General features: G+C 38.7%; 1 protein-coding gene across 1 annotated transcript; it reads left to right on the forward strand.

The window, feature by feature from the left end:
* Window positions 1–7,450: 7,450 nt before the first annotated feature.
* On the forward strand, window positions 7,451–11,536 carry LOC149159019 (uncharacterized). The gene is made up of 2 exons (XM_089434157.1): window positions 7,451–7,968; window positions 8,308–11,536. Exons 1-2 carry the CDS (start codon window positions 7,451–7,453, stop codon window positions 11,534–11,536), a joined length of 3,747 nt encoding a protein of 1,248 aa, XP_089290283.1.
* Window positions 11,537–72,089: the final 60,553 nt, after the last annotated feature.

The following is a 72,089-nucleotide window of genomic DNA, read 5'->3' on the forward strand; positions in this document are numbered from 1 at the left end:
GTAGACGTGGGAAGAGATTGTTACAAAAGTCATATCTTGGAATTCTTAAGGTCTTAATGGAAATCTAAGCGTTGCATCCTAAAGAGAAAAATCGTCGAAGAAAAGCCTAATATCTTGTTTCTTCAAGAGACTAAGTGTAATCACCATAGTCTAAGTCAACTTGTCAATTCATTTTGGGGATATTTTGATGTTATTACCTAATGCACTACAGGTACAACAGGAGTTATAGCGATTCTTTGGAATCCATCAACTATAATCTCAAATATTCATTTTCTCTTCATTGAATCTTAATGGCCTGCTTGCAACCCATTTGATCCTCCCAAAATAGTTTCATATCCAATTCATATGGACCCACATCCCCTCCTAAGAAAATATTTGTTATCTCCAATATCATAGTGGTTGCTTGCATTGTCAACCCTTGTCACTGAATCCTAGTAGGTGACTTCAATCTCATTCAATATTTGTAGGAAAATAAGGAAGGAGTGATAATATTAGAAGAAGAGGTATCTCTCTTCAACTCATTTATTTTTGATTCCAAAATGGTAGATATTCAAACCTCTAATGGAATCCACACATGGAATAATAAGAGGGGAGGATCACATCAAGTTGTATCAAGAATGGATCACTTTTTAGTTTTATAATCACTCTTCTTAGTAGAGATTAGCCTGGGTAAATCAATTCTTCTAAGCCATGGTTCATATCATTGGCCAATCTCTCTTCACATGGACTACTCATGTTATCCTTGCAAAAAGCCTTTCCAATTTGAATTTTTTTGGCTTCACCATATGGACTTCATTTCTAACATAGAAACCTAGTGGCAGGATTTGGCATCCATACTAGGTCGTGTAATGTTCTACTTCCAACAAAGGTTAAAATATATTAAGTATAAATTAAAGGAATGGAATATCGAGGAATTTGGAAACATATTTAAAGAGAAGCATAAACTAGAGGAGAATATGAGGGAGGTCAAAAATCCATCATACAAGAGGGAAGGATAGAGGAATTAATAGCATTTGAATAAGTTCTCAAGTAGAAAATAGAGGAACGACTAGCGCAGGAAGAAATTTACTACAAGCAAAAATCTAGGGTGAAGTAGTTGAAAGAATGGGAACACAATTCAATGTTCTCTCACAAATAAATGATCAAATATAGGGAAAAAAATTGTATAAATCATATACACCATGAGCACAATCAACATGTGTGATATCATGAGGATATTGCTTGAGTTTTCTCTTAGCATTTTGGTTCTCTTATAACAGAGCCAATCCTTGACAGGAGAATTGACATACAAATGATAACCCAATGCATCCATAAGTTTGTCTCAAAAGAACAAAATGATTTACTTCTCAAAGAAATCTCATTCCAAGAAGTAGAATAGGTTGTCATGGGTATGCCAAGAGATAGGGCTTTGGTCCCAGATGGCTTCACAACTAATCTTTTTCAATCTTGTTGGATTATTTTGGGAAGGGATGTCTGGGAAGTGGTTGAATACTCACACTGCCCCACTTTGATTCTCTCCACCTTTGATGCAACCTTCATATCCCTTATGCCCATGTCCTCAAAGGCCTCTTCTCCTATTGATTTTCAACCCATTTCCCTATGAAATGTCATATATAAAAATTATCTCAAAAACCATTTCTAATAGACTCAAGCTTTTCCTTCCGACTCTCATATCCCCTAAGCAGTCTGGTTATGTAGAGGGCATGAAAATCCTTGATAGTATTGTCCTTGCTCAAGATCATATCCATTCCCTTTGTACCTCCAAGCAACCTGGGACGACTTTGAAACTTAGCATGTTGAAAACCTTTGGTAAAGTTAACTGAAAATTCATTTATCATACTCTCTTGGCCTATAGGTTTCATGAAAAATGGATCTCTTGGGTGATGGCCCTTATTTCTAAAGATTTTTTTTCCATCCTAGTCAATGATTCTACCTCCCCAACCTTCACTCCCTTTATGGGTATTAGGTAACGAGATCCTATCTCTCCTTATATCTTCATGTTGGTAGTTGAAGGTCTAAGCTACTCCATCATATATTCACTCTCACATCAACATCTTAGAGGTCTTCCCCTTGGAGCCAATAAACAGTGCTTTGTACATTAGTAATTTGTAGATGACACCTTACTCTTGGGGCACCCTTCTATACATGAGGCTCTGGAATTCAAAATAATTCTTGATGACTTTGTAGCGACCTCTAGCATGAAAATTAACAAATGTAAGTCCTATTTTCTTCTTTAATACACCAAAAGCAACCCAAATCCATGTTTCTCATCTCCTAGGTTTTAAGAAGAGCTCCCTTCCATCCAAATATTTAAGCCCCCACTGACATCCAATTGCCTTCGCCAATAATTTTTGGAAGGCTTATTGCTTAAAATAGGAGAAAAAATCTCAAGCTAGAATTTTAGAGCTCTAAACCTAGTTGGTTGTTTCACACTCTTGAAAAAAATGTTGCAATCCATGCCCACCTACCTTCTTTCTTCCCTTGCTACTCCTAAATCCATTCTTAACAAGCTTCAAAATATTCAGTGCTCCTTTCTTTGGTGTGTGTTGGGGGTGGGGGGTGGTGGAATTCGATCGGAAATGGGCATTTGTAGCATGGGACAAACTATGTCTTCTCAAGTTTGTAGGGGGTCTAGGCTTAAGGAACCTTGTGGTTCTAAGCCAAGCTATGAGTGAAAAAGCCTAGTGAATATGACTAAAAAATACCTCAATTCTATGGTGTCAAATATGGACTAACAAGTATGCGTGGGGAATCCTTTCTCCTCAACTAGTTAGAATGTCTGAAAGTGCTTCTACATCTCACATATATAACGCATCCTAGTAGAATAAATATTTAGTTCAGGACCATTGCTTTTGGGAAGTATGCATTGGAATGAAAACCCTGCTTTGGGAGGACTCCTGGAACCAGTGGCCTAAACTTTCCTCTCAAGCCAACCTTCATCAAATTAGTTACAGTCTTCATCAAAGAGGAAATTCTTTAGTTTCTCACTATTGGGATTCCCACTCTTTTGATTCACTATAGTGCCTATGGAAAATCAGATCACCTTAATATAAAAATTCTCATGTGGAGGAGCAAGAAATTTTAACGCCCATCCTGACCATTCACAATATAGCGGTGTAGACTGATAATGACCTTTTGTGATGGTTATATGGTCCATAAGGGGATTTCAATATCAAGGAATCTTGCATAATTTTGATACAATAATAGCCAATTAAAATGAATCAAACCTGGAATCACCTTTAGAAGCTAAAACACTAACCTAAAATCACCCCCTTCCTCTAGATACTCCTAAAAAAAAGACTCTCACTTGGGATAAGCTTCAAAAACGTGGATTCCTAGGTCCCTCTATTTGTAAATTATACCTTGCTCAATAAGAGGATCTCAACCATCTATTTCTCACGTGCTCCTTTTCCTCCTTGCTTTAGTAACATGTGGCTTCATTCTTTAGCAGATCCAATTTCATGCCTTAGTCCATCATCACCTTGTTGGAAAATTAGACTGACTATCTATTTCACAGTCTCATTCTAAATTGAGCTTGGCTCCTCATCTCGAGATTTATATCCTGGAACATATGGAAATAGAGGAATTATCAAATTTTTAATGACTCCTCATCCCATTTGGAAGAGATCTGACATCTTATCCTCTCTCAACTTAAAGAAACTATTCAATCTATGTAATGGGCTTCTTAGGACTAGGAATGCCCCACTAATGAGAAGAACAATTTGGGCCTTCCTAGTCTCAGTCCTCAAACTTATCTCTCTCTTGGTCCATCTCTCTTTACTCAGCCTGTTAGTCCCTCATCTTAGTCCCCCCCATCCCCAAAACTTCATAAAGCTCAATTTTTATGGAGCTTCATGAGGCAATCCTAGGCTTGCTAGTTATGGTGGAGTCTTCAGAGACACTTCATGACAAATTCTCAACATTTTTGTAGGAAAAATAGGCTTTAATAACAATAATGAAGAGGAGGTTTAGGGTCTTGAATATGGCCTAATCTTTTCTTCAAGCCAAAATTATCATCAACTACTCATTGAAGGGGACTCATTGTTCATTATCTCCATCTTAAAGAAGCTTCAGTGCAACTTTCCACTCTCCAAAATTTTGGCCAGTTGGAACATTGAATCTCATATTGTTAAAGTTGCTTCTTTTCTTAATAACATCCAAGCTCCCATGCTCTCTCATGTTTGTCGCTCGGGTAACCAGTTAAAATATCACCTAGCCAATTATGAACTAGATTCAAAGGGCTCCTTATTGAATGAAAGATGGCCCCAAACACTTTCAGTGTAGCTCAGAAATCCTTGTCCTTCCATCATGCAGCAAGATTACTCCCTCACGATGAGTGAAGGATCCTGCCACTTGTCGCAATAATGAAGTTGACATTTCTCATGAAGGGCCACATGGACAAGCTTTCATTTCACATTCCATCTAGATATACTAGTTTAAATGTTCATCTGTTGAGAACCTTCATATGCCCTCAGTCGTCATACGTCATCTTCTCCTTCGCTTGCTAGCTAATGAATTCCTTCAATTATTTTTTGGTCAGTATCCTTTTTGCCATGACAGAGAGATGTGTCATGGCAAATGGGTTTCCTACTTTAAATGCCCCTCTCACCTCTGCAAGTAGCTATGAAATCCTCTATGTGTCATCATCTATGCCTGCTTATGGTTATCATGCCTACATTTATTTTAATTATGGCACATTATTTAGCTGGCTCGACCTAGGGTCTTTACTAGTTTTCCCAAATATGGTGCATTTATGTCTCCATACATGTCTCATTGGGTGTTGTTCAGTCCCCTGTCTTTGCATGGTGGATTAGGGGGTTCCTTTGGCCTTCACAGCTCATACTAATGGTTTGCCTCTCTTGTCGGATTCTTTGCTTTCTTTTGGTTTTCATGCTTCTTTGATTAGGTTTCTAATTTGTGTTTTCTCTCTCATAAATAATCAATGTTTTCTCTCTTTCTGTTTTGGAAATGGCACTATATTTGAACTATTGGATAGCATCAAATTTTCCATTTTTTGGCTCGGAATCTACAAGGGCTCATATACAGGGTTCTTAAGTATCAATTGGCCTTGGTTACACCTCTTGAAGCCCCTCCAGTGGTATGCTTCTCCCAATTGGTCTCAACTAGAAGGGGACATCTCATTAGTTGTGGGCTCAAGGAAATAGTGGCCACAAGGGCTTCATTGGCGGATACCATACCAGGGCTTCATTTGTGGATAAATACCATACCAGGTCCGTTGCATTCATATTGGGGGGTATATATCGAGGAAAAAATGACATAATATATTGAGCATATAATAGGGGGTAAAGGGTTTTTATGTTGGTAGGTATAAAAAATGGAGCTCAATGTTAATGAAAAAAGATAAAGAGGCATAAAAAATGTGAATGAAAAAATGGATACCTACAATATTTAGTGAAATTAGGGGTTTTTTAAATTGGGACGGCGTATTGAAGATGGCTCCATTTTGTTGAGTTTGCGGTTATCACGGAAGTTCGATTCGGGAGCGGAGGCGAATGGAAACCAGGCGATCTGCGGGCTAGGGTTTGCAGGTGGAATAGCAGGGAGCGCTGGAAGGAGCGAGCGAAGGGGAAAAGAGCAGGGGAAGTCGGGGCGGAGCGGTGGGAATAACAAGAAACCACGCACAGGAATGGAAATTTCTCAAGCAGCTGGTGCTGAGCGCAAAAATGGAAAACCGGCAAGGGAGGGGAGAGATCCCCTCCTATAAAAACATAGTTGCAGGAGAGGCAAGCAGCAGTGGTATCCAGAATGAGGCCAGGGAGAATAATAAAGAAGCACCAGTGATGGGCAAGCTGTGGCAAATGAAGACCGGAGGAAAGTGCTTACCTAGGGCACAGAAGAAACCCAGATACGTCATACCCAACAACAAGCTGGAGGAGTACAACAGTTATATGAAAGATCATGCACTGATCTGCAAGTTCGTCGGGTATTGGCCCACTGAAAAAGAACTATACAGGTGGATTTACCAAAGATGGAGACCAAAAGGGCATGTAGAGTTAAAACTGGGAGCAAAAGGGTTTTTTACAGCAATATTTGCGAATCTGGGGGATAAAGAAAGGGTTTTTGAGGAAGGGCCATATTTCATGAACAACGCAGGACTGTTCATGAAATACTGGGAAGAAAGATACAATCCTGACAATGAAAAGATGCTGGAAGCCCCGATCTGGGTCAGATTGTTTGGATTACCAGTGGAATTTTGGGACCCTGAGATTATGGAAGGGATAGGTAATACGATCGGTGCCTTTGTCAAGGTAGCGGAAGCAACGAAGAAAGGTAAGTATACATCTTACGCAAGATTGTGTGTATACATGAATATAGCTGAACCTCTGCCGGAATTCATAGAACTGGAATACCACGATGAAGTTTGGAAACAACCATTAGATTATGAGCATATCCCCTTCAGATGCAGAAGATGTCATGAGTATGGTCATCTATATAGACAATGCCCTTTAAATAAGGAGGAAGAATACACAAGGAAAAGAGAAGAACAACAAAGGGAAGCAGAGAGAACCGAGGAGACTGACAAGGGCTTCCAACAGGTTACCAGAAAGAAGAAAGCAGGTAAAGAAGGAATAAGGGTGCAGACACAAACGGAATCACTGAGCATTGAAAGTAAAAACAAGTTCAAAATCCTCCAGGAAAACAGTGAAGAGGGCGAGGACAAAGTGGTAGAGGAAGAAGATCCAGAAAATGAACCCATGGAAATAATCAAGGAAACCAGAGAAAAAGATACAGGAACAAGAGAAATGAATGAAAGGCAAACAGCTGAAAAGATAGAAATACTAACGGACCAATCCCAAATGGAAACGGAAAGTCAGAAAGAAAACGAGGCAGAGGAAGAAAGAATTATGAGACAACTAATTCAGGAATGGAAAAACTTAGACGAAAGATTCATACCAGACAGCCAAAAACAACTATATAAGGAGACTTTTCAAAAATATAAAGAAAGGAATGGGGAGAATATGGAAAAACAGGATACCATATCAAGAGTACAGGAAAAAGATCAGATTGGAATAGGTGGGACTGGCAAAAGCAGCAGGAAAAGAGGGAGGAAAACAATGAATGAAACGATTCAAACAGTTGGTGAAATATTGATAAACTCAGGTAAAGTGATACCTCTTTCCGAGGTATTTTTCCACTCCTCTAAGAGTTTAAAATGATTATTATCAGCTGGAATATTAGGGGTTTGAATAGTAAGGGTAAACAGAGATATATGAAAGAGAAACTAAAAAAAGACAGACCAAGCATCATGATTCTACAAGAGACAAAGATCACCATGCAGCAGATGGAAGGAATAATAAAAAATAGTAAACTCCAATACGAAGTCATGGGACAGGATGCAATCGGTTCAGCGGGAGGCATTGCAATATTGTGGAACCCAAATGAGATAATTTTTTAGAGTTGGACCAGTATGACTAGAATCCTTACAGGCATGGGAAGAATAGCGGGGACGAAGGAAAGGGTTATCATCTCAGGGGTGTATGGACCTCATACTCCGGGAGACAGAGAAAACTTCATTAAAAATTTGCAAGCAACTCGAAGACTACACCCGGAGATAGCATGGATTGTAGGAGGGGATTTCAATGTAATCCGGTCCCTAAAAGAGAAAAAGGGAGGTATAAGGAAAACAGACCAATATATGGAAATGTTCAATGATATGATAGATGGTCTGAGGCTGGTTGATTTACCAACTATCAATGGAGTCTACACATGGAACAATAGGAGAGGGGGAAAAAATCAGATAGCATCCAGATTAGATCGGTTCTTAGTATCAGAAACAATTATGAACAGAGATGTATTCGTAGAAGCAAAGATCATGCCATCTCTTGGCTCTGATCATTGGCCGATTAGATTGGAAGTGGATATTAAGGCTAATCTTGGCAAGAAGCCCTTCAGATTTGAAGCCTTTTGGCTTAGACACCCGGAATTCTTAGAAAAAATGGAAGAATGGTGGTCGCAAAGCACAGTACAGGGAAAAGGAAAAATGCATACCTTCCAACTTAAACTTAAGGAACTAAAAGGAAGGATAAAGAAATGGAACAAGGAAGAATTTGGAAATATCATGGAGGAAAAGCAGAAGCTGGAAGAAGAAATGGAAGCTTTGCAACAAAGGATAATAAATGAAGGGAGAACAGAGGAAAGCAACAAAAAAGAAGGGATAATTTTAGGAAAACTCGAGGAGAGGAGAAAGCAGGAAGAAGTCTTATGGAGACAGAAATCTAGAATAAAATGGCTCAGGGAGGGGGAAAGGAACACTAGATTTTTTCATCAAGCAATGGTACAACACAGGCAAAGGAACAGAATATTTTCTATCAAAAACGAGAGTGGAGAGAGGATTGTTGATCAGGAAGGGATTGAAAAAGTGTTGATGGAATATCACAAAGGAATATTGACTGAACCTCAAATAGACAGGTCTGAAGCTATAAAGGAAGTTTGCACGACAATTCCAAGAATTGTTACAGAAGACCAGAATAGAGCCCTAATGAGAGCAGCTAGTATGGAAGAGGTGGAGGAAGTAGTGATGAGCATGAAGAAGGGAACAGCGCCAGGACCGGATGGCTTTACGGTCGATTTCTATCAAGCGGGCTGGCACTTCATGGGAAAGGAAATTCTGGATCTGATAGAAGAATCTCGTATAAACCAAAAGGTATGGCCAGCTCTTAACTCCACTTTTTTCACTTTGATTCCTAAAAGCGATAATTCAGAGGATGCCAAGGGATTTAGACCCATTGCCCTATGTAATGTTATCTACAAAATAATTGCATCTCTGATGGCCAAAAGACTGAAACCCCTGCTAGATAGTCTGATATCTCCTGAACAAACTGGGTTCGTAGAAGGTCGACAAATTCTAGATGGTCTAGTGGTCACTCAAGAAGTAATCCATTCTCTGAAGGCAAAGAAGCAAAAAGGAATGATGATTAAATTAGACTTGTCGAAAGCTTATGATAGGATCAACTGGCAATACTTGGAAGAAATTTTGGGAAGTTTCTGTTTTGGGAATAGGTGGATAAAGTGGGTTCACAGTCTTATATCAACTCCAAACTTCTCAATTTTAATCAATGGAACCCCCTCGAAAACCTTTAAGGCTTTTAGAGGAATAAGACAAGGCGATCCCCTATCTCCTTTCCTCTTTATTCTTGCAGCAGAAGGTCTGGGCAGATACCTTAAAAAAGAAAGAGCAGCAAATAAAATCAAAGGGCTAAGACTATGGGGTAATGAACTGCCAATAACCCATCAGCAATTTGTTGATGATATCATGTTATTTGGGGAACCAACCATAAAAGAAGTGAGAAATTTGAAGAAGGTCTTGGACTTATTTGCGGAAGCATCTGGGATGGAAATCAATAAGGAAAAATCATGCACCTTCATATTCAATACCATAGAGCCAGTTAAAAGCCACTTGACCAGGATGCTAGGTTTTAAGCAAGGGAAGCTCCCAACCAAATACTTGGGAAACGTATTGGACTTCAACTCTAAAAGACAGAAAAACTGGCAAGGAGTCCTAGAGAAATTAAAAAACAGAGTGGCTAACTGGGCCTTCAGAACCTTAAACATTGTTGGAAGGATTGTTCTCGTAAAATCAGTGCTACAAGCAATCCCCATATTTTCCCTATCGATTATGGCAGTGCCTCAAGGGGTTTGCACTAAGATCAGAGAAATCCTGAGGAAGTTCATATGGGGAGGTTCGTCCCAACAGAAGAAGTGGGCCTTAGTATCATGGAAACATCTGACGAAACGAAAGGAGGAGGGAGGATTGGGTCTGCGCGATCCGGACAAACTCAACAAGGTGCTCGGTGCAAAACTTTGGTGGCGATGGCTGAGAGGGGGCAACGATCTATGGAAACAACTATGGAGACACAAGTACAATATGCCAGATACTACGGAGAGTATTTACCGAATGCAGGAAACCCCGAAGGGCTCGGCAATCTGGGATCTAGCCCGTCAAAATCGAGATATAGTAGATAAGAACGTTTTCTGGGAAATTAGAGGAGGAGGGGAGGCCAAATTCTGGGACGAGAATTGGCAACAAAGGGAGAAAATGTGCAGAATACAAAAAATCCAGAACATACAGGATAGGATAGGAGACAATCGTATATATGTCAAAGATTATTGGAAAGAAAACGAACTGGATGGAATATGGCGGAAATGGACAACACCAGAGGAATGGGGCATTGAGATAAATCAAGAACAACAGGAAGCGTTCATGGAAGAGGTAGAGTCCAGGAAAGTAAAAGCGCGAACGGGTAGGGATATCCTCAGATGGGGGAAGTCTATGAAAGGATCCTTTACGGTCAAGGAGGCATACTATCTGGCAGACCATCAGGGAACCACTGAAGAAAACCAAGACTGGAAGGTCATCTGGGGCAAAAACTGGTGGCCGAAAATTACCCTTTTTGCATGGTTAGTAGCTAAGGATAAGATCCTGACATGGGATAAACTTCAAAAGAAAGGTTTCAGTGGGCCTTCAAAATGCTACTTGTGTAATAAAGAAGCGGAAACTCAAGAGCACCTACTAATCAAGTGTGTTTATGCCAGGAACCTGTGGATGGAAATCGGGAAATTATTCCAGAAACCTGAGAGGTCTCCGAGAGAAACAAATGAAGTGATTTTCCAATGGCAGAAAGAAAAATTTCAATGTAAAGTAATCCGAAAGGCCTGGGATCTCATTGCCGGTTTTGTGATTTGGATGGTATGGAAAGAAAGGAACCGCAGAGTTTTCCAAGACAAATCTAAAAACATGGTAACAATATGGAACAAAGTAGTGAACTTAACTAGAGAATCAATTCTGGTAGAGAAGTGGGATGTGGAAGACTGGAAAGCAGATCAGGGAGAGGAGCAAATTCTAAAGAACCTAAATTTGAATTATGAAATGGTGCATAACAAAAAAATTGATAGATTTAGTACGAGACCTCAAAGCTATGACAAGTTTGCATACCCCAAAGACAACTTTATGAAATTAAACTTTGATGGGGCTTCAAAGGGGAACCCAGGTAATGCTGGATTCGGAGGAATCTTCCGAGATAGCCAGAGAAACACCAGATGGATCTATGCAGAGTGGGGTGGCGAGATGACAAATAATGAGGCCGAATTATGGGCGATTCACCAGGGTTTGAGAATTGCGATTCGAAACGGCTATAGAAACCTGGAAATAGAAGGAGATTCTCAGATGGCAATTGAAATCCTAAAGAAACTGAATAACGGGAAGAACTGGGAGCAGGTCACCAATAGTTGGCGCACGGCAGGGATCGTTCAAGAAATAGCGGACCTTCTTAAAAAAATTGAATATAAAATCTTCAATCATGTGAAAAGGAGTGGAAACCGAGCGGCAGATTTCCTTGCGAATTGGGGTTGCAAGGATCGAAGCGGCAAGATTGACAATCAGTGGAGAACGTTGCGGCCCAACAGAGAGTGGGAGGAATTGGCCAGTATCATTAATTATGACCATGAACAAGCAACGAATGAAAACAATGAACAAGCAACAAACGAGAATCATAGCATTCGTGCGACGGGCAGGTGAGATGGATCGGCAAGCCCAGACATTTAATGAATGTCAGATAAGGCGAAGAAAGGATATCATGGACAGGCATGCTGTAGTACAGCAGGAGTGTGCGACGACAGGAATGAAGAAACCACCTTGCAGCAAGACAATTAACGCAAGTGATCGGAGAGGAGGAAAAAGAGGTATGTCAGAATCCATAAATGGAAATGAAGTAAGTCGGACAATTGATAGGAAAGGCAGAGGGCGAAGCAACAGGTGGCAGCGGAAGGCCAAGTTGATAGGTAAGAGGAGTAGGGAAAGAAGGATTATAAATGAGCGGCAACAAAGGATTCGACAGCGAGAAAATTGCCTAGGAACCCAGAGAGCGAGGAGAGGAAAGGAGGTGGTGAGCTGTTACAGAGAGAGGTTGCGCCGAAAACCTACTGAGGTTGCCATGGAAACCAGAAAGAGAGCAAGGATTGCAGAAGAAATGGAAGCCGAGGTATGCAGAGAAAGGGACAGAAAAGGCAAGGCGGTTGCGAAGGAAGAGACAGTTGAGGAGATATATGAAGTTTACGATGATTCTGAGGAGGAAGAGGACTGGCAAGATAAGTGCAGGCGGGATAAGGAGCGAAGCCGAACTGTAGAAGGATGGGAGAACCAGCAAAACAGCGACGAGCAGCTGGGACAACGGGGAGGAAGGGTAAGGCAGAGTGGCAGACGGAGGGGAAGCAGACATGCTGGAAGCGGGATGGAACCGAGCAGCACGAGAGGCAGAGGAGCGAGCAGATACCGAGGAGCAAGGGGAGGACGACGAGGGCAGAGGGGGAGACCGGGCAAAAAGACAAGCCGGTCGCTGGACAGGAAAATTCAGCAAGCAGAGAAGGCATATAACCAGAACACGAGCCCCAGAATTAGAAGAATTATCCAGAATATGGAGGAAGACGCCATTCAAGCTCAGTCGGACTCCGAGATGGAGGACTGGGAGTTCCTTCTCCACGACCCTGGTAACACTAGGGGCAGAATGTCATTATTTAAATAGTCCCTTCATATATACTGGGTGATGAAAATATTGCTGGCTAAAGCTCTGGAGCAAGCTGCAACAGAGATGGCTGAACTTGCGCAGGGAGTTCCCAACCTGAGGAGGGAGCTCCGAATTATCCAGATTACCTTGGAGATGCAGGAAAAGAAGCTGGATGAGATCCAGCAATTGATAAAGGAAGGAAATCAGAATGCAAACAAGGAGACTGCCTAGCATCCAGAGGCAAAAGATGAGTAATTTTAGATATGTTTCAATTTTTGATGAAAATGCATAGTATAGATAATTCCAGTGTGTTTCAAGTATTAGATGTAGAAAATTGTTATATGCAAGTAAGTAGGATTAGAAACCTGAAAGACTGTTTAGTGTATTTAGCTTGGATAACCAGACTATGGATCTTTTATTTTTGGTTGGCTATTAAGAACTTCAGGTGGCTTAAATACTCGGTTTCCCCAAGAGGGCGAGTGGAAGGCAACCTTATTTTGATGTGTATTTTGATTTGAAGTAATAGAAAAAAGAGAGCAACACCTTAGCCTACAAAAAAAAAAAAATTGGGACGGCGTATTGGGTTTGTATTGTTAAGGGGTTAAATAATGCGATTTTAGAGGTATTTTCCAATATGTAGTCAAATTAAGGGTATTATTTAGTATTCCATGAACACAAATGATATGTTAGAGGTGCACTGAGTGAATTTCCCATGATGGTGGTAGGATTAGACCACAAAGTATGAGCCAACATCCTATGGGTGGAAGAATCATGCATTTTATATGTTGAAGCTCGTGGCTCGTCAATGTTTGTGGTCTGTCATTGCACATGGCATATCACTATTGCTTGTGGCTCGTAGTTGTATCTCGTGGTTCGTTGGCACTGCTTCCATGGGTAGATCAATCATTGTGGCTCAATGCATACATTATCTAGGTCAATATGCAATGAGAGTTCCAGTTTTAGCTATGTTTTAGTGGTTTATTTTTGTGTATCTCATGATGGGAGGTTTCCTTTTAAGATGGCATTGCTCTGTCGCTCAGAGCCCTTGTATTTGCAACTACCTAACACACTAAGGAGACTTGGGAAATTTTTTCCTTTTATTAGTTGATATGACGAAGCACAATATATGCAATCTTAAGCTTCTCAATCTATACTACTGGGTTGGTTTCCCAACGGGCATGTTAGTAGTATTGAGAACTATCATTTGTATTACTTTTCTTTGTTAATAAAAATCCAAACTTTACACCAAAAAAAAACAATTTAAAAAATAGTGATAATAAGAAAAATCAATGTTGGCCATAAATAAAACATTTCAATTTCCACTCTAATTTTACAACAACTTTATATAGAAAGATAAAGTAATTGAAAGTAAAAAACATTAGAGAAATGTAATTTCATCACAATTTAGTATGGAGTTGATAGATGACATGTGAAAGCAATATTATTAATATTACATGATGTTTAATTCGTTCTATGTTTAGTAAGTATTACATGTGTGTGTGTGTGTGTGTGTGTACGTGTCCATGTGAACCATAAATATAATATTTCAATTTCCATATCAAACAACATAATTTTATATAAACAAAGAAGAAAGTAATTTAATTTAATATAGTACAACTTATTTAATTATTAATATAAAGTTGATATATAACACTTCAAAAATTTTAATAACAAAAAAAAGAAGAGTAATGTACGTTATAAATAAAATATTTCAATATGCATGTTAAGTAAAATATTTTAACATCTGCTATACACAGAGAGAAAGAGTTTTTATTTCATTAACAAGTTCTTTCAAATTTAAGATACAGAGGAGAATTGTAATTTCTTCAACATTTAATATGGAATTGATATAGTTTTTTTATAGGTAAAACATTTTAATAGCGTGTTGCTCAAAACTAGTATAAATTCATCTTAACTCCCGATTTACCAAGATCCTAGAGGAATTAACTTTAGATCTACAAAGAGCCTAGAGGAATGGAATCTCTCTAGGTGTAAACATTTCCTAGAGTTTTCACTTAGAAAAATGTTTGAATCTTGAGAGATTGGATCCCGCTCATTGCTTAGTAGAACCAAAGTTAAGATGGATCTATGATGTTTTAAAATAAGTTATAACTTAGCTAATTTTATGATTTTTAAAATTTTGGTAATGTGATATGTATCATGAGGTAAGTGTCTATGCCTATTATGGATTGATGTCAATCTTTGTTTACCAACCCTTTAATTTATATAGCTAAGTTGGTCTTATATAAAAGTTATTTTTTTTAGAATTTAAAAAATGAAATAAATCTCATATTAATTATTGTTATGCAACTAGATCAGAAAACAAAAGAAAATATAGATCAACGACTTGAAAATTAGCCTCTTCGAGGGGGGGCCTCCTTTATATCATATAAATGAACAATTATTTGATGATACAAATGATAAGACCCCCTTGGTATGTATAGGAGTCTAAGGGGTCACAATACAATCAAAGACTACATAACAATTATTATCTAAGGGCACAACAATAACAATATGGGGGCTACATGGGCACCACAATAAAAATAAGGGGGATACATTAACAATAACAATAAGGGGGTTATACTAGTATTATAGGGACCTAACATACTCCTCTCCTTCAAAAAAAGTGTTTTCCTCAATGCTTGAGTAGTTCTAGATGCTTCTGTATAAAATTCTCATCCTCCCATGTGGAATCTTCAGAGGGTAAGTTCTTCCACTTAATGAGATACTATGTAATTGATCAATTCCATAGCTATTGGGTTGTTGTTTCCATGACTTCTTTGGACTCCAATATGATTATTCCTCCTCGTCAAGTTCTAGAAATATTGTTTGAACTGGGATCTTGTCACTGATAACCTTCTTTAAGCATGAAACATGGAAAACTAGGTGTACTCAGAAAGATGTAGACAAATTCAATTTGTATGCCATAATACCAATATTTTTCAACACCTTGTCAGGACCATAGTACTTGGGTGGTAATTCATTATCCTTCTTAGCTTGCTTGAGGGACATTTCTTTGTATGGTTTTATATGTAAAAATAACCAGTCGCCTATGTTAAAACTTCTTTCATTGCAATTCTCGTATGCATGTTGTTTCATTCGATTATATGACAGAGTGAGGTTATCCTTTAAGAGTTGAAGAACTTGTTTTTGATGCTTGATATGAGCTTCCACTACTTGAACCTTATAATTTTATCTTAAAGGTGATGTGATGGACGGTGTATGATATCCATAAAGTTCTATAAATGGGATCATTTTTGTTGCAGTATGGAAGGAAGTCTTATACCGTCATTTAGCCAGAGGTAACCACTTGACCCATTGTGCTTGTTTATCAAATACAAAGAAACGAAGATATTCTTCCAAACATTTGTTCACTATCTCAATTTTCCTATCATATTAAGGATGATAAGCTGAGCTATGAGCTAATTGAGTACCAAGACAAGAAAATAATTTTGTCCAAAAATTTCCAGTGAAAATGGGATCTATGTCACTTACAATAACCTTTTGGTTTCCATAAATGTAGTAGAAACTATATTGGCTTTAAAAGGATGAGATAATGCATAAAAGTGTGCATATTTTGTAAGTCTATCAAATACCACCATGATGATACTCGTTCCTTTGGAATTGGGTAAACCTATGATAAAATCCATTGAGACCTCCACCCAATGCTGACTTGGAATGGCTAAAGGTTGTAACAGACATGGGGTCTTAGTTGTCTAAACTTTATTTTGTTGGAAAATCAAACATTTTGCCACAAACTTCTGAATATAATTTTTAAGGCCATCCCAAAAAATTCATTCTTGACCCTGTGGTAGGTTTATAAAACTACTTAGTGCCCTCCTAAAGGAGAGGTGTGCAATTCCAAAAGAATATTTTGTTTGAGTTGGGAATTATTACATAGATATAAGTGATCTTTGTACCATAATGAGTCAATTTTCCATATAAATGTATCAGAGGTACCAGGATCTTGCTGAAACTTTTAAATGAGTGTCCACACCTCTTCATCATTCTTCCAATCCTTTCTTGCTTCAGTTATCTAGTCAAGTTGGATAATAGAAATGACATAGAGCAATGCTTCCACATCCTCATCCCTTCTTGAGAGTACATCTATAACAACATTTTTCTTCCCTTTTTTGTAGATGCTTTCAAAGTAATAACCCAACATCTTAGTGATGAATTTTTGCCACTCTTCTGAAGATAATATTTTTCCAAAAAGTATTTAAGACTATCATGATCTATTTTTACCTTGAACTATCTTCCCATTAGGTAAGGGCGCCATTGCTTCAGAGCATGTAGTATTTCTTGATTGGATGACTTTCAAAATAAGTGGGTCTTCCTTCTTGCATTAAAACAACACCAATTCCATTTACTAAGGCATCACATTCCACCATAAAGTTTTTTGTGAAGTCTGGGGTAGGTAAAACCGGAGCTTGGCACATTTCCTCTTTAATATGTTCAAAGGAATTAGTTTCTTTTGGAGTCCAAAAAAAATCATATTTCTTCATTAATGTTGTTAGAGGTGCTGTTATTTTCCCACAATTCTCAACAAACTTTCCATAATACCCTATCAACATGAGAAATCCTCAAAGATTCTTTAGGGTTGTGGGTATTTTCCATTCCTTAGTGGATTTAATTTTGTTAGGATATACCTTAACAGTCTCATGAGATACACTATGAATCAAATATTCTACCTCATGTACCCCAAAGAAACATTTGGATGTTTTTGCATAAAATTGTTTCTCCTCCAATAGTTTGAGCACCCTCTCAACATGTTGAACATAATCATTCCAATACATTCTATAGATATATCATAAAAAAATACTAGCACAAATTTGCTAAGGAAGGGTTTGAAAATTTAATTCATCAAACCTTGAAATGTGGGAGGTGCATTAGTAAGGCCAAAATGCATGACCAAAATTTCATAATGACCTTCATGAGTTTTGAATTTTGTTTTCATAACGTCTTCAGTCTTCATTCTAATTTGATGATATCCTGAACGAAGATCTGTCTTGGTGAAGTAAGATGCTCCATGTAATTCATACGACAATTCATCAATGATAGGAATGGGAAATTTATCTTTAATAGAGAGCATGTTGAGCTCCTTATAATTTGGACACATATGCCATGATCCATTCTTCTTATGTATCACTACTACTAGAGTAGTGAAAGAAATTTTTGTAGGTTGAGTTATACCTACCTCTAGTCTTTTTGAAACCATACATTCAATTTCACTTGTTTGGGCATATGGATATCTATAAGGTCTGATGTTTGGAGAAACAGTTCTTGGAATGAATAAAATAGCTTGATCATGATTGTGAATAGGTGGGAGGCCTTTCAGAGTCTCAAATACCTTGGAATGATTGTCCAAGATTCTTTGGAGATCTGGAGAAATAAATGATTTCATTATTTGAACATTTAATGAGCATAATTGTGCAATTATTGTTTTGGAGAATTTGGTATCTACGGATAAATACTAATTCCATAGATAAGTAGCCATATCTAGAACAATCGTTTAAAGTGTTTTAGTCTTTTCCTATAAGCAATAGATAAGATGAGAATATGAGAAAACCTACTTGTAGATCCACTTTCCTCTCGTCCCCTTTGTATCGATCCTATCACTCCTTCCCATACTTAATACGCTTGAGAAGTACCTGTAAACACAACAAAAACAAAGAATCAATCAAAGCAAAAGATCTCTTGAATATAAGTGAATGGAATCAGATACATTTCACACATATAAGCATTATAAAACAATGAAAATATATGGGAGAAAGGTTCAAACACTTTATTGAATAGAAGAAGGAATTACAACCATTTGTGTCTGATTCAAAGCCATTCCTCCAGCTTGGATCCCATCCACATCACATCAAAATCATGACAAACTTGTAGCATTACAATACTTGCTTCAAAGCCAAATCTCATAACAACATTATCTTCTTACAATTCAACATAATCCATCCCCTGCTCACTTAGATGAGTGCTCAATTTATAGGAAGATGAAGGATAATTTGTCATAAATGGTGCCATTGAATGGCCTTCCATACTTAGAATTAGTTCCGTGGAGGAAGGGATGAGAGGATAGGATGCATCTTAACTCATTCCTCATCCATTTTTGAGTTCATAGTAGTTGATAACTGAGGGAACTTTCTAGATGACTCCAAAAGATAATAGTATTCCCCAAACCCTATGTGAATTTCCCTCAATCTCACCCAGCGCAGGTGAAAGGAAGCCTAAGTGCTCTGCAGAGCACCCTAGCATGGACTTAATTGTACTCTACAGCACACCCTTACATGGGCCTACCTGCACTGGTCCCTCTAGAGGATATTTCTGGATGTCTTCAAGTCATGAAACTGTCTGGGAAGGAGGCATTCAAAGGGGTGACTTGTGTCGGGCATGTGGCAACTGAAATTATGGTTTGATGAGCCCTAAAACAATGATCTGGATGATGGGATTGATGTGCCCAAATGGATATGTAACAACTGCCTCCTAAAGCATGAAGTCAGAAAAATGCCAATGTCGAACGAAATACTTTACAATGTGATGAGGAGGTATCAAAGTGGAAGCTGACCTGCATCAATTACAATACATATATCATGATATTTGATTTTTACATGAATTTCTGAGGGAAGGCATACCTGTGCTCAACTTATAAACATTCATTACATGTACATAAACAGTTGTCTACAGATATAGACCCATGATCGAAATGACCATCTATGTAAAGCCATTGTACATATGATTTAGTACTCCTAAAATCGCAGCCCAGATGGATGAAACTAGATCCGGGGTCTTCTATCTCGTCCAACCATTTGCTTAAGTACAAGTCTAACCATGTGAATATGTGATCTGAAGTCGAACATGGGAAGACATCGTCTGATTACCATCCAATGATGTAAGTTGTTAATAGACATGAGAGAAATCACCGATAATGATAATGATCCTCAAGGTACTGCAGTACATTCTACATGGTGTGAATGGGTGATTTGATGTTGAACACCACACAAAGTCTTCCAATCGAAGGTCATTGATGTCAACCTATCGCCGAAAGCGAGAAACCTGCCATTGATGCATGCAAGCCTCAAGGTACTGGAAGGGTGTTTCTAAGTCAACTTCTTGGATAATGTTCTGATGTCGAAAAGAAGCGACTCTGTCTTGTCAAGTCAAATGTGAGATTGATTCTTCTTCAAAACCCTGTTTTGAAGAAGAAATCATTAATATGTAATTTGTCATGATGTTCCAAAGCTCTACAGTTATTCAAATGACAGTGTTTTTGATGTGGATGATGAGACAATCCTTGCAAAAGTTAGAAATGGATTTACATTCTCCGCAGCTGATGAACAAGGACTAGACCATGCATTACTATAGAAAGAAGCCAAATTGGTGGCTAGCAAGAGCAAGAGCCCAACAAGCCTGCATTTCTAGCTCCACTAAACAATCTACTTCAAATTCATTTATGTTTTGCTAATATAACAATTTGAAGAAAACAAACATGCTGGTGCAGGTTCAGCAGCTGGACAAAATCAGAGTTCTCTGTCTTTATCATATGAGGCAGCCACAGATGTAATTTCATCTAACAGCACCAATATAGCCAATGAATTTCTTATCATGTTTGAATATTTGAAGATGCTAGAGTTAGAGGATTCTTTATCACAGCTCAAGGTTATCCATGTTGCTGGAACTAAAGGAAAGATTCGAAATATCTCAGGAAAAGTTTCTGGCAAACTTTTGGTGGTGTTGGGACCGGTTGAAGGATAATTGAACGGAGGATGTGCCTATGCCTAATTATTTCTGCCTCCCTACTCTAGTAGCATTCAAGATATTTATATCAGAGAAAGTGGAAATGGTTGAAATGACACTTATTGTTAAGGCTGATGTGCAGGGTACTGTTCAAGCTGTAACAGATACATTGAAAAACCTGAATAGTTCTCAGGTGCTTGTTAATGTTGTTCATACAGGAGTTAGGGCAATCTCTCAAGCTGATGTTGATTTAGCCCAAGCATGTGGGGCTGTCATTGTGGGTTTCAATATATGCAACATGTCAAATTCTGTAGATGCAACAACTTGTCAAGCAAAGATAAATATAAGGCTCCACCGTGTAATCTATCATCTACTAGAAGATATAGGAAACTTGATTGTGAGCATGGCACCCGGCATATGTGAAACTCAAATTGCTGGTGATTAAATGTTTTTGAGCTCAAAGGAAGGAGGTTTTGCAAAACTCCATAAGAGGGAGGTGGAATGGCGATGACTATGTTCAATGTTGATGAGTCTGTTCGATCCTTTGCTCAGTCCTCAATGCAACAAAAAGCAACTCCAGGAATTTATTGCTGCTATTCATGAATGCCGGTGTATGATCCAAGCTTGTCTGTCTTTCAATGACAGTATGGATGAGATAAAATCCAGTTTGTTATGGCATATTTTAACTCCAGGTAAAGGTCTCCCTGATGCGAGGTCAACTATTAAGCATTTTGAAAATGCTTTTGATTGGTCAGAAGCAAAAAAGACTGGCCGTATTCTGCCTTGTGAAGGTGTGGATAAGGGCTATGATGCGGCTAATAGAACTGTGAGAGAAATTGAAATAGAGCTAGAAAAACACTTGGAAAGGCAGCAGAGGCTGTACATCGTGCATATGAACGCTTATTATCTAGTGGAGCGATCTTGCCATCACCAGCACTTCGGCTGCGACTTCTTCGATCAGTATTAACAGTTCTTCGTGAGTGGACACTTTCAGCCCTTGCACAGAGAATGGGCACAAGTGCCACTGGTGCTTCTCTTATTCTCGGAGGGGTGTTAACGTCTGAGCAAACTGCTTCTATTAATCAAGGAATAAAAGACAAGATCATAAGTGCAGCAACCAGGTATATGACAGAGGTTCGTAGATTGGCACTGTCACAGGGGCATACTGAACCTGTATATCGTGACTTCAAAGAGCCAGAAGATATGCTGCTAGGGTCATCCACTTTCTAGTTTGTGCCTATGTTCTAATATGGCCCGGGGGATACACAAGTGAGATCTTGCTGTAATAGGTGACTTTAGAGATTCTTGAAAATGCCTCCACAAGCTTATTGTTTGGTGGATGCACTGATCTGACATTCTCCACGCGCAAAAGCACTTCAGCTGAGATGCTATGACTGGGAGTATTTATTCCACGAAATTCACTCAGGGCTTGTACATGTTCCCATCTACACGGAGCAACCTGCTTATGTCAACAGGACGAGCAACAAAGAGCGAAAGGTTTGGGAAAATATCCAAAAAGGATTTGTCAACTAGAAAAATTTGGCGCACGTCCTTGACACCAATGCCCGAGTCTTACCAGAAACAAGAAGATCTGGATTTTACGCAATGATCGTAATGCAACTTCTGCAATACCATTTCACATTGTCGCACAAAAGTGCCTGAACTGCAATTCGTATAACACCCGGCAGACCAGAGGATGTCACACCACAGACACTTGTCGACAATAAGTGTTGCCTTTGTGATGTTTAACTGAAGGTTTTGATGAGCAATCCTATACTAGTGGCAGTGATTTGGGTAGCAACAGTTGGCTCATGAGCGCTATTCAAATGGAGCCAAAATAGGATTTGATCTTCTACTAAGGGCTTTAGTTAATGATTCATTAGGATCTACGCTCCATGTGTCGACCATCAGAGGATTTTTAGGGAGCCACTGTTTTATTTTAGAATAGAGGAAACGCTCTTTGCCATTTTTATAATTGCAGGTGAAACAGCGCCCCTGTTTTGGGGTCGATTTGTTTTTCCCTAGCAGATTTTTATTTAATGTATTTAAAAATCATTTGTAAATGAGGGGAGAGTTCTGAGTGCTGAGAGGTGTGTGTAACAGAGCTTCATTGTACAGTTTTTTGACAGAGATTTTTAATGAAATTACACAGCTCTGACTTCTGAGATTCCTGTGGTATGAAAGTTAGCATAAGTTTTTCTTCTGTTTCATATGTAAACTGTTATGTTTCATTTCACTTCATGATCATTTCTAATTGAACAAATGAAGTGTTAAGGTAGAATTCATCATTTGTATGCTCTGACTTTAAGTTTGTTCAATATTTAATGTTTTCTTCTGTTTGACAAGGATTCATCTTCTATGCCCTTGTCAACTCCTCAGCAGTCTTGCCATCTCATTTAATCTCAATTTGATGTTAAATTTCTTGCCTACCTTGCCTCAGTCGATAATCTATGTTTTTTATTATATTTCTCTGTTCAAGCTGTTACTTTGCCCATGAAGCCCAGAAAAACCCCGTCATTTTATTAAAAACCCCTTTTTATCAGTTTACTAGCCTAAAATCAGTGTTACCCTATTGGTCATCTCATTCCATTGAAGATCCCACCGAGATAGACCGGAGAGAGCCCTCTCCCGCCCCGTAGGGCTAGCTACGAGGCGAAGTGGTTTGATGTTGCCTTGAGGTTTACCTTTCTCAAGCTGAGGTGAAATTTCAAGCGCTAACATATTGGCGACCATACTGGGGAGAACATTCAATTTGTTGATTGTCTTGTCCCAGTACATGCAAACAAGGTGCAAATCTGATGCTGATGGTGGACAGCAGTCAGACACTTATGCAGGCTGAACCATTCACCTGGCGACTCCAACTCGATCCAGACATTCCAACGTTTGCTGATCCATTTATGCAATGGTGGGGTATGTGGCAAACCCTGCCCTGTGTGAAGCTCTAAACGAATTTAGAGAATGGTTAGTGGATATTGAAATTAATGAAGAATTTTTCAGTATCTTCCTTCATTTGTTGAAATCTCCAAAGTTCCCTTGGTTTAAAACTAGTGTCTGTGAGTTAGTTGTTGATAGAATCGAAAAGGAGATTCAATGTTTAAATGAGCAAATCCAGTCATATGATTTCCAAGACCCTAAAAAGTTCTTGGAAATCCTTCCTCCTTCGCAACAAGAAACAACAGACTTGCCTACAGATGTATACATTGACAATGTGCAGCTGGAAATATGTATTGCAGAGTTGGGGCAGCCAACAGAGTATGGCTTTCGCGATCCAATTGCGATGTACATGGAAACGTTTTTCAGTTTGACTGACAAATCAGGCTGTCTTTTCCGTGACCAGGCTCATTACGTGCATGAAGGGCTGCCAGCAACTGCATCTGTGACCTCGTGGAAGCATTCTCAAGCGGCGACATCATTCTCAGGTTTACTTGAATGGTTAATCTGGCATTTCAGTATTACCTGATCTATTGTTTGTACAACAGAGTAGGGTAGATTTTGTAAATAAATAAGCAGCCATAAGGGCAGCATCTTGTTTTAGTTTGCTTGAAGATTGTTAAGTCATTTTTTCAGTCATTTTAGTCTTGAGAGCAAATCAGTTTGAGTTCAGTTTCAGTTGTGTCGATGATGACTCCATTGCCCAATGGGTGGAGGCACTGTCTGCTCTCCCAAAGTTCTGCGGTTCTTGGCACCTCCACGAAGCGGCAGCTGCCATCCCAATTGGAGCCGATGTTAGACTCCGTCTTGTCAAGTCAAATGTGAGATTGATTCTTCTTCAAAACCCTGTTTTGAAGAAGAAATAATTAATATGTAATTTGTCATGATGTTCCAAAGCTCTACAGTTCTTCAAATGACAATGCTTTTGATGTGGATGATGAGACAATCCCTGCAAAAGTTAGAAATGGATTTACATTCTCCGCAGCTGATGAACAAGGACTAGACCATGCATTACTATAGAAAGAAGCCAAATTGGTGGCTAGCAAGAGCAAGAGCCCAACAAGCCTGCATTTCTAGCTCCACTCAACAATCTTCTTCAAATTCATTTATGTTTTGCTAATATAATAGTTTGAAGAAAACAAACATGCTGGTGCAGGTTCAGCAGCTGGACAAAATCAGAGTTCTCTGTCTTTATCGTATGAGGTAGCCATAGATGTAATTTCATCTAACAGCACCAATATAGCCAATGAATTTCTTATCATGTTTGAATATTTGAAGATGCTAGAGTTAGAGGATTCTTTATCATAGCTCAAGGTTATCCATGTTGCTGGAACTAAAGGAAAGATTTGAAATATCTCAGGAAAAGTTTCTGGCAAACTTTTGGTGGTGTTGGGACCGGTTGAAGGATAATTGAACGGAGGATGTGCCTATGCCTAATTATTTCCGCCTCCCTACTCTAGTAGCATTCAAGATATTTACATCAGAGAAAGTGGAAATGGTTGAAATGACACTTATTGTTAAGGCTGATGTGCAGGGTACTGTTCAAGCTGTAACAGATACATTGAAAAGCCTGAATAGTTCTCAGGTGCTTGTTAATGTTGTTCATACAGGAGTTGGGGCAATCTCTCAAGCTGATGTTGATTTAGCCCAAGCATGTGGGGCTGTCATTGTGGGTTTCAATATATGCAACATGTCAAGTTCTGTAGATGCAACAGCTTGTCAAGCAAAGATAAATATAAGGCTCCACCGTGTAATCTATCATCTACTAGAAGATATAGGAAACTTGATTGTGAGCATGGCACCCGGCATATGTGAAACTCAAATTGCTGGTGATTAAATGTTTTTGAGCTCAAAGGAAGGAGGTTTTGCAAAACTCCATAAGAGGGAGGTGGAATGGCGATGACTATGTTCAATGTTGATGAGTCTGTTCGATCCTTTGCTCAGTCCTCAATGCAACAAAAAGCAACTCCAGGAATTTATTGCTGCTCTTCATGAATGCCGGTGTATGATCCAAGCTTGTCTGTCTTTCAATGACAGTATGGATGAGATAAAATCCAGTTTGTTATGGCATATTTTAACTCCAGGTAAAGGTCTCCCTGATGCGAGGTCAACTATTAAGCATTTTGAAAATGCTTTTGATTGGTCAGAAGCAAAAAAGACTGGCCGTATTCTGCCTTGTGAAGGTGTGGATAAGGGCTATGATGCGGCTAATAGAACTGTGAGAGAAATTGAAATAGAGCTAGAAAAACACTTGGAAAGGCAGCAGAGGCTGTACATCGTGCATATGAACGCTTATTATCTAGTGGAACGATCTTGCCATCACCAGCACTTTGGCTGCGACTTCTTCGATCAGTATTAACAGTTCTTCGTGAGTGGACACTTTCAGCCCTTGCACAGAGAATGGGCACAAGTGCCACTGGTGCTTCTCTTATTCTCGGAGGGGTGTTAACGTCTGAGAAAACTGCTTCTATTAATCAAGGAATAAAAGACAAGATCATAAGTGCAGCAACCAGGTATATGACAGAGGTTTGTAGATTGGCACTGTCACAGGGGCATACTGAACCTGTATATCGTGACTTCAAAGAGCTAGAAGATATGCTGCTAGGGTCATCCACTTTCGAGTTTGTGCCTATGTTCTAATATGGCTCGGGGGATACACAAGTGAGATCTTGCTGTAATAGGTGACTTTAGAGATTCTTGAAAATGCCTCCACAAGCTTATTGTTTGGTGGATGCACTGATCTGACATTCTCCACGCGCAAAAGCACTTCAGTTGAGATGCTATGACTGGGAGTATTTATTCCACAAAATTCACTCAGGGCTTGTACATGTTCCCATCTACACGGAGCAACCTGCTTATGTCAACAGGACGAGCAATAAAGAGCGAAAGGTTTGGGAAAATATCCAAAAAGGATTTTTCAACTAGAAAAATTTGGCACACGTCCTTGACACCAATGCCCGAGTCTTACCAGAAACAAGAAGATCTGGATTTTACGCAATGATCGTAATGCAACTTCTGCAATACCATTTCACATTGTCGCACAAAAGTGCCTGAACTGCAATTCGTATAACACCCGGCAGACCAGAGGATGTCACACCACAGACACTTGTCGACAATAAGTGTTGCCTTTGTGATGTTTAACTGAAGGTTTTGATGAGCAATCCTATACCAGCGGCAGTGATTTGGGTAGCAACAGCTGGCTCATGAGCGCTATTCAAACGGAGCCAAAATAGGATTCGATCTTCTACTAAGGGCTTTAGTTAATGATTCAATGGGATCTGCGCTCCATGTGTCGGCCATCAGAGGATTTTTAGGGAGCCACTGTTTTATTTTAGAATAGAGGAAACGCTCTTTGCCATTTTTATAATTGCAGGTGAAACAGCGCCTCTGTTTTGGGGTCGATTTGATTTTCCCTAGCAGATTTTTATTTAATGTATTTAAAAATCATTTGTAAATGAGGGGAGAGTTCTGAGTGCTGAGAGGTGTGTGTAACAGAGCTTCATTGTACATTTTTTTGACAGAGATTTTTAATGAAATTACACAGCTCTGACTTCTAAGATTCCTGTGGTATGAAAGTTAGCATAAGTTTTTCTTCTGTTTCATATGTAAACTGTTATGTTTCATTTCACTTCATGATCATTTCTAATTGAACAAATGAAGTGTTAAGGTAGAATTCATCATTTGTATGCTCTGCCTTTAAGTTTGTTCAATATTTAATGTTTTCTTCTGTTTGACAAGGATTCATCTTCTATGCCCTTGTCAGCTCCTCAGCAGTCTTGCCATCTCATTTAATCTCAATTTGATGTTAAATTTCTTGCCTACCTTGCCTCAGTCGATAATCTGTGTTTTTTATTATATTTCTCTGTTCAAGCTGTTACTTTGCCCATGTAGCCCAGAAAAATCCCGTCATTTTATTAAAAACCCCTTTTTATCAGTTTACTAGCCTAAAATCAGTGTTACCCTATTGGTCATCTCATTCCATTGAAGATCCCACCGAGATAGACCGGAGAGAGCCCTCTCCCGCCCCATAGGGCTAGCTACGAGGCGAAGTGGTTTGATGTTGCCTTGAGGTTTACCTTTCTCAGCCTGAGGTGAAATTTCAAGTGCTAACAGGTTGAATTTTGACTGAATGACTTCTCTTGAACATATTGGCGACACTAAATGAATTGGCAGCATTGACCCAGAACTAAAGTAATGGATGGTGTGATAGACCATAGGTATGTTAACCATCAAGCAGATAACCCAACCCAAATAGTCTAAATGAATTGGCAGCATTGACCCAAAACAAAAGTGATGGATGGTGTGATAGACCATAGGTATGATAACCGTCAAGCAGATAACCCAACCCAAATAGTCACGGAGATGAAGTGCAAGTGTCATGTTCAAGGGCGACCTACTACCATAAAGTGGCTTTCCCCTTTTTCCCATTTTCCCCAGTCATTTCTTATCATTACCTCTTTATTTTTATCAAGCTTGAGGAGGATAACATATGCTTGTTGTATAATTCCACCCTTCGGGTGAATCCATCACTATGTGATGTTTTAACGAGCCTAGCAAAGGTGAAACTCGGTCTTGTCTAGATGGACAAGTTTGTCGCTATTTGATGTTTTAACGAGTTTAATGACAAATATAACTCGATCCTTTTCATATTTAGAGAGTTTGAAAAGAGACAGAAAGAAAACTCCACAAGTTCCTTTTCGTAAATTAATCTCTCAAGCCCGAAAAAGCGTAAAATAATACAAGAGAGATATCATTTCCAATCCATTAATGAGATGGAAAGGAAAAGAGCTCGACAATATTTTCATGTTTAGAGAGTCAGAAAAGAGCTTAAAGAGGACTCCACTTTGAGGAATGAGTGGTGTCTAGGATAGCAACTGGTTCCGCTGGTGTTGGAACTTCTCAAAACATGTTGATTTATGTGAAGAGGTTGGCTAATAAGACCACTCATTGCAACTGTTCCTCAAAAAGGGTAAAACAACCAAGTGAAAGCGTCTGATTGGCAAAACAGATAGTGGTGATGGAAGGAGAATACCCAAGGCTAATCTGATGGAAGAGGCTGATATAATGGAAATCACAAGGGTTAAAAATGGAAATGGGTTCATTTTTACACAAGCTTGAACCATATGGAACTATGCTTGGATTCAGTTTCATGTTTACACAAGCTTGAAATGAAAAATTATGCTTGAATTCAGTTTCATTTTTACACAAGCTTAAAACGAAAAAAATATGCTTGAGATAAGTTTACATGCCCCTAGCATGATGAAAGGGAGAGTCTTCTATAACCAGATGGAAGTCGTTGCGGTGAAGCAGGATGGTTATCCAACACCTTTTTGGCTTCATCCAGATAGGGACAAAGGTGAATGGGGTGATTTCCTTCACATAACCTATAGGGAAACTTAACTTTACCACTAAATGCATGCCCCCCAAGCTTCATTACATTCACCTATGTAGACTACTCATGGCTATCAGGTGGATGGAATGAAGGTTCGCATACAAGATCAAGTGAAAGACTCGACTTGGAACTTTTATCTAGGGGACCTTGTTTCATTTTTTAATGAGCTTGACACAAGACAAGGAACTTTGCTTAGGGACTTGTTTCATTTCTCAATGAGGTTGACACAGTAAAAGAACTATCCTCTTATTCCTAGTTTCATTTTTTAATGAGCTTGACACAAGACAAGGAACTCTGCTCCTGGCCTGTTTCATTTTTTAACGAGGTTGACACAGTAAAAGAACTATCCTCATATTCCTCGATCATGACTCATAAGAGGTCATGACTTCTAAGAGGTTCTCATCAGATGGGAGAACAATGCTTTGGAAGGGATTCGTATCAAGGAAATCGAGATATGGTTCCAATGCCCTCAGTACATAATGTACAACATCACAGAATTAATCGTCAGTTGATGTAGGCATGGAACAGGTTGCCACATAATTGACTCGTGGCGGGGAAGATACCATTGGTACAAAAGGACCATTTAGTGAAGATGGTTGACTGGAATCCATATTTGGACCGGGAAATGAAATCTAGTCAATGGTGATAATTTTTCCTTCATACAGAAAACAAATCACTCGAAAGAGTGTTGAAACAATAGCTCCCATGTCATAAACATAGTCGTGCCCAAGAAGTAAGTTGTAATCTAAAGGGCTTGGACTACCATCACATTCAGATAAACGATTTTTCCTCCCAAATAAATAGGTAACTGAGGGAGGATCCCTAATGGTTGACTGGTTCCTCTGTTAAAAGCCAACAGATTCTGGGTAACAGGCACAAGCAACGATGAATCGAGTGCTTGCCAAGTAGTTGAGGAAAGGATACTCACAGATGCACCTTCATCTATAATAGTGTCAGATACAATCATATTACAAACATGTGCTATGATCTAGAAAGGCACATGAGAAGGAAGACGAAATCCTGCCAGTCGATTCCAATCAAAGGACGTGACTAGACTACTTGGAGGGGGTACCGTAAGAACGGGAGAATTAACCCCTTGAGTTACTAGAATAAGAGGATTTTCCTCCTCTATTGATGGAACAGGAGGGTTGCCTCCAAGCTCATTTGAATCTGAAGAAATGAAAAGAACCTTAGTGGTATCGTATTCACTCTCTTTGGGAAAGGTACGATTAACCGAAGGTGAAATTGGGTCAACCGTTTCCTCGACCTGTTGATTTGGGTCGGGTATAGAATCATAAGATTCACTTTCAAAGAGAGTGGGTTTGACCAACGGTTGATTTGAGTCAATCAATTCATAAACTAGTGAAGGATTAAGGGTAGTCTCTTGTAACCATATGGAAGTTGCTGCAGTGAAGTAGGATGGTTATCCAACACTTTTTTGGCTTCATCCAGATAGGGACAAAGGTGAATGGGGTGATTCCCTTCACATAACCTATAGGGAAATGTAACTTTATCCTTGGTTCCACTAGTTGATGGTGTGTCACCAGCATGATCTCCAGAAGTTTATGCCACAAGGTGATGTGAACGGGAAGACCATTCTTCTAATATATGAGGAATACTAGAAAAATTTCGAAGAAGATGGCCTCCCGCACACAGTTTGCATGGATATCAAACTTTGTGAGGCTTGATAGACAGTTTCTCATCAAATGTTGCATTCAAAGCAATGGTTGCTTGGTTGCCTGTCTGCTGAATTTTCTTCTTCTTCTTCTTTTTCCCTTTTTTATTCTTCTTAGCCACCTGGTTACTAGTACCAATACTTTCACCAGGCGAAGAGGAAGAAGGTGAGGAAGAAACAATTGAGGAAGAAGGCAAAGGGTCAACTTTAGGATCAACTGGAGGTTGATTTTGTCTAATTGGAGGAGTACTTGATTGCAGAGAAATCACGACATTTTGAACCAAGGAGGTTGAAAACAACCATACTTGCAAGCCAATGGTAAATCCTGGTAGGAATAATGTAGCCATATAAGGAGCACCGATGTTTCTGAAAGGAGGAAAAGGACTAGGATTCCCATCAAAAGGAATTCATTGATCGGTGGACTCCAGATTTGTCGCCATATGTTTCAACCTAGGATCAACTAAGGAGCGAGCATGGAAGATGTTATTTGCAGTCAATTAATTTTATTTTAATCAAATTAACATAACAAAAAAAAAGAGGGATAATCTAGGCAAAAGGTTTACCAAGCAACTGTGAACTAGAGAATACCTTTCAGCGAACTGATAAGTACGGACATGCAATCTCCTCGAATGTTTTGTTCGGTGTATCACAGTGTACAAGGCGGCCGACTCAGTTACATAAGGATGGATAGCAGCCTAGTGTTTCCCTCCCATATATACCTGAATCTACGTGGAGGCCCAGTCCGTATAAGCGTTGTCTAATGCAAAACCACACAGTGAGAGCATTCCCATATACTTTATGTACTGTAACACCGCCCTATATACCCGAAGGTACATGGATGATCTAGGATATACTCATGTACATGGAATGAGGTATCACACTTGGGATGTATTGTAGACAAGTTAGCGATAGCTACTTTGTTTTACGATGCTAGAACACATCTCTAGCCTAGACCTATAAATGTTTTTCGTTAGGTGACAATGCTCCATTAGGTAAATTCAAATAAATTTTAAGTTGATCTTCTTTAGAATTTTCCTTTCAAGGTTCACCACATGATGTATGTTTGCAATTCCTAAAATGCAACTAATATGATAAGCATTATTCTTATTCAATTTAATAATGAAAACCTTAGCTAATAGGGATAGAGCAATCAGATATTTGACAAAGAGGAAAGAGCACATCTAACGCAATTTCCCTAGCTATTCCTTTCAAGCATTCACAAACTACAATATGAATGATGCAAGTTTTTCTTTTCAAATCCCTTAATTTTATGATGGACAAAAAGGAAATATGCACATACAATCAATCAATCTTTAACAAGAACGAAGACTTTTACGATAGTTTTCTTTCAAAGGAAAAGAAGACTTTACGACACTTTCTTTCAAACAAAGATTAATCAACTATATTCTAACTTTGACTATAGATTGATAATGACAAAGAAAACATTTAAGAAACATTAATCAATCAAATCAAAGTAGGGCTAGACAAGGAGATAGAAACTTGTTCTCTGAGACATAACATTCATTGATCAATCAGCAAATAAACAAGCAGAGAAAAGTTGGCAAAAACACATTCCAAAGGTGAAAATTTTCCCTAAGGTGGATCAACGCAGGTCAAAGAAGGCCTAACTGCATTGTAGAGCACTGTCTCTCACTTAAGGGTGATCTGTAGAGCACTGTCCCCTAACCAAGCCTACACTGATTCCTGAGAGGCCACTCAAGAGTCATCTAACCTCAATTTTTAACCAAAATTCAATGCAAAAGAGCTGAAATGCAATCATTGAACACAAGTAGGATCTACAAGAACATCCTAGGAGGTGAATAAGCTACTAGGAAGGATGATATTCCCCAGCAGAGTCACCAATTTGTTTTGGATAATTTGGTATATACGGATAAATACTAATTCCCTAGATAAGTGGCCATATCTAGAACAACAATTTAAAGTGTTTTAGTCTTTTCCGATAAGGCAATGGATAAGATGAGAAGATGAGAAGACCTACTTGTAGTTCTGCTTTCCTCTCGTCTCCTTTGTATCGATCCTATCACTCCTTCCCATACTTAATACGCTTGAGAAGTACCTGTAAACACAACAGAAAACAAAGAATCGATCAAAGCAAAATATCTATTAAATATAAGTGAATGGAATCAGATACATTTCACACATATAAGCATTATAAAACAATACAAATGTATGGGAGAAAGGTTCAAACACTTTATTGAATAGAAGAAGGAATTACAACCATTCGTGTCTGATTCAAAGCCATTCCTCCAGCTTGGATCCCATCCACATCACATCAAAAGCATAACAAACTTGTAGCATTACAATACTTGCTTCAAAGCCAAATCTCATAGCAACATTATCTCCCTAAAATTCAAAATAATCCATCCCCTGATCACTTAGACGAGTGCTCAATTTATAGGAAGATGAAGGAGGTTTTGTCATAAATGGTGGAATTGAATGGCCTTCCATACTTATAATTAGTTCCATGGAGGAAGGGATGAGAGGATAGGATGCATCTTAACACATTCCTCATCCATTTTCGAGCTCATAGGAGTTAATAAGTGAGGGAACCTTCTAGATGACTCCAAAAGATAAGAATATTCCCCAAACCCTATGTGAATTTCACTCAATCTCGCCCGACGTAGGTGAAAGGAAGCCTAAGTGCTCTACGGAGAAAACTAGCGTGGACTTAACTACTCTGCAGTGCACCCTTACATGGGCCTACCTGCGTTGGTCCCTCTAGAGGCTATTTATGGATGTCTTCAAGCCATGAAACTGTCTGGGAAGGAGGAATTCAAAGGGTGACTTGTTTAGGGCATGTAGCAACTGAAATTAGGGTTTGATGAGCCCTAAAACACTGATATGGATGATGGGATTGATGTGCCCAAATGGATCTGTAACAATTATGCCTTGTTTTTCTTTCTTCAAAAGAATTTTAATTCCATTAGAGCTAGATATATTTTGCAGTTTCCCTATGATGCCCCTTAATTCAATTTCCTTTCTTTCCTAGGAAAATTTCTTGAAAATTAAAAGTTATCATCCCCAAAGATTGTAACCATTGGACTCCTAATACAACATCAACACCACCCATTGGAATAGAAATATTTGGACTATTCAATACATATTCCCCCATCGTTAGATTGAGATTATGGCACTTCTCTGAGCAATTTATAATTTTTCCATTTGAAAACATAACTTAGCACTTTGGTGTTGGATATAGAAAGTAATTCAATTCATTGGCCATCTTACAATGAATAAAATTATGGGTACTACCTAAATAGATCAACACAATTACCTTTTTTTTCTTGATATATCCTTCTATCTTGAGATTTTGAGAAGTGGTAATTCCTGCCAATGCATTACAATATATGGTCGGATTTATTTCTTCTCTTTTTAGGATTGGTTCCTCATATATATCCTATTCTTTTAATGTTTCTTGATCCTTTTTTTCCTCCTCTTCACAATCTATGTAAAACAATTTCATGTCAACACACTTATGACCCTTAGTGTATTTTCTATCACAACTGTAACAAAGCCCTTGTTCTCTTTTTTCCTCTAGTTGTTGTGGTGTCAACCTTGTAGCTTGTGGGAGGCTAGGAGCAACAACACTTACATATTTATAGTTGTGAGTAGTAGACTTCCTTGTTTCCATAATTTTTTTCAAATTTTCTTTCCACCTTGAATGCCTTCTCCAATGAATTAGGTTCCCAGAGGAAAACCTCGTGTTGGATGTTATCATTTAAAGTCACTATGAAGACACTAATCCTATGCTCCTATGGAATATCATTTATCTTTATATTCAATCTTTGGAAGTCCTCAATGTGCTTTTCCATTGAACACTTTTGTTTGAGATTTATCAATTTTCTAAAGAAGGAATATCTCTTTGTACCCTCGTAATGTGCTACCAATTCTTCCGTAAAAACTATCGAAGTGACAATTGATTTATGAGAACTAAGCCATCAATACCACACAAATTGATTTTTTTCTAACTATAAAGATGCAATGTGGACCTTTTGTGTGTTCATCACATCATGTAGATCAAAGAATTGCTCCATCTGTGGTATCCATTCCATCAAACTTCCTCGTATTGATCTTTGGAATGTGGTTGGTTTTCAATCTGCTATTGGAGTCTCTAAAATCATAATTCATATTCCTTTTTTCCTCATCATTATTTTAATGGAGTACCTTGACACCTCCAAGAAGCATATCTTGTAGAAACTTTATCAAACCTTCACTCAAACCTTTCAGGTCCTTTTTCTTTTGTTTTTAAACCATCCTTCAAACAATCCATCTTGACATTCATCATTGCTTCCATGTCAGATTTTAAATCATTCTTCAAACCATCCATCTTAGCTTCCAGTTCATTTTTTTGTTACTCTTTGTGAGAGCGAAATTTGTTGCACTTGGTCTCGTAATTTTGATATATCATGTTGTGTTTCTTCCTCTTCTTCATGCACCATACTAGATATTTTTGTTTCCTTATTGGGTGTATCTCTATAATTTCAGCTCTCCAAAGTCTAAAAATTTGTTCGATAATATCCCTATGAGTCTTCTTTCCAATTCTATAAGTCATACCGAGATTGGACTATTCAATATAAAGTTATGCCCAATCTCCCGTGATGCCCTGATTATGGTCTAGTTTAGTAGATCATACTTGTGTGAAATGACACATGTCATTGTTTCGACCTTCTGCCCTGAAAATGATGCACAACAAACTAAGGTTTGTGAACTTTCAATCACTTTTTACAAAATTCAAATATGATTTTCGTAGAAAAATCCATGACAATTTTACCTAGGTCATGTGTTTGAGTCTGAATTCTAGAGCATGCAAAAACCCTAACTTCTTCGGGCCATATATCCGAAAATGTAGTGAACCAAGATCTGAAATTTTTACAAGAAGTTCACCACGATTTTAGCTCCATGTGGTCAAAATTTTAGCTTCTGAATCCTCCTAGAAAAAAGTTATAGTGAAATTTACATGATCACCTATTTGAAGCAACGAAACCCTAGAATCCAAAGCTTTGATACCAAATGTTATGAAACTAGATCACAAAACATAGGAAAAAGATCAACGAATTGAAAATTAGCCTCTTTGAGGGGGGAACCTCCTTTACATCATATAAATGAACAATTCTTCGATGATATAAATGACAAGACCTCCTTGGTATATGTAGGAGTCTAAGGGGCCACAACATAATCAGAGCCTACATAACAATAATAATGTAAGGGCATAACAATATCAATAGTGGGCTTATATGCAGCACAACAATAACTATACAGGGGCTATATGGGCACCACAATAACAATAACGGGGCTATACTAGTATTATAGGGATCTAACAATTAATAATAATATTGGAAAAGTATATTATAATTTTATCAGAACCTTTTTCTACTTTCATTAACAAGTTACGTATAGAAATGTTTTTGCAAAAGGAAAATGAAATGGTTTTTGAACCTATATAAGCTAAATAATAAGATATCTCACTTTAAAACTAAAAAAAATATGATTTCCTTGAGTGATTGAGATTCCTACCTTAAAATTATTTATAAATCCTTTAATGTGATTGACAACATTCAAACCTTTTTCATAGATGGCTATTATTGTTATTATGTAGACATAGAGTTTGGGGTTAAGGGGTTTGCAAAAAGGAAAGTTAAGGACATTAAAGGTGGCTAAACTTAAATCTTAAGAAATGAAGGACATATCCTCATTGTTCACATCATGAACTCTTTAATTTAGTAGTCAAATAGAGGTTTCTTAAACCATGGAATCAAAGTTTCTTTATATATGAAGTGGGGATAAAAGAAATATCACCATTTATAAGGCCATTATGATTATCCCTCATTTAACCAAGTTATATGCATTTAAAATTTTGGAAAAGAATACCAATGTATGGTGTAGGAGATATCATTCAATTATGGACCACCTTGTTACACATAGAATCATTGTAGGTGAGTGTCAACTAATAAAAACCAATCTCATTTTTTGTTTTGTTGACTTTGGAAATGACATAGTACGCAGGACTAACCTTTGGAATAAATTAGAAGAGTTGAAATTTTCTTTTGAATTGAGAGCTAATGTGATACGATTGTATGAGAATGTTATTTCCAAGTTTAGATACACCTATGGTTGGTGAGGAGAAAATAATTGTAATAGAGGTAATTCAGGTTGTTATCTATCCTATACCATTTTTTGCATATACATTGACAAGTTAAAGGTTTGTTTGGAATAATCAAACCTACCAAACTCTAGTTGGTATAATCATCATCCTTCTTACGTATGGTAATCATATTGTTCTTATAGTGAAGAGTCATTATGATCTTGACAAGCAACTAAGATTTCTCAACGATTTACGTTCTAGTATGAGTATCATTGTTAGCATTTAGAAAACAATGGCTATAATAAAAATCCAAAAAGATCACTTGCACTAATTTCATCTATAGAAAAAATAACTTAGGAGGTGGCTTCATGCTAGAGATACACTATGTGTATAAGTGCGAAACATCTTAAAAATTAATTTTTAGCGCAAGCTCAACTGAATTTATAGCATTGAGAATGTGATAAATGATTGATGGAAAACTCATTATGGACTTGGAAATGGTTGCAAATTAGTGGACTTTTGACTATGGGATAAGAAAAAATTACTCTTTTAGACTCGCATCGCTCTTTTTATATTATATAATAGTGAAGTTTGGGACTTTAGCATTTCTATAGAATCATGAATAATGAAAGAGATAATCCAAAAGTGGTTAATAAATTAAATAATCTCCAAATTAAAGGAAGTAAACCATTTCATATCCTCCTCATAGAAGTGATCATTTTCCCATTGAGATTACATCTATGACTAGGTACCTAATGTATAAGAATGTGATAAACAACATGGAAGATGACTTCCTAAGATTGCTTCAAACTAAGTCAAACCACCTACAGATTAAGTGAGTTTAGCATAGGGATGGCAAGCCTTGGGTAAATGATTGGGGAATAAAAGAAAAAAATTGTTTTATAAAATAACGATAACATTGAAAATATATACATCTAAATGTAAGGAGAAAGTGCGATGTAATAAATAATTAGAGGATAAAAGAAAATTACGATATTATAAGAATCAATCATAGTCTAGAAAATCAAAAGCATCTCTAAGTTTTGACTAACATAAAAAAGAATATCAACATTGCTAAAATAACAACAAATTCTCATGAACTCTATAATCCAACAAGGCATTGGACATTCTTAAAATGTTGTCATCTTTATTATCCCAAGGGCATTGAAATATAAAAACGCTTTCTCATAATTTCAAAAATATATTATAATACTAACCTTTTTAACCTTTTAATTCATCAAAACTATATTATTTTAGAAACATTTCCTAAAAAAATGTAGAAATAAAATTTTAAAATAAATCAAATAATTCTTTATGGATTTAGATAAATTAAATTTAATCCCGATAACTAACCACTAACATCATCAATACATATGATTTCAGTACTTTTACATTACTATAGCATTTTTCGAATAAAAGCCTTGAAATTGAATCCGCCTCCCCTTCGTATAATTTATGTCATTTCATATTTAAGAGTTGTTTAACCCATCCTGAGTATTATACTCCCAAATCACTCGCTTCGTTTTTTAACTCTAATTTTATAATAGAAATTATATTACTTTCATTTGATAAAATGGTTATTTATTTATTTTTAATTTTTTTAAAGTTATGTAATTTTAATATAATCATATATGTAAGTAAACACATAAATTTTAATATGAAGATGGGAATATCAATGCTTCTCAATATATTTTAAAATTGTGTTTTCATTATGCATAATGTGGACAAAATTAGATGTATAAATAAAATTTTAATATTCTATGATATTTTCCATAGTGACTTGAAGTAATAATATTTGTAATGAGATTAATTGTATATCCAATTATGTTTAATTTTATATAATTAATTGTAAGTAATTTAGCAATATGGCTTTATATTAGTATATTTAATGGAAAATCACAAACAATGACACGATAATGAAACTCTTAAATTATTCATAAAATTTAGATAATCTACTAGAGTGATGATGTTTTTATTAAGAAGAATATCTATGCAAAATATTTAATAATTTGTTAGTTTTTTTAATCTAATATGGTTATGCTTTTTGATTGTTAGTAAAAATTGGTGAATAAAATTTTATATAAGAGTTAAAAGAAAAGGTTGAGTCAATATAATGGTTAAGAACATGTGTTTCTTTGTAAAAGGTTATAGGTTTAAATTTGAAATGGGTAGAGTATGGGTTGTTTGCACATATGTATTGCATAGATAGGAATAAATTGTTTCATCTTCCTTTATTATTTATAAGGTGAGCTAGGATGAAAGAATGAAATGAAGGTTTAAGTATCCAATACTCTAACATGAAATATAAACTTAGGTATAACCTTAATTTGAATTTACATGAATGTTAAAACAATATTCATAGGGGAGGGGCTTTGATGAAAGGATGAGAGGAAGGTTTAGGTATCTAATAATCTAACATGAAATATAAACCTAGGTATAACCTTAATTTGAATTTACATGACATGTGAAAACAATATCCATAGGGAAGGGGCTTTGATGAAAGGACAAAATTAAGGTTCAAGTATTCAAAAATCAATATTTGCAGGGGAGGGGCTTTGATTAAAGGCTAAAAGGAAGGATTAGGTATTCAAAAAATAATATTCTCACCGGGAGGGGCTTTGATGAAAGGATGAAAGGAAGGTTCGAGTATTTAATACTACTGCCTCAACTCGATTAAAGAAGAGAATTTATTCAATGAGGGGGTGGATTTACAAAACATCATACCAACACTTCTTATTAATCGTCACTTTGTTCAACTACCTGTAATCAATACACAACCAAAGAGTACCATCCTTCTTCTTCACAAACAACACTAGTGCACCCCAAGGTGACACACTTGACCTAATGTATCCATTGTTAAGCATTTCCTTCAACTGCAACTTCAATTCCACTAGCTCTGGAGTGCTCATCATGTAAGGTGCCTTTGATGCTAGTGATGCTACTGGTACCAACTCAATAGAAAAGTCCACTTCTCTGTGAGGTGATAACTTTGAATATTTGTGGGACATACATCCTAAAACTACTGCAAGACCAAATACTTCTTGAGGATTTCCGCATCCTCGACATCCTGACCTTTATCACTAGAATATGTGTTGCAGACAATACACACCCTTTCCTGCGACTGCGCTTTTCCTGCATAGTTGTAACCATTCTAATTGATGTTGCCTTCTCCTTACCCTGAAAGATTCTTTGTTTTCCATTGTCATCCAAGCACTTAACAGCCTTTTCACAAAAATCCACCATAGTCCTATGAAGATAAAACCAATCCATACCCAGAAGCATATTGTACGATCCCAATGGAAGTACATTCAGATGTGCTAATGTAAGCATACCATTCAAATTAAATGCACAAGCTCTTACCCAATGATGAACTATTTTCTTAGTACTTGTAGTCAAGTACACCAACCAAGACTCTACATGCACTTCTTTTTTCAAACCACACTTATCCACCAGGTCTCAGTTGACATAAATGTAATTAGATCAAAGGTCAATCAAAATAGAAACAACTTGATCACAAAGCTTATTGTCCATCTCGATAATAGATGCATGGCAATCTGCCTGTCTGCTATCCAAGGATACATAGATCCAAGTAATGGTCTGCCCAACATCCCCAACTGTTTGCGCCTCCTAAGCACTGTAGATTTGAGGCCCACCACCTTGATATGACGGGCAATCCTTCCTGAGATGCTCCTTATGTTATCGGGAAATCTAGTGTCTATGCAGAGCTGCTAGTCCCACTAAGGCTGGTAGCTACCTTAGAAACAAACAAATTAAAACCACTTTCGTTTTCCTTTATGAGAAATAGATAAGAGGGGAAAGAAGGAGACCAACCTCTGTCTTGTGCTTGGTTCCTTACTTGATTCCTCTCCCTTCTGATAGACTTTTGCCACTTGCTCCTCGTTTACCCAGCTTCAAAGAGTACCTGTAGAATCAAAGCATCATAACATTATCCAAGAACAAAGATCTACTATCATAAACAATATAGGACCAGATATATATTGACCACACAAATGCATATATCATCAATCATACAAGAATGTGGAGGAAAACTCGAATAGCTTTATTAATAATCAAGAATAGCAAAGAGGATTACAACCAATTGCTCTGACCCAGCGTCATCCTCTCAGCAAGAAAGCGCTTCTTCACCTCATGAAAAGCTTAGATCACCCAACACTATGATGTTACACCAAGAAACCAGCAGCACTTCCTTACAAGATACAAAATTCCAGCCTCTGGATCTCTGGGATGAGGGATCCATATATAGATGTTTGTAAGGGGGGTGAGTCAGATTTTGAGATTTGATTAGTGTCCTATCTCTGATAGTTCTTGATTCCATTTGGATATTGATGATCTCTTACTCATCCCTGGGCGAATGCAGAGAGGCAAGTGTCACAGGAGAAGTTTCTAGAAGATTCCATGATCCTCCACCTTGGAGATTGACCCTGCCATTTGTCCACTCTCACCCATCGCACCCCATAGAAGGGATTTTCAGTATGCATCGCACCTCCCGTGTGTATTTAGGTGGGATGCAGCGCACTTTGACCATGGAGCAGGTGAGATGGTCCAGTTTTGACTAGTTCTGAGTAGTTTTTCATGGAGAACTTCTGGGAGAAGATGTAATCAGTTGACCTTATTCTTTTAAGGGTTGGAACAACACTTTTAGGGACTTTAAGAGCCCTTGGTTTATGGACATTTATGATTGGAGTTGCAGTGCCCAAAAATGTCTATAACAGTTGCCCCCTAAAGCATGAAGTCGTTAATCTGTTGATGTCGGGTGAAATGATTTATCATGAGGATCTGAAGTTTTTTCGAGCTGGAAGGCGACCTATAATAAGAGACAATACAATACATTATCTTCATAATATTTTCATGATCTAGCTGAGGTGGGCATTCCCATGCTCATCTTTATAAATTCATCTTCATGTAAATAAGACAGACAATCGTCTGAGTGTAGACTGATGATTCTGGTAGAGCCATCATCCCTTAGGTTGGATGATTATATGTGCAGTAATGAGGTACATTTGATGTCTTTATTTTCCTGAATATATATCGCAGCCCGGATGGATGAAACTAGATTCGGGGTCTTCAATCTCGTTCGATCTTCACTCAAAGTACAAGTCGATCCATGTGAGAGATGTTCTGGAGTCGAACATGGAAAGACATCGTCTGATTACCAGCTAATGATGTAAGCTGTTAATAGGCATGAGAGGAATCATTGATAATGATGATGACCTTCAAGGTACTGCAGTAAAATTCACGTGGTGTGAATAAGGGACTTGGCATCGAACACCACGCAAAATCTTTCGGTCGAAGGACATTGATGTAAACCTGTCGCCGGAAGTGAGAAACTTGCCATTGAGGCATGAAAGCTTCAAAGTACTGAAAGGGTTGTTCCTAGATCGACTTCTTGGATAATGAGTTGATGTCGAAAAGAAGTGATCCGTCATAGGAGGGCCTTAGTGAATCCCACATCAATGACACAGAACGGAGCAAATGATTTTAATGGAGGTGAAAACAATCTAATGACATAAGGTTCAGGGTGGCGGTCATGAAAGAATGGAGTGTAAATGTATTGCAGTGGGTGAGACACAGGTGAATTCTCTGAGCGACTTCTCTTAAACATACCAACGACACTGACATGATGGATTGGTAGCGTTAACCCCAAATATGGATGGCGTGATGGATGCATGGTGATATGACCAGTGAACGGAACAACCCAACCCGACTGGGATGCAAAGTGAAAGTGTCATGTTCAAGAGCGACTTGCTACCAATAAAGTTTCTTCAAGTTTTCTTCCCAATTTTTCCCCAGTCATTGCTGACCAGTACCTCTTTATTTTTGTCAAGCTTGAGGAGGATAACATATGCTTGTTCTATAATTTTCCCTTCGGGCAAAACCATCGCTATGTTTTAACGAGCCTAGCGATAGTGAAACTCGTTCTTGTTTGTATGGACAAGTTTGTCGCTATTCGATTTTAACGAGTTTAACGACAAAGATAACTCAGTCCTTTTCAATTTTAGAGAGTCTGAAAAAGGGATGTAAAGAAAACTCCGATAATCCTTTTTCGTCATATAATCCCTTGAGCCCGAAAAAGTATAAAACAATACAAAAGGGATGAATTTTCGGTACTTTTAACGAGCCGAACAAAACAAGCGCTCGATATTTTTGTGTAATAATCCCTCAAGTCCAAAAAGATTAAAATCTAAAGGAGGGATAGCACTTCCGGTCACTTTAACGAGCTGGAGAGGCCAATTGCTCGGCAATCTTTTCATATTTTACGAGTCAATTGAAAAGAGCTTAAAGGAGACTCATTTTTCGAGGAACGAGTGATAAATTTGGGTAGCAGCTAATTCCAGGTAAGGTTTGGAATTTTCCAATCACGGCAGTGTCACAAGGATGGCTAACAGGATCACTCTTCGCAGCTGTTCCTCAAAAAGGGTAAACAATCAAATGGAGGTGAATGATCGGCCAATACAGAGTGGAGGTGATGATGAGAACACGACCAAGGCTTCAAAGGCTAATGATGATACATTCACGATGGTTATTTACCGGAAAATGGTTCATTTTTTAATGAGCTTAAACTCTGCGGGAACATTTACTCATTGCTTATGTTTATTTTTTAATGAGCTTGAATTCCGCGTTAAAACTGCTCGATCCAGTCGTATAATAAGGATGTCTCATTTAACAAATGGCATTTTTTCAAAGCTTTGCCCCACATCATTTCTTTATGCAAGTTAGGAAATGACCAATCCTATGAGTTTAAAGGGTTAGAGGACCTACAAATTTAAAAAATAAATGGTCGCTCTTCGCTTGCATGCCAAAAGGTTTGCATGCCCCCAGGCATCGTGAAGTAGAGTTTCCAAGTTACCCCTCAATTTGCAGACAAAAAATTTGTTTTATCAGGAAAGGCCTATCCTTTAACAGAGGTATCTTATTCCGGTCTAACCCCATTTTCTTGAATGGACGGGTGTGTCAACCAGTCATATATCCTTCGCGGAAACCTACCCTATACCCAAGGTTTTCCTGTCGAAACAGGCCAGGGTGCATGCCCCCTGGGTTTCAGTGATGGTATATGACTATCTTCTATGTGTGAACTGGGGAATGAAAGCTGGTCTACGAGCTTGACCACTCTTCCTTCATGCGGAAAACACATTACTCTAAAGAGTGAGGAGACAATGGCTCCCATGCAATAAATATAGTCGCGTCCAAGGAGTATATTATAATCCAGGAGTCCTTGGACTACCATTACGTTCATGTGAACGGTTTTCCTTCTCAATGTTATCGGCACATTGGGAAGGATCCCTAACGGTCGACTGGTTCCTTTGTGAAAGCCTGTTAGATTTCTCATTTCAGGCAAAAGCGATGGCGAACCAAGCGCTTTCCAAGCAGTTGAGGAAAGGATACTCACAGAAGCCCCTCCATCTATGATGGTATCGGCCATGACCATTCTATATATTTGAGCAATGATTCGAAATGGCACACTAGCCGGTAAGCGGGGTCTTCCTAGTAGATTCCAATCGAAGGAAACAACTAGGTTTCTTGGAGGTGGGACCGAATAGATGGCCGGATACGACTCTGACGAACTTCCTTCCTGCGGTAAAGGAACGGGTAGACTTCCCCATGTTCATCGGAGTCTGTGCTTACGAAGAGAATTTGGATGGTGTCGTTCTTGTTCTCTTCGGTGACTGTATCATCTGAAGATGGATCCTCTGAAGGCAAGACCGGGTCAACTGCCGCCTCGACCTTTTGACTTTCGTCTGGTGTGGATTCAGATGGTTTATCTTCAATGATAGACGCTTCGGCTGACCACAATGGCGTGTCAGCCGGATTTTCAACTAGTGATGGACTCGGCAAGAGCTTCTTATATCCAGGAGGAAGCCGTAACGGTGAAACTAGACGGTCATCCAAAACTCTTTTAGCCTCATCTAAGAAGGGACAACGGTGGACGGCGTGATCGCCTTCACACAGTTTACAAGGAAATTTACATTTTCCTTTTTGTCCAGGGGCTTCACTTTCACTAGTTGACGGTGTATTTTCAACATGATCATCAGAGGTTGACAACACCAGATTGTGCAAACGAGGAGACCAATCCCTTAAGATCCGAGGGATGCAAGGACAATCTCGATGATAGTGGTCTCCTTTGCAAATGACACATGGCGATTTAGGCCTGGACGGTGTAGTGTGTGAATTTTCGCTAGACGATGCATGGTCACCCCTTTTCGCCTTTGGCTCCTTCTTCTTCTTCTCTTTCTTCTTCTCAATTACTTGATTTTTGGCTTTACCAGCTTGATCAAGCGAAGAGGAAGGAGGAGAGGGAGAACTGGATGAAGTAGAAAGTTGGGGGTAACTTTGGTATCGTTTAGTTGCTGACTTGATTGTTCAGGAATCACGGTGTTCTGAACGACATAGGTTGAGAAGAGCCATACGGGCAAGCCAATTGTCAATCCTGGAAGCAACAATGTGGCCATATGGGGCGCACCAACATATCCCCAAGAGGAGAGAGGACTAGGATTTCCCCCAAGGGGAACTCCTTGGTTGGTGGACTCCATTTTTCTCAACCTAAGACCAACGTAGGAAAGGTGATATTTATTCTGATTAAAATAAATTTTAGACGCTTTGACACAACTTGTTTTTTCAATTTTTAAGAGTCGAGAAAAAAAAAAAGATGACTCTAGTCGCCTTAGATTTTTAATGAGCCTGAAGTGACAAGTGCTCAGATGGACCTTTTCCTTTAAGGAGTCTGAAAAGGAATGAAAGAGACTACTCTGGAAATCTAGACAGAGAGATTACCAAACCAATCGCAAAACTGCAGAATACTTTTTACTGTACGACAGTCAATCTTCCCAAATGTTGTGTTCAGTGCATTGCGATCGATAGGGCGGCAGACACGGCTTCCTATGCATAAAGGATAAAGCCTATTATGGTCTCCCAATATATACTCGACGATACGTGGGAGCACAAGTCCGTACTGGCACTTATCATCTCAAAGTGGAGGAATCACCCAACCAGCAATGAAAACAACAGTTACCAGGCTTTACGACGCCGGAATACGTCTCTAGCCTAGACTTCTAAATGTTATGCATTAGGTTCCAAAGCATTTTTAGATTCATTAAATTTATTTTACAGTTGATCTTGTTTAAGAAATTTTCCTTTCAGGTTCACCGCGTGATGTAGATATACAATTCCTAAAATGCAATCTAAGATGATAAACAATCGTTTAATCTTCTTTTTGCAATGAAAATCCTAGCTACTAAGGAAAGAGAGACGAAATTCTTTCAACATAGTGTAGAGAGCACACACTATATGCACTGTCCTAAATCAAACCAACAAACAGTCTAAATGCAAATGCACATGCATGTATTTGTTTTCAGCCTTCTTAATGTGTGAATGATAAAAAGAAAGCTAAGCGCAATTATGAATTATTTTTCAAAGCGACATTACTAACAAGCTTCTTTTCAAGACAAAATGAAGACAATAACGACACTTTGCGATTTGGAATTGAAAACTTGCTTTTGACACTTGAAAAACTACTAATTCAAATCAAATACAAGAGTAACAGTGTAATAGACTACCAAGAAAAATCGGATTCTCTTCTATGACTGAAAACAACACTTGCGACACTTCCAAATCAAGAAATGACAGTTCGATTACGCTACTTCTTTATAAAAGAGAACTGAAAATGGATCACAATACATAAAAACATTTATAGTTCTTTGCACAATGGAGGCGGAATAACGGTAAGGAATGGGGTTTCAACAGAGGTATACTGACTATAGACAGCAAAACTCCTGAATAGAGCTGAAAAGAGTGAACACAGAAACCAAAATCTAGGAGCAGAAGAGGTCTAGTCTGATCAGCGCACCTGTAACACAGGGAAAGTGAGATGCAGTGCACCTACTACACTCGGGAAGTGCGATGCATCCAGATTCCAAAGAAGAGACAGTGCGATGGTCTAGGGACGAGACTTCAACTGGGTTCCAGGTCATAGTTTGCAGCTCAGTTCAGGGATTTAGGCCGAGCAAGTGGTAATCAATAAATAAATCACAGGGGTAGATCTAAAGAGGTTACTAGAACCACCACAAGGGCAATTGGAGAGCTTGTAAATCATTTGTTCAGTTCATAAACAAAACCCAGAGATAGACTGAAGCAACATTGATCTACTTTGCACTTGCATAGCAAATGTAGTTCGAAGGCTAGCTGGCTTGACTTTAGGCTCCGTCTGTAAGTTTATAAAGCAAACAAATGTAGACAAACAAACAATCTATTCGCTCCCCAGCGGAGTCGCCATTTTGTTATCGGGAAATCTAGTGTCTATGCAGAGCTGCTAGTCCCACTAAGGCTGGTAGCTACCTTAGAAACAAACAAATTAAAACCACTTTCGTTTTCCTTTATGAGAATAGATAAGAGGGGAAAGAAGGAGACCAACCTCTGTCTTGCGCTTGGTTCCTTACTTGATTCCTCTCCCTTCTGATAGACTTTTTGCACTTGCTTCCTCGTTTACCTAGCTTCAAAGAGTACTTGTAGAATCAGAGTAGCATAACACTATCCAAGAACAGAGATCTACTATCATAAACAATATAGGACCAGATATATATTGACCACACAAATGCATATATCATCAATCATACAAGAATGTGGAGGAAAACTGGAATAGCTTTATTAATAATCAAGAATAGCAAAGAGGATTACAACCAATTGCTCTAACCCAGCGTCATCCTCTCATCAAGAAAGCCCTTCTTCACCTCATGAAAAGCTTAGATCACCCAACACTATGATGTTACACCAAGAAACCAACAACACTTCCTTACAAGATACAAAATTCCAGCCTTTGGATCTCTGGGATGAGGGATCCATATATAGATGTTTGTAAGGGGGGTGAGTCAGCTTTTGAGATTTGATTAGTGTCCTCTCTTTGATAGTTCTTGATTCCACTTGGAGATTGATGATCTCTTACTCATCCCTGGGCGAATGCAGAGAGGCAAGTGTCACAGGAGAAGTTTTTGGAAGATTCCATGATCCTCCACCTTGCAGATTGACCCTGCCATTTGTCCACTCTCGCCCATCGCACCCCATAGAAGGGCTTTTCAGTATGCATCGCACCTCCCGTGTGTATTTAGGTGGGATGCAATGCACTTTGACCATGGAGCAGGTGAGATGGTCCAGTTTTGACCAGTTCTGAGTAGTTTTTCATGGAGAAATTCTGGGAGAAGATGTAATCAGTTGACCTTGTTCTTTTAGGGGTTGGAACAAACTTTTAGGGACTTAAGAGCACTTGGTTTATGGACATTTATGATTGGGGTTGCAATGCCCAAAAATTTCTATAACACCTTACCACATGTCCAACACTGAAACCATCTCCTACCATCACCTGTGTTCTGTTGTTCTCCAGGATACGACCCATGCCCCTTCTCAATTGCATTAAAATTCTTATAGGGAGAAACATTCCCTTTCTCACCTTTAGTCTTGTCATTCCATTTCCAACCTTGTTTAGATTCGTCTTATGCTTTGATTGCTCATAATAGTGCTTCAACTTCCCAATGACTTCTTCCAGCAATCGAGGCTCATCATACTCAATATGATCCTTGAATGCTAAGGTAATCCACTGAAAAATCTTTGAACTTTGGATTTCTCATCCTCAAGATACAACACATACCTCAATAACTTTAAGAAATTAGTCGTGTGCTTCTCATTTGTCATCGATCTCATCTTCAGCTCATAGAACTCCTTGGCTTTACTATCATAGTACCTCTTTGACAAGTAGTTCTTCCTAAAAATTTTCTTGAATTCATTCCAACTCAATTCCTCTGTCCTGATGTCTCTGATGTGCTTCACATCTTCCCACCAAATGTCTGCTTTCCCTTTGAGACTGCAAATATCTATCCTAGCCTTCATGTTCTCTGTGTAGTCATGCAGCTCAAATAACTTCTTCATCCTAAGTAACCATGCCTTTGCATCTTTTGGTTTCTTCAACTCTCCATCATATGTAGGTGGCTTGGCTTTCTTGGACTCATTTGGAAAAAATCCCTTGTCATTCCTCTTGTATGGATGATAGCGATGATGACCATGATACCTGTCTGAACAAGAATTGGAGTAGAACCCATTTCCATTGCATCTTCTATAGGTGTATCCAAAAATTTTCCATCTCTGACCGTGTCATCCTTTTCTAAACTATTCCCCACCATGAGACCTGCTACCATATGCTCCATTAGTCATGTCCTCATATCCATAACTAATTCATGTCTATCCATGTCTCTAAAAATATGACAAGCTATGAAGGATGATTGCATTGACCTCTGCTTGTTTCGCTTGCGCCCTGACATTTTTTTCCTATGACTTAATGATCCTGTCATTATTTGCTTTGCAACTTATTATCTCTTCCTTAAAACTTATCAATGTGTCTACTATGTCTGGAGAGTACTCATCTCTTGGATGCTCATCTGATCTGTAAGAGGAGTCTTATGAATTGTAATCCACTATTTTTCTAATTATCTTTGATCTTCTTCTTCCTGCAAGTATACCATGTAAGCTAAACCCAAATATAAACATAATCAACATACATCAGTGAAGTTCAAGGGAGGCTATCTAATATGCAAAATCAATTACATATATCAGGGGCTCAAGGGATGATCTTGACGCTAGATATTGTGCAATGTGTAATTGAGGACAGACTAGGCAGATGGATTGCACAATTCTAGGAGCCAAGGTTGGGACTTGAGCACTAGAATTGCATAGTGTAGCAGTCCTAGGAGGCAGGAACTGCGTATTGCACAATTTCAAGAGGTAAGGTAATGTCTAGAGGACTGATATTGTGCAATGCATAGTTCAGCGAGGATGTGAGAGGCTATGTTGCTTGTTTGGGAAGATTTTAAAAAAATGGTTGTGTGGGATTGGTGAGGCTTATGTGAACAGTGATAAGACTTCAAATTTGGTTTCACACTTAGAATACTTGAATACACAATAGCATAGATCATCTAGGACACATGAACAATGCATTTACCTTAGTGTGACAACTTTACAACAACTTATGACAAGTACGAAACTAAAGATACACTTTACGACAACCATGACGACACTTGTACAACAATGCTTGAAACTTTGGAAATGAGTGCAAAGAATGTTTACATGGTTAGATTAAATAATTTACATAAATATAGCCCCTTGAAACCACCAAAACAAGCTTAAAAACATTGTTCGATAGCTAACATGTGAAAAGTTGACATTTTTCCTATCTTGCAAAAGGTACCAAATTACCTCAATAAAACACATGGGATGAGTTTTAATGTTTGCGGCGACAATGTACAAGACCAAGGAAGGCTCTGAAATTGAGTGTAGGTCAAATTTTTTGATGGTGTTGTAGTAGCGACAATAGGTGGTTACATATTGGTATCAGAGCATGGTTCAATACTTGGACTACATGGGCGGAATGTGTTTATCATGCATGCATGTCAGTTGTCTATGTGGTTGTTATGCATGAATTTACATAGCTATGGTTGTCATTCATGATGTTGGTATATTGATGTGATTATTATTATACATGTATCGTGTTAATCTGGAATGTGCAATGGCCCAGGATCCTCTATCTCCTAGAACTGTGCAATGTCCTAATTGAGTGCTCATCCCCTCAGCCTGTCACACTGACCTCCATAATTGCACATTTTTCTTCCTTAATCCATACTATGCATTGTGCAATCTCAAGGTTTACCCTTGGCTACTTGAATTTCGCATTTACGTAGTCATTGAGCCCTTCTCCCAACTTGTCACCCAATTCCATCTCGGCCAATATATGAATGTGCACTATCCTATACTAGGGGATTTTAGACTGATGTCGCCTTGTCATGAGTGAATTGTAGATACATGTATATTATCATACCATGGCGAGATGATAAAGAAGGATAAGAAGAAGGGAAACATGTTAAAATAAATCTTTGTCGCTAGTATGCAAGCTTATCAACCAAGAGAAAGCAAAGGGACACTAATTTTCAATCACAACTCAAGACTTGAGATCATTGGATATTCCTTATCACCAAGCCATCCGAAGGTGGAAAGAAAAGCATTATCAAGAAAACACTCAGTACACAATAGCAACAGTGGCTTGACATTGCCATATCATCAAGCATTCCATGTCAATAGTGTCATGTCATGTCATGTCATGAGTTGTCACATGCCACACCATTATGGCAGATTATGTAATTCACGTTTCGAAAATGTATTGTAAAGTGAAAGTCCAAAAGAAATGTATTGAATATGAAGAGTCATGTAAAGTTGAAAATTCATAGGAAGTCAAAGAGTCATGAGGGTAGTCAAAGACTCACAAGGAAGGTGAAGCATCACCTCTTCATTGTTATATATACACCCTCATTGTAAGAGAAAATAAATTTTCACCTTGGCTCCTCCCACAAGGCATTAGAGAGATAAGCTAGTTCTATTGAGGAGAAAGGAGTGGCTCCAACGCTCCACTATTGGAGTTAGTGGTGTTCATTGTATACATGTGTCTTGGAACTTTTACTTAATATAAGAAGCCTTATGGCCAGCATGTTCTTCATTCATGGATTATGGATATTTGTAAGACTATTTTGTGAATGTTTGTAATTCATGTTTGCTTTCATCTGTGCTAAAGTAGTTGAACTATTTTTTTTATTTTGGTACTTATCATATTGAGAATGTGTTTTAACTGCTATTATCATTGTCACATCCTCGTCAACTATTTCGCTAGATATTAGACAAATCTTCCTTGTTACATTGGTCGCAATGACTATTGCATCTTTGTGGACTATTCCGCTTGATGTTGTACAAATTCATCTTGTTTATGTGTGTCTATACTGGGGTGGTACTACTACCTCTCTCTCAGAGGCTCACTTCTCCTCCCCTTCGCAATGAAATAATTTTGACACACATACAACCAAACACTCACCAAGCACATCCCCTTGTTTTTTGAAGGCACATTTTCACTCCTCTCTCTTGCTGACAATTAAAACCAAGGTATATCTTTAAGATAACTGGCAATCGAGCCATATTTCAGATTGGGCTCCTATCCCAAATGGTGTGAGGTATAATTGGGACCACATATCGGGGAGACCTCTTGAATGTTGGCAGGTCTAGCACCATAAACATTTTTGGCACTAGAAGGATGGAAGCCAGATTTTTATGGTTCATAACCTCACCCACCCAAATCTTACTTCCTCTCATTAAGACGATAATATTCCCAACATCTCCCCAGTGCATATTCCTGAAGTGGGGAATTCTTCTCAACTCAAGACTATAAAAGCTTATGAAATCTATTACGACTATAAAGTTTGCAAGAGTTATTGGATTGACACCTGAACTACATAATCTTCCATATTTTCCAAAGAAGAACCAAACCACCCCCATTGAGATAGTGGTCTCAATATTTGAATACTTGGTTCTCACCACCCTTGAAGAGTTAGCAAAATCTGAAGAGAATGAAGAAAAACCAGAGCAACTTCCAACCTTCAACGATGGTGGCGGTGATAATATGGTACTCTCAGACGATCCTTTCCGCGGGTTAGGCAGCAAAGAAGAAGAATAAGAAGAAGAAAACCAAACAGATTCCGAAAAACAAGGTGAAAACAGTGAGGAAGACATGGAAGACGAAGATCTGGGCTGTATGAATCATGGCCCACTTGCACTACCAGATTTGTTACACAAAATGTTGAGGCACCTGAAGAATCTTTTAATGAAGTATGACCTTGACAAAGAAATAAAAGCGGGGGGGGCATCTAGACAAATTCTACCTACATCTACAAACACTTGAGGTACATTATGATGATGTTGCATGTAGACTTTTGTTGTGTACCTTAGATGGCAGAGAAGTTGTATGGTATCACATCCTTCCTCTAAACTTGATCCAAAATGGGAGGGGTTTTAAAAAACTGTTTCTTGAAAATTTTTCTGATGACAAAACCCCCACCATGTTGTTGAAAGAGCTAGGAAATCTCAAGATGGAGCATAAAGAAAAAGTGAAAAATTCCAATCAGAGGTTTACCCATATTTCTAGTGGACACAAAACCTCATGAGTCCATCACTATCGACTATCTCACATCTGCCTTACCAACAATTATTACGCAGTTCGTGAAAAGAAATGTGAAGCCAACTTTGGCTGAGAATTTTGAAGAGGCAATCACAATTGAAAAGAATTGCATGTGATTGGATTCATCACAAATGACGAATCAATAAAGGACTCCAAAGTAATGGGGAATAAGGTCTTAGGCCTCCGTAAGCATGGCCAAGGAGAAAGAAGCAACTGAACTTGAGAGCTAAGCTACACTATCAAGTCTTTGTCCAATGAGTTAGCAGAATTGAAACAAAGGTCAAGCGAGATCACCGTGAGCAACAAGCCTCCCAAGTTAAACTTTTTGAGAAGGACAGCCAACTCCGGCAGTAGCAGCAATCAGTCGACCAAGTCTGGGAAAAGATCGAACATTGTGCTAAATGTTGAGAGTATGGGCATGGACCAGTACTATTCATTTCATTAATAATATCTTCAGAAAAGACATGCCCACAATTGAACCACAACATGAATGCTCTTATTTTGCATTTTATTGATACAACACTTATTGATGAGCATACTCAGCTCACAGAAGAAAATGAATAAATTGTCGCAACTGAAGAAACTCCAAGCATGGGGCATGCAGTGAAAACATTCAATTGCGTAATTTTAGCTGGAAAGGGCATTGCCAAAAAGCAGCCACTAAGTGATTTCCCGACCTAGAAGCAGAAAAATCAATACAACTTGAGAATCCAAGGGACGACCTCTGCACAAGATTTGACGAAGCATAAATTGAAATAGAATTTGTTAAGGGAGATCATTCCACCCATAAACTCAACACAGAACACCTAGATCAAGTCCGGAAATGACGTTATGATGAAAATTACTTTAGAAGGTAGTAAGAGTATGTCCATCACTTTGGAAGTAGAAGATAAGACAACTCCCTCAAACACTTTAGAAATCTCTCCCACACTGGATTACAACATAGTTGAAGAGATGATGAAAGCTCACACGAATATCTCACTTTTCTAATTGACGAAGATCGCGAGCCAGTGGGACATGTTCCTACACACATTCAAACAGTCTGCCTCAGGTAACGATGCTTCTTTGCAGAAGGGATCTAAATTTGGTAAGTCCTCTGGTTCCCTAGATTCTGTACTTAATGCTTTAACATTGGATGTAAATACACTTTACCCTCCATTTTTGTTATTGTTTGAAATTGTCAATTATAATGTACACAATTGATTAGTTGATTGTGGTGCATTAGTAAAAGTAATGCCTTTATCTGTCGCAAAGAAAATCAATGCAAAATGGGATAAAGCATATGGATAGATCATTAAGTTGGACATGACTCTTGTCCACACAATTAGTGAACTCAGGAACATGCTAATCCACTTATTATCCAATCACTGAGTTCACTAATGTTTAAATATAGTAATTGTGTACATTTTGGAAGCATATGGTGTATTGTTAAGCAGATATTGGTCCAACAAGCTACAAGGGTATTTTGTGACAAACTGGTCACATTTGTGGCTTCCGTACAAGGCCAGAAACAACCATATTGTTATAGACATTTTTGTGCCTTGCATCACTGAGCATGAAATGTCAATAATCAAGGGATCCAAAGTCCCTAAACATGTTGTCCCTACCCCTAGAGGAACAAGGCCAGCAAACCACAACACTTAACAAAAGTTCTCCACCCGAAAACACTCAAAAACAAGGCAATTCTGGATCATGTCAACTGCTCCACTATCTACCTACGTTGAATGTCAACTGCAAAGAAGGCTACCTGCGCTGGGCGAGTTTGGACATGTGGCAGAGTCATTCCTCAAGGTGTCAATGCTCAGGAAGCTTCCAAAATGACACTTGGATCAGGGAATTCGACTGGTGATGAGTAAGAGGTTCCAAATCTCCAAGTGGAAGCAAGAACCTCCAAGTGGACTCAAGAACTGAAGTGGGAGAGGACACTAGTCAGCTTCATACCGCCTCCAGCTAACTCATCCTTTCTCCAAAACTCCTATATATAGATCTCTCTCATGAGGTCTAAGGAGGCGGGAATTTGGTATTTGCAAAGAATTGATGTTGGTTTGTGGCTAGAAATATTGGGTGTGTTATGCTTTGAAAGGAGCTGAAGAGGGAATTCCATTCTGCTGGGAAGGAGATGCTAGGTTGGAGCCCTATGGGTTGTATCTCTTCCTGAACCCTGTTACTTTCAATAAAGCTATCTTGATTCTTTCCTATATGCTGGTGTACTTTGTATGATTTCATTGGTATATTTGATTTACTTCTAATCCTGAATCATTTATGAATATGTATATTTTCCTTTGTATTGTGTTCTCCTCTTGCTACAAGTAGCTGCTCTCTTGTCATAGGTAGCTGTTCTCTTGTGATCTCGTGGGATTCAAGTAGCTTCTCTCTTGATCAAGCGAGGAGGCAAGTAGCTGTGGACACACAAAGAGAAGAGGATATAGTTCGAGGGACAATCGGAAGATAACGGTAAGTCTGCCGATCTCCTCTCTTTCATATTTCATAAAGGAAGAAATCATGATAGCTGCATTCGTTTGTTTCTAAGGCGCTGTCACACCTTAGGTGGATAGGATCGTCCTAAATAGGCATTTTTCCCCACAACAAATTGGTGACTCCGCTGGGGAAGAACTTGTTTATTCATTTCATTTGTGTTTCCGTCATTTGTTTACTTCATAGACTTGACTGCAACTCTTGAACTGCATCTTTCCCGGATGCAAAGTAAAAGTTGCTGCTTTGATCCAGTATGTTGGACTTGTCTATGATCTAAACTAGATCCACAAATGATTTGATTGATCCTTGTGATAGTCTTTAGTACCCTATCAAAGCATCCCTCTGTTTATACCTTGCTTGTGTTTCTGATTTGGCCTGAAACAGTTGATTTTTGAGCATTTTGTGACCCAGAAACCAAGGGAAACGAGAGTTTCTCTCTTCAGCGCAGGCACTGTGAAGGCAGTCTGCATTTCAACGCAGGTCCCGAAGGGGCTACCTGCGCTGAATGTCAAACTGACAGTGTTGGACCTGTGCTTAACCAGTGTGGCCTTGTGCAGCTGGGGTTCTTTGTCCTTTTTACCCTGTTTTGATCTTTGTTTTTGCAGCCTTTAACCAAGCATAGGTGCTGGCCTGATAACCCTTTTCTTTGCCTGAATTCCGCCCCAATTTTTGTACAAAAATATTGTGAGTGTTTTTATGTGTTTGTGGCATCATTTACAGCTTTCCTTTACATGAGCGAAATAGTCATCCTGTAGCCTTGATTCAGATCTGATTGAGTGATTGATTGTGATCTTAGGAGAGAGTTCATTGGCTGTTTGCAGTTTGATTATCATTTGCTTTTGCTTATTGGTTTGAATTTGTCACTTTTAAGTGTCGAAACAAGTATTTCTTTCGAAAAATTGCAAAGTGATCGTAATCTCTTCTACCCTTGCTGATTTTGGAAAAAGAAAACTTGTTTATTTTCAGTCATTTAAAAGCAAATTCGAAGTTGTACAAAAATCTTTCTTTGTAGGCATTTATACTAAGAAAGTGAAAACAAACACCTGCATTGTGCATTTTGCATTTTGATAAGATTGCATGTTGGATTTAGGAAGAGTGCATTAGAGTGTGTTGATTGCTCTTTGAGAAAAGATAGTCGCTCTCTTTTCCCTTAGTAGCTAGGATTTTCAAAGTTGAAAGATTATAAAGCTTGCTTATCATCTTAGACTGCATTTAGGAATTTGTACCAATACATCTCGTGGTGATCCTGAAAGACAAACTTTAAAAAGATCAACTTAAAATATATTGAATGAACCTAACAACGCTTTGCAACATAACGCTCATCGTAGAGGTCTAGGTAGAGACGTGTTCCGGCGTCGTTAAACGTAGTGACTGTCGATCTCTAAGAAGGTGGGTGATTCCTCCTGAGGGACGATTGCACTAATACGGACTTGTGCTCCCACGTACCGTCTTGTATATATTGGGAGACCCCTATAGTCATATATCCTTTATCCTTAGGAAGCCGTGTCGGCCGCCCTACTGATCGCAATGCAGTGAACACATCATTCACGAAGATCGACCACCCGTACCGTAAAATGTATTCTGTGGTTTTGCGAAAAGTTTGGCACACCCTCTGCCTAGATCTCCAGAGCAGTTTCTTTTGGCCTTTTTCAGACTCTATAACAGAAAAAGTCCATCCGAGCATTTGTCACTTCGGGCTCGTTAAAACATCGAAGGAGACTAGAGTCATCTTTAGCTTTTTCTCGACTCTTTAAAACTGAAAAAGCAAGTTGTGTCTAAAAGCGTCGTTAACAATTTATTTTAAACGGAACAATCACCCTTTATTCCTGCGTTGATCTTCGAAGTTAGTCTACCTTCATCACAAAGTTCTTGTAGAATCGCTAGGAAATCTTTTGGATAGACTAAATATGTCTGAACAACCGTCGACATCCAGGACTGTGTCATCCGACACAGCAGCGGCAGAGCCTCCTGCTGCTACTCCAACGATGTTCGCTGGTATACCATCTGTCCCGGAAAATTGGCAACAACAAGTTGGAGTCCAATCAGAAACTGTTTCGACGACATGGTTAGTTCCTATTTCTTCATCCGGATTATCATCTGGTATTTCTTATGTTGAAACTCAACAACTTGATCCAATGTGTCTTCAAAGGCCAATCTACCCTTTAAGCACTGGATTACCACCATATGGAGGGCAGTATGCCTTTTCATTGTTCCCCCCTGGAGAACAACCATATGGGAGTTTACAACAAAGTTCAGGTCAAACTGGAATTACATCCAGCGGATGGGTACCAATACTGCCTCAGCAACCAAGGGTTGCATATTCAATGCAACCAGTCCACCCTGTGTCGAATGTTGCCACTATACCTGGTATGTTGATTGCGTCGCAAGTACAAGCACTACCTGTTGTATGTCAACCCCAAGTTTCCCAGGTTGCCATACAACAGCCTCTTGTCTCGACAACTCAATCACAACCTCCGGTTAGTGCCTCCTTATCTGGAGCGACTCAGGCTCAAACAAGTACTATGACTCCTCATCTTGGTCAATCATCCAGTATTGGACAATAGCAAATGGTCCAACAACCGGAGCTGGTTCAAACTCAACAACCGCAATTCAAGCAATCATATCAAGGACCCGAGCAACAAGTCTTTGTAAGTAATGGGCAACCGTATAATAATGGTTATGCCCATCAAACTTGTCAAAGTTGCCAGCATCAAATACATTATGCTGGTATGCAAAGACCCACTGCTCAGGCGATTCCATCTTATCCTGGGTATGTTCTGCCTAACCTGAATCAATAGTTGCCCTTTGTAGCAACTCTAGAATTACCAGATCTAAACCGGCTGACGAATGATCCAATTGCTTATGCCCCTTGGTGGCCAGCGATTCCGCATAAATTTCCATCGGACATTCCTAAATTCAATGGAAATCCAGGTGAAGACCCATCGAATCACGTCATGACTTTTCATCTGTGGTGTTCGTCGAACACCCTGAACGATGATTCGATAAGGCTTCGCCTTTTTCAGAGGACATTGATGGGTCCAGCGGCTAAATTATATATTGAATTACCTAGAGCCTCTTTCGACAATTTCAGTTCCCTAGCCACGACTTTCTTAACCCATTTTCAATTACCGATAAGGTATGAAACTGGAACGGAAATCTTAACCAACTTCAAGCAGACGACGACCACACATATATCGGATCATATACATGAGTGGCGTCATCGTCGCAGGATGGTAAAGACTTATGTTCCAGATCAGCTGTTAGCTGAATGGTTTATAAAGTCGTTACTTCCTGCCATAATGGAAGATGTGGCCAAGGGGAGAGTCGTAACGGAGGAGCAAGTTATTGCTCGTGCACAATATCTAGACTTAGTATATACTCAGTCCGGCATGCTCTATGATAAAATACCTGACGCCCCTAGACCGGAATTGTCAATTCCTCCTCCTCCTAAATCAAATAGTGACTCTCATGCCGGCGATGGCGTGATTGGCGCAACAGACATGAAATCGACAAAGGCTATATCTAAAAAGGCCCGTATGATTTCCGGTCAAAATGCAAATGAGGAACTTCTTGCCTCGGAAGTAAGTGCCGTGTCGGACGACAAGGGCAAACGACTAAAGCAACCAGGGGGCAAGAAGAAAAAGAAAGGGAGAAAAAGGAAACCCCCTACGGGGTGTCATATATGCGATGAGGATCATTGGACAACAGATTGTCCATACAAAGCTGAGCTTAAAAGATTCTTTAAGAGTTCGAAAACCTTAGTTGTTTTGACTGATCCGTTTCCGAGCCCGAGAACCAAACTGGTTGCTAATCAAAATGCTTCCCGATCCCAAGTGCTTATGTTGTCTGTATCAAAGCAGCAAAATGATGCTTTGACGAGGAATAAAGATTACAGGAATCCAAAGCTGTCAAACAACAAGGCTAGTAGTTCGACAACAACGTTGACCGAAGTTGTGCCACCCATCGTTCCTAGGCCAATGATAAAGTCGCAAAAGGGAGCAGTACACAAATCGACATTTAATCCTTGTGCGAAAATAGCACAGATGGAGGACCTGGCCCAATCGCCGTCCGCTATGTCGACACTTGAGGTACTGCAAAATTGCTTCTCCCAAGAGCAAGCTTTATTATCAGCAATAGGTGGGATTGACCCAATGGATTCCAATCTTGTGGCCTTTGATCATAAAGGATATGACCCTCAGTTACCAGCTCAACTAGCTTTCCTTATTCAAGTGAAAGCCCTCAACAAAACTATTCACAGAACAATTATTGATGAGGGAGCATCTACATGTATTATGTCGATGAGTTGCTGGAAAACTTTAGGATCTCCAACCTTGTCGCGATCTTCGACGACATTGAAAGCTTTCGATGGAAGGACTTATACCCCGTATGGTATCCTTAACAACTTGAAGGTTGAACTGGGAGGAAAAACAGTAGAAATTGATGTTGAGGTCATCGATGGAAATCTTGACTACAACATCCTACTGGGTAGACCATGGATTTATGCCATGGCAGCTGTTGTGTCGACTTATTTTAGGAAGATCGCATTCCCGTTTGAAGGAGGGATTACGGTCGTCGACCAACAGAACTTCCTCCCTAATAGTTCACAAGTTACAGGAAGCATTCCCATGATCCATGAGAGCAATCGTTCGCTTCAAAACATTGGAGTAGGTCTCCTAAAAGACCCTGCCTTAATGGGTACTTTTGCCCTACCGCTTGCGAGTAATCTGGCGGAAGTAGCCACAGTGGAAACCTACAATATGAAATCTTCTATATCTAATGGATTCGGAAGATTCCTAAACATTTTGTCAGCATGGATCATCGCCCTAATAGAAATACTGTAAATACAATGGGCTCTGATGACGGTTCTAATCTCGTGTCAACCTCGTTAAAAAATGAAACAAGGAGTCATGAGGATAGTTCTTTTACTGTGTCAACCTCATTAAAAAATGAAACAACCCCCTTTCCAAATCTCAAAGGTAAACCTTCATTCCAACCACCAAGTTGAATGCAATGAAGCTTGGGGGGCATGCACCTCGATTTGCGTTGTTATGCTGGGGGCATGCAAACTTATCATCGAGCAGTTTTAGCATAAAGTTCATGCTCGTTAAAAAATAAACGCAGGAATCGAGCAGTTTTAGCATAAAGTTCATGCTCGTTAAAAAATAAACGCAAGATTCGAGCAGTTTTAGCATAAAGTTCATGCTCGTTAAAAAATAAACGCAAGATCCGAGCAGTTTTAACGCGGTCTTCATGCTCGTTAAAAAATAAATATAAGCAGTGAGCAATGTTTCATCCAGAGTTTAAGCTCATTTTTAACTAAAAAATGAACCTATCCCGGTAAATAACCATTGTGATCGTAAATTTATCAGCCATAAAGGTCTTGGTCGTGTTTGCACCTGCCACCTCCACTTTCATTTGGCCGATCGTTCACCTCCATATGATTGTTTACCCATTTTGAGGACCAGCTGCGAAGAGTGATTTCACCTAGCCATCCTTGTGACACTGCCGTGATTGGAAAATTCCAACCTGTACCTGGAATCAGTTGCTATCCCTGTTTATCACTCGTTCCTCAAAAGACGAGTCTTCTTTAAGCTCTTTTCAACTGACTCGTAAAATATGAAAAGATTGCCGAGTTTTGGCCTTCCAGCTCGTTAAAGGACAGGAAGAGCTATCCCTCCTCTAGATTTTAATCTTTTTGGACCTGAGGGATTATTGCACAAAAAGGTCGAGCGCTTGTTTTATTCGGCTCGTTAAAGTTATCGAAAACTCATCCCTTCTGTATTGTTTTATACTTTTTCGGACTTAAGGGATTAGATGACGAAAAAGGAATTTTGGAGTTGACTTTATGTGCCTTTTCAGACTCTCTAAAAATGAAAAGGACCGAGTTATCCTTGTCGTTAGACTCGTTAAAATGGTTAAATAGCGACAAACTTGTCTTTAGACGAGAACGAGTTTCCCTATCGCTAAGCTCGTTAAAACATAGCGATGGGCTTGCCCGAAGGGCAGGTTATAGAACAAGCATATGTTATCCTCCTCAAGCTTGACAAAAATAAAGAGGTACTGGTCAGCAATCACTGGGGAAAAATTGGGAAAAATCAAGAAAACTTTGATGGTAGCAGGTCGCTCTTGAACATGACACTTTTCCTCCGTATCACATTCGGGTTGGGTTGTTTCATTCACCGGTCACATCACCATGGTCTTGCCATACCATCCATATTTGGGGTAATGCTACCGATCCATCGTATCAGTGTGGCCATATGTTCAAGAGAAGTTGTTCAGAAAGAGTCAACCGGGTCCCATCCACTTCCATACATTATCCTTCATCCATTCATGACCGCCACCCTGAATCATATGTCACAGATTGTTTTCACCTCCATTAAAATCATTAGCTCCGTTCCATGTCACTGATGTGGGATTCATTAAGGCCCTCCTTTGACAGATCGCTCCTTGTCGACATCAGCTCATTATCCAAGGAGTTGATCTAGGAACAACCCCTTCAGTACTTTGAAGCTTGCATGCCTCAATGGCAAGTTTCTCACTTCCGGCGACAGGTATACATCAATGACCTTCGACCAGAAGATTTTGTGTGGTGTTCGACGCCAAGTCCTTTATTCACACCACGTGAATTGTACTGCAGTACCTTGAGGGTCATTATCATTATCGGTGATTCCTCTCGCGCTTGTTAACGGTTTACATCATTGACCAGTAATCAAGCGATGTCTTTCCATGTTCGACTTCAGCGCAATTATCACATGGATCGACTTGTACTTAGAGTGAAGATCGAATGAGTTTGAAGACCCCGGATCTAGTTTCATCCATCCGGGCTGCGATATATATTCAGGAAATATAAAGACATTTGACATGTACATCATTGCAGCAGATGATCATCCTACTCAAAGGATGATAATTTCACCAAAATTATCAGTCTACAATCAGATGATCGTCTGTTCCATGTACAAAAATGAATTTATAAAGCTGAGCATGGGAATGCCCGCCTCAGCTAGATCATGAAAGCAGAATGAATCATAATGTATTGTATTGTATTTTATTACAGGTCTCCTCCCAGCAGATGGATGAACTTCGGACCCTCCTGGATAAAGCATTTCACCCGATAAACGGCCTCATACATTAGGGGGCAGCTGTTATAGAAATTTTTGTGCCTTGCATCACTGAGCATGAAATGTCAATAATCAAGGGATCCAAAGTCCCTAAACATGTTGTTCCTACCGCTAGAGGAACAAGGCCAGCAAACCACAGCACTTAACAAAAGTTCTCCACCTGAAAACACTAAAAAACAAGGCAATTCTGGATCATGTCAACTGCTCCACTGAGCATCTGCGCTAAATGTCAACTGCTCCACTGTCTACCTGCATTGAATGTGAACTGCAAAGAAGGCTACCTGCGCTGGGCGAGTTTGGACATGTGGCAGAGTCATTCCTCAAGGTGTCAATGCCCAGGAAGCTTCCAAAATGACACTTGGATCAGGGAATTCGACTGGTGATGAGTAAGAGGTTCCAAATCTCCAAGTGGAAGCAAGAACCTCCAAGTGGACTCAAGAACTGAAGTGGGAGAGGACACTAGTCAGCTTCATACCACCTCCAGCTGACTCATCCTTTCTCCAAAACTCCTATATATAGATCTCTCTCATGAGGTCTAAGGAGGCGGGAATTTGGTATTTGCAAAGAATTGATGTTGGTTTGTGGCTAGAAATATTGGGTGTGTTATGCTTTGAAAGGAGCTGAAGAGGGAATTTCATTCTGCTGGGAAGGAGATGCTGGGTTGGAGCCCTATGGGTTGTATCTCTTCCTGAACCCTGTTACTTTCAATAAAGCTATCTTGATTCTTTCCTATATGCTGGTGTACTTTGTATGATTTCATTGGTATATTTGATTTACTTCTAATCCTGAATCATTTATGAATATGTATATTTGACTTTGTATTGTGTTCTCCTCTTGTTGCAAGTAGCTGCTCTCTTGTCACAGGTAGCTGTTCTCTTGTGATCTCGTGGGATTCAAGTAGCTGCTCTCTTGATCAAGCGAGGAGGCAAGTAGCTGTGGACACACAAAGAGAAGAGGATCTAGTTCGAGGGACAACCGGAAGATAACGGTAAGTCTGCCGATCTCCTCTCTTTCATATTTCATAAAGGAAGAAATCATGATAGCTGCATTCGTTTGTTGCTAAGGCGCTGTCACACCTTAGGTGGATAGGATCGTCCTAAATAGGCATTTTTCCCCACAACACATATCTGGGTGAACTAAGAGTGGTACATAAAGAAAAGAGTAACTCCCTTAGAAGGTGAAAATGAGCCAATGGTTTTTGCGGATATCATCTTTGGAAATTGATTCTTGGAAACTAATCTGGTGTGTTATCTTGCTCAACCAACCCTAGTTGTGCCTGAAACATAGTTGGAGCTCCTTCCTAGTCCAACTGGAGAAAATGACATATGTACAGTTAGTAGTAGTAATAATAGTACTAGTGTAGCACATAGTCCTTGTACATATGATTTTTGGACACTGTATTTTGATGGTTCCAAAATGTAGGAGGTCTCTGGAGCTAGTTGTGTTTTAGTAGACCTATGATAGAGGAAACATCTAATCTCCAGTCACTTGGAATTGAAGTGCATAAAAAAAACTACGGAATATGAAGCACTCATCTTGGGTTTGCAAAGAGACATCAACCTCAATGTTGTAGTTCTCAAAGAAGTAGGTGACTCAGAAATTTTCGTATGACAGGTACGTGATAATATACATTATGTGTCACCCCATCTAAAAAGTTATCAACACAAGATATGGCATTTGATTTTTCATTTCCAGGATTTTAACATTATTTATGTTACTAGAATATGCAACGCAACTATGGATGCATTGGAAAATGTTGCTTACTAGCTTATCACTACTTAGGGATGTTTTTTTTGCATAAATTCTTTATAAACCTTCCATCCTTGACAATATTACTAATTTACACATTTTCAATGATAGCGAGCAGATACTGCACTTTATTGAGAATTTTGATGTATTCAAAGATGAAAATATCGACAAAGACAAGAACGAGAAAGTGTTGCAGGATGCGGCTTGCGCAAGAAAGGACAAGATCATGCCAAAAGGTGTGGTATCGTTGGAAAAGTTGAATGACTTGCAGAATCACTTCTGAGGGCCAGTTAATGCAAAAACCCATAGCTCAACATTGTCGCACAAGCAGATAAATCCGAGAACTAAAAAGGATCCGAAATTTGTCAATCTCGGTACGTGTTGCACACCACAGGAGTGGAAATATTTCATCTGCTTATTCAAGAAGTATCAAGATGTATTCCTGTGGACATACGATGAGCTCAAAACTTATGGCACGCAAATAATCTAGCATGTAGTTTCAATTAAAGAAGGGGCCAAGCCTTTTCAACAAAAGTTGTGGAAGGTACATCCAACGCTTGAGCTTCTAATTCAAAGGGAGAGGAGGAAGCTGCTGGATTCTTGGATCATATACAAAGTGCGACATTCTACCTTGGTGTCAAACTTGGTCCCAGTGAGAAAGAAGTCTGGGGAAATCCGCTTGTGTATTGATTTTCACAACTTGAATTACGCCTTGGACAAAGAGAATTACCCCATGTCATCTATGGAATAGATACTGTAAATAGTATTAGGGTCAGAGATGTTTTCTTTGTTGGATAGATATTCTGGTTACAACTAGGTTCTAGTCTTAGATCCTGATAAACTAAAAACAACATTCCGCACAAAGTGGGGTATGTTCACATTTAAAAGAATGCTATTTTGGTTGATTAACAACATTTCAATGTGCCATGGACATCACATTCTGCAAACTAATTGGACAAAGCATAGTGGTGTATATTGATGATGTCACTATTTTTTCCAAGAAGAGATCTGACCACATATGCCACCTAAAGAAAATTTTCGAGCGATATCACAAGTACCAGATATCCCTTAATACCAAAAAGAGTATTTTCACAGTGTCTAAGGGTAACCTCTTGGGCCATATCATTACCAAAAGTGGGATTAAAGTATACCCAGAGAGGGTCAAATAAATTAGGCAAATTCCCTTCTCGTTGAACAAGAAAGCTATGCAATCCTTCCTAGGGAAAATAAACTTCCTCCGCAAGTTCGTCTTGAATTACACTAAAATTGTGAAGCATATAAAGGATATGATTAATAAGGACGTGATATAAAAATTGGATAAAAGGGAAAAGGACATGTTCTCCCATATTAAGAAATCCATTGTAGAAGCACATGATTTGTACAACCCAGATTTTAGCAAATATTTCCTACTCTAAACTTTCACTTCTAAAAATTCTCTCGCTGATGTGCTTACGCAAAAGGATGAGCAAAATGATGAGCAACCAATATACTTCATGAGTGCTATCCTCTAGGGACCTGAACTCAACTATCTTGCCATTAACAAGTAGGCATACACAGTTTATAAGGCAGTGAAATATTTCCGGCCCTGTCCCTTGAAAAATCATTGTATCATCTTTGTTTTGCACCAAACATTTAGATCATTGTTCATTCAACAAGAGCTGGTGAAAGAAGAGTGAAATAGATGATCGTTTTACAAGAGTACAATCTAGAGTTCAAACCAATTCACACAATCAAGTGCCATCATCTTTTTCATCTAGCAGCAGAAGTAGTGGATGAAAAATAAGAGGATCCTTCCATATGGTATCTGTTGACACCTAATCATCAGGACTGGGTGAATATAATGTAAATAAATAAATAAGTAATATGAATAGTCATCGGGAGATGAAGTGAACAGTCTCTCCCTCATGTATATAATGAAGACCTACCTGAAGGAATAAAAGATACGAATCAATTTTGCTTTGAGGAGTTACTGCCTGGCCTAACATGGTATCAGAGCCAGCTCCCAAAATAGTTGTAACTCCCTTCTGCCTACTACTCTCTGTTGACTGTCTACTGTGCTCTCGATCCTCTCTATCTACTGCACAGTCTATTCACTGCCTCTCTGTGTGCCTACTGCGCAGTCTATCTACTATTCTTACTGCCTAAATTCAGAAAGCGTTGAGAGAGGGATGGCTTCAGAACTGGAATATTGTCTCCATGACCGTGAGAGTAAACCATTCCACCATCTGATCTATAATTACTTTGAAGAACACTCTTCTCTGCGGAACTGTGGTGAACCCTTGAAGCATTATCTCCATTGAAGACGTTTTGGTGGAATAGCTCTGGTTTTGTTCTGGTTTCAACGAAGGGTTCTCTTGCTGCATGGCTCCAAGAGCCATCATGAGGCTATCAAATTGAGCTCTGAGAGCATGATGCAGCTGCTTGGTACGTGAGCTCTATGTAAGCACACCTACGTTGATGTCAAAGCACACCAAGTTTATTGATTGTTGATGCTGGTATATATGTTGAGTTTTTTTTTGGCTATACGATTGAAGTTTTTGGCATTGTATTGAGCTATTTTTGGTACGTTGTTCATAGCATTATATTGAGCCATTTTTGGTACATTGTTCATGGCATTGTATTGAGTTGTTTTTGGTATGTTGACATTCCTGCTACATGGTATCCAATGTGTTGAAATTTTTCGTTATACGCTAGTATACAAACATTGTATTAATGTTGTTTTGGAACGTTGATTCATGGTATGTAAAATATGATTAATCCCATCAATTGAATGTTGTTCCTGGCATATGTTAAATGCGTATGTAAGTTAATTTGAGCCATGTGTTGAATGTACATGGTGTGCATTGAATATTGAACTATTTTGGTACACGGTGCCACTCTGATGAAGCGTTGTCCTATGATGTGAGTTGAGCCCTGATTTTTTTGAGTTGAATACGCTGCCTATGAAGCATTGTCCTATGATTTTGTGCATGTTTTAAAATCGTTGTTGTGTGTTAAAATTTTTGAAGGGCTGCATTGGGTGATCAATGTAAAAAGAAACTGATATATATTTTGAATAGTGCCGATATATATGTCTTGGGTATTGATATTTGCTGTCAGTTGAGTTTGCTGTCCAGTCATATCAGAACTATTTTTTTCCCATTAAGAGTAAAAGTTTTGCAGCAGAAGTTTTTTTGTTACAGTATGCATTCAATCATATCCATCGTGGGAATAGTTCTCACTAGCAAAGAGAACTATCCTGAGTGGTCCTGGATGATAAAACACGCTCATTTCCAATGAGTTATGGAAAGGAGTGCGTGTTGGAGATGGAGACAAAGATCCAGAACAACCTACATCAGACAAAGAGCTCGTCATTTGGGAAAACAAGAACAACAAAGCTTATGCATTATTCGAAGCATCTATAAATGAAGAGGTGAGTTGTCATATTTCACCATTTTCAATTGCTTTTGAAGCCTTACAAAATTCGAAAGCTCTATGACTCACATTCTGCACTTGAATTCATTCAATTCATGATTAAACTCTTCACTCTTGAACTGCAAAATAATGATCCTATTGCTCTTGCATCTGAAGTAAAGTCTATAATGCATTATATTAAATCCGCTAAGGTTGAACTGGATATTCCTCTTATCACTTTTCTCAAGTCACTTTATCCTAATTACTCCAATTATCTTGAGTCATTGCAAGCAAATGGAAATCTCAAAGATATCACCTTTGACTCTCTTGTGAAAAAATTTGCTAAAAGAGAGAAAGCTTTTGGAAAGAAGACAACCCCTAAATCTTCTGAAGAGGCTATGTGCCTTGCTCATAAAGAAAAGAATCATGCTAAAGATTCTTCCAGAGGAAGAGGTGGTCGAAGAGGAAGAGGAAGATATTTCAGAGGAAGGGGGGGCAGACACTCTCAAGGAGAAAAGGCAGATTTGCACTACATATGTTGTAAAAGAAATGGATCACAGGATGCCTCTACATGCAAGTTACCATGGGACAAAATTGAGTGGCAAAGAAACCAACAAAAAGGTAAAACTAATGATACAGACAAAGGTAAAGCACCTGAATCCACTTACTATGTTGTGGCACAATGTAATATTGGAGTAAATGAATATTTATTTAATGCTTCACTTGCTTCTTGGAAAAATGATTGGTTGCTTGATTCAAGAGCAACCTGCCACATGACTCATAGAAAATATTTTTTTGAAGAATTTACTGACAGTGTTGATGGAGCAGTATACTTTGCAGACCAATCAAAAATCAATCCATTAGGGCTTGGCACAATCAAGCTTCAATTGTCTGGTCTTCCAGACTTTCTTCTACATCATGTTCTCTATCTCCCATAGTTGAAGAGAAACTTGTTGTCCTTGGTCCACATCCGCCAACAAGGTCACTCCATTCATATGTTTGATGGCAAGCTTGAGGTGAGAAAAGCATCTGACCACTCACTTGTCATGAGGAGAATAGAAGAAGAAAGGCTTCTCAAGCTGCAAGGAACCTCTGCTCGTGCACAACATTTCTCATACAATTCTCATTATGAAGAAGGTACACTTCCATCAATTTTATTATGGCATGCTAGATTTGGACATTTGAACTATGACAGCCTCCGCTTGTTGAAGAAAAATGGTGTTGTTGGTTTGCCTACAATTCCTAGGAAACTTAAGCAATGTGATGCTTGAATTCTAGGAAATCATAGCGAACAGTCTTTTCATGATTCACATTCAAGAGCACATAGAAAAATTGAACTCATTCATTTAGATTTATGTGATCCAATGCATGTTCCTTTTGCAAATGGAAATAAATATATGATGAAATTTATTGATGACTACACCAGAATGTGTTGGGTTTATTTATTGAAGAACAACTCTGATGCTTTTCCAACATTCAAGAACTTTCATAAATGGATTGAAAATTATGCACAATATCATATTGGGTGTATTCGCACTGATAATGGAAAAGAGTACACATCAAATGAATTTGAAAACTATCTTCACCAACATGGGATCAAACAACAAACAACTGTGCCTTATAATCCCCAACAGAATGGTGTAGCTAAAAGAATGAATAGGACAATCTTAAATATGGTACGATCCATGCTCTTCTTCAAAAATGTAAAGATAATGTTTTGGGCTGATGCTGTTCTATGTGCTACATATATAAAGAATAGATGTCCATCTAATGCTATTAGAAACAAGACTCCATATGAAATGTGGTATGGACATGTTCCTTCGGTAAAGCATCTCAGGGTCTTTGGTTCCACCTGTTATGCCTTGATACCAAAGGTACATAGAAACAAACTTGGTGCTAGAAGTCGTAAGTGTATCTTCCTGGGGTATTCAAACACCTCCAAAGCATATCATCTATATGATGAAGTAAATAAAAATTTTGTTTTATCTAGAGATGTAATTTTTCTTTAATCATCCAAAACTGACAATGTCGTTGAGCAGCAACTTGATCGCTTGGATAGATTCGCAAAAGCAAAATCATTTCAAGAATTTGATAATCAGATTCCACATCTTGAAGGGGGGATTCCTATACTAGATTAACATGTGGAATCTTCTTCTGAAGAACACTCTCCCCTGCATGAAACTCCAACAACGAATGATTCTTTAAGTGATGTGATTGATATAATTGGGAGACTCAATCTTGATTCAGTCCCAACTTAATCAACGGAGTAGCCTGGACCATCTGAGAAAGGTCCCCCAAAGTGGTTGACAAAGACACTTGATAGTGTTCATCCTGATGAGGTTGGAAAGACAGGAACTAGAAATTCAAACTGGAAAAATGGAGGTGATGTGGATGACTCTAATTCACCTGTTGATATGTATGTTTCTTATGATTGTGAATTGAAATTTTCTACAGATTTTGAACCAACTTCCTTCAAAGAAACTGCTTCTCATGATAAATGGAAAGAAGCGATGCAAAAGGAGTACGATGCCCTCATAAAGAACGACAATTGGAAGCTGGTTGGTCCTCCATTACTAACCAAACCAATTGGCTGCAAGTGGGTCTACAAGAACAAGTATAAAGCTGATGGCTCACTTGACAAGCACAAAGCTAGGCTTGTGGCAAAAGGTCTTTCACAGAAGGAAGGGGTCAATTATGAGGAGACTTTTTCCCCCACAGAAAAATGGGCTACCATTCGAACACTCTTTTCCCTAGCAGCTCAAAACGGTTGGAAAGTCCAACAAATGGATATAAAAACTGCTTTCTTAAATGGAGATCTAGAAGAGAATGTTTTTATGTCCCAGCCTGAAGGCTTTTTTGTGAAAGGACATGAACATAAAGTATGCAAACTTGTGAAGTCCTTGTATGGCCTCAAACAAGCACCGCGAGCCTGGTATGAAAAACTAACTGGGCATCTTTTGAAACTCAATTTCAAACATTATGATCTTGATGATGCAACTTTATTTGTCAAGAAAGTTGGAAAAATAGTTGTATATCTTATGGTATATGTAGATGATCTTTTGATGAAAAGGAACAATGAAAGCTGCATTGCATCCATAAAGAAGGAATTGGGGAAAAGTTTTGAAATGACTGATTTGGGCTATGTTCATTACTATCTTGGTATTGAAGTAACCCAACATCCAAAGTCCATATTTCTTTCTCAAAAGAAATACATTGGAGATCTGTTGAACAGGTTTGGCATGACAGAATGCAATCCTCTTACTACTCCAATGGAACAAAACTTAAAGCTCACATCTATTGAAAGAAAATAATTTGAGGATGCAACAAAGTATAGACAGCTTGTAGGAAGTCTCAACTACCTAACTACTACCAAACCAGACATTTCTTTTGCTGTTGGAATCCTCTCCAGGTTTATGCAAAAGCCTTGTGAGGGATAATGGTCTACTGCAAAAAGAGTTCTAAGGTACTTGAAGGGAACTCAAGACTTTGGAATCAAGTATACACAGGTGGACGACTTCAGCTTGATTGGATACTCTGATTCAGACTTCGATGGAGACAAAGAAACTAGGGTATCTGCTTTAGGATATGTTATGAGTCTTGGATCAGGAGCTGTCTTCTGGAGATCACACAAACAATCAGTTCCAGCAGATTCCACAACAGAAGCAGAATACGTGGCAGCAGCTGAAGCAACAAAAGAAATTGTGTGGCTCAAGAAAATTCTTGAAGATTTGCAAGTAAAACAAGTACAATCAACTCCACTCATGATTGTTAATACCTCTGCAATAAATTTGGCCAAGAACCCAAAGTTCCATGATCGAACAAAGCACATCAATACTAAATATCATCTGATTCAACATCATGTTGAGGCCAAAACAATCCATCTCCATCATTGTTCCACTAATAAGCAAATTGCAGACATCTTCACCAAAGCTCTTGGAAGAGAAAAGCTTGAACGATTCATAATGATGCTTGGACTCACCAACATCCCTTCAGATTAAGGGGGGGAATGTTGACACCTAATCATCAGGATTGGGTGAATATAATGTAAATAAATAAATAAGTAATATGAACAGTCATCGGGAGATGAAGTGAACAGTCTCTCCCTCATGTATATAATGAAGACCAACCTGAAGGAATAAAAAATATGAATCAATTTTTCTTTGAGGAGTTACTGCCTGGCCTGACAGTATCGAAATGTACAATGTCAAGTGAGCTTCCCCCACTATCATTACAAACTCTTGGTACGCATATGTGCTCCAATACCTTGAGCACGACTCCATTCCCTCCCATTTATCCACACGATAGAAGAGGGGACTCAAACTTAAATCATTATCTTATCAATTGGTGCATGGGGTGCTTTTCAGAAAGCATCATAATGGAATGTCACTCACGTGCCTAGAAGCGTATAATTCAGAGAAAGTATTGTGTGATCTCCACAATGAACCAGCTGGGGGACACTTTGCAGGTAAGAAAACTGCGCATAAAGTTATGTGCGCTGGTTTTTATTGGCCCACATTATTTAAATATGTTCATGCTTATGCCTGCAAGTGTTTGGTTTTTCAAAGGTGCGTCAACCGAAACAAGAAGTCAGTCGCCCCATTACAGCGTATCACAATGGAAGAACCTTTTCAACAGTGGGGCTCGGATGTCATAAAAGAAATATTTCTACATTCGTCAAAGCAACCTGCTACAGACTACTTCACATGGTGGACTGAAGCAGTTCTGCTCAAACAGGTGAATGATTAAGAAGTCATAAACTTCCTTATGCAGAATATCATTTCTAGGTTCAGCATTCTGACTTCACTTGTTTTCGATAATGAAACATATTTTTCATTGTTAAAATTATATTATTTTGCATTATAAAGTGGAGTTGTATTGAAACATTCATCTAATTAATGTCCATAAGGGAATGGTCTTGCTGAGTCCAAAAATAAGAACCTTATATGT

Source organism: Pinus tabuliformis, chromosome 5_2, assembly GCF_031772625.1.
Source record: "Pinus tabuliformis cultivar Carrire ecotype Pingquan chromosome 5_2, CPIR1, whole genome shotgun sequence".
Taxonomy (NCBI): Eukaryota; Viridiplantae; Streptophyta; class Pinopsida; order Pinales; family Pinaceae; genus Pinus; species Pinus tabuliformis.

Coding starts and splice junctions, on each gene's coding strand:
- LOC149159019 (XM_089434157.1), top strand. CDS start 7,451: ATGGGAAGAATAGCGGGGACGAAGGAAAGGGTTATCATCTCAGGGGTG. Junction 7,969..8,307: donor TTAGAAAAAATGGAAGAATG/GTGGTCGCAAAG, acceptor GGTACAACACAG/GCAAAGGAACAGAATATTTT.